This window comes from Paramisgurnus dabryanus, chromosome 12 (assembly GCF_030506205.2).
Source record: "Paramisgurnus dabryanus chromosome 12, PD_genome_1.1, whole genome shotgun sequence".
Lineage (NCBI taxonomy): Eukaryota > Metazoa > Chordata > Actinopteri > Cypriniformes > Cobitidae > Paramisgurnus > Paramisgurnus dabryanus.
Genome location: NC_133348.1, coordinates 2,811,081 through 2,867,803, shown reverse-complemented (window position 1 = coordinate 2,867,803; position 56,723 = coordinate 2,811,081). Strand labels below are relative to the sequence as shown.

Genomic DNA, 56,723 nt, shown 5'->3' with positions numbered 1-56,723 from the left:
TTGTTCGGGAAACGCACCCCTGGATAGCTAGCCAATCAGGAGCATAAATGAGCAACAATAATGTACGGTCTATGGAAAATATTGTTTTTTAACCATAATAAAACGTAAACACACCAAATACACAAAATAATCACATGACCCCTTTAAATAGATAAAGAATTGTGTAATTCGTTTTTACCTTAAAACTAAGATTTTGTTTGTACTGAGCTTTTATTTAACATTTTCATAGTTATGAAATGTTTTAGCACCTGAGCTAAACTGTAATGTAACGTTATAGATTTATGTTAATAATTGTAAATTAACCATTGCACTGTTCGACTTTATAAATCATCTTTATCATGGTTAAAATCAAAGACAACTTTTCTAGTCTCATCATTCATTCTTGCATTGAAAGCTCAACAGACATCATTCTTATCTGGACCCAATTTGTTCAAAGCAAAAACAGAAAACTAGAACACAGTGGCCCTTTAAATGAGTTACGAGTTTTATTTAGTTGAATAACATCCATTTCTCTCTGAACAGCATGTACGGACTGGTTTAAACACACAATGAGCAAAACGGCACCTGTGCTTAGTGTAACTACTTCACAATACACTTGCAAACCATATTGCACCCCATATTACACATGTACATGTAAAAACAAATGCAGACACATTATGGTAAAATGAAACATCCCATGTGCAATTTATGAGCAAAGTTGGAATAAATTCGACACTCAAATCCAACTGCAACTTGATCCATGAAAGTCTTTGAAGGATGTCAAGTAGGCATGGGCCGGTATAAGATTCTGGCGGTATGATAACCTTTAGCAAAAATACCACGGTTTCACGGTGTTGCGGTATTGCCATTGCAACACTAAAATGTGTTATTTTCAAATGCCAGGTACAATAAAGCCTTTAAATTATAATATGCTTTCAAAACATATATAATATTTTCGTAATATATATTAAATGTAAACATCAAATCAATCACATGACTTCATGATTTAATGAATTTTGTATAAACACAGCTCATACCTTGGAGACGGTATCACAGAACATTTTAGTGGTTTTGAAACCTTGACTGTTTTAAACCTCGGTATACCTTGAAACCGGTAATCGGCCCATGCCTAATGTCAAGCATTGTAGTATAAGACAATATGTTTTCTCCCGTACATCTCTACAGTATGTGCAGTGTCACATCCGATATCAGATTGAAGTGGGTGTGTCCAAAGGCAAAGAGGCAGCTTATTGGCTAAAGCCCTGCTAGCTTGTAATGCAGGAATTTCATTATCCTAAACATTTGTCATTTCAATTGGACAATTTTATCTCTTTGATTCCTGAAACTGAGGTACGGTTTGCGTAGCAGAGCTGTTTCACATGGGAAAATGGGCATTAAAATCAAAGCAGATCAGATTAAAGGCCATTCAGTTCAGTTACAAACATCAGTGCATTAAACCCCATGAATTCACCTTTAGATCCTAATAATCTTCAGGAATAAATGAATCAACTCTGGATAACTGCATGTCAAGGGGTGGATAGAGGTAAATAGTTCAGTGAATCACTAAATGCTCATACTATGAGGGAAAGTATAATATCACTAAATACATACAACTGCTGTTGTTTCAATGAAACGATGCATATAAGCACAAAAGTGATCAAAGAGAAAAGCTCAATTGAATGCATATTACTTTAATAAAGTTAAATGGCTGAATTGCATCAGACTGGAATTCTGTAAGTTTTCTAAAACCCAAGTTAGTTTACATATGTTTACATTACATACAGTCGACTATTAACAGATACTAGTTCTACATGTCCATGAAAACACTAAACACCGAATCTTCTGACTTGACGGCTATACAGTTTTAACAGTCTCTTTGTCAGGCTAGAAAGGACTCGCATTTGTTAAGATGCCGCCTTCACGTGAAAACAATAATACCTAGGCCTACTTATAAAAGACATTTTGCTTCTCTTGTTACATTTGAACAGCTGTGCATTTAGATTAATGACTTGTTTTCGATTTCTGTTGTAATATATAGATCTTCTATTTTGACACAGATTAGTTAAAATAAACAGCCTGATCGCACATGAATTCGTACGTATTTTACGAGGTGGCTTATTCTTTTGAATTTGTATGAAGTGAATCGTACAAAAATAAACAATTATTAGAATAAAAAATAAATGAACCCCCCCAACGTCATGGGGCAAAGGCAAATCATACAAAAACATACGAATGTGGTCTTACAAATTAATACGAATTAGCCGCCGTCCGTACAAATACGTACAAGTTGCCATGAGATTGTATTAAAATAAACTAATGAAAATCCAACACATGAATGGATGATGAAGCTTTAGTGTCATGAGAGACGAACAAATGAGGGAAATCCTCTTCTGAGTGTTTTAAATTATAATATACAGTAAATGTGTCTGTAAAATCCGAAAGCACATAAATTCATTAAAGGAATAGTAAAAAAAAGATCACTTTGTTCTCATTCCCATGTTATTTCAAATCCTTAAAATATTTCACTTTTTTATGAATAAATAATCTTTGAGCAGTTTTTTCCATACAACTACAGTTCATTTGCTGTGACCGGGTCATGGTATTTCATGAATGAATCAGTCAAATTTGTGAACCAGATCAACCAATTCATTGAAAATAACAGGGTTATTTGTTCACTGATCCGTTTCTTGGCCCGAGGAGTACGGCATTAATGCACAAGTTAAACCACATTTTTTTGGCAGACAAGGTCACAATGAACTGTTGCTGCATGGAAAAAAGCTGTGCGAATGTCTGTTTTTTCGGATGAAAGGTAAAGTAACACTACCCAGTCTCACAAAATTATGTACCTATACACTGCAAAAAATTATTTTCAGGAAAAAAATTCTTAGTATTTTTGTCTTGTTTTCAGGAAAAATATAAAAAATTCTTACATTAAGATGCTTTTTTTGATGAGCAAAACAACCCAAGAAAATAAGTCTAGTTTTTAGACCCAAAATATTAAATTGAAGTGATTTTGTGCATACGATAAGCAAAAAAAATCTGCCAATGGGGTATGGAAAAAATCTTGAATTTTATTTTTAAACACTAAAACCAAAAAAGTTTGCTGACCCCATTGGCAGATTTTATTTTATTTATTTTTTTTATTCTCTTTTGTGATAGGCCTGCTGTCACAAATTTCCGCATTTTTCCTTGATCGTATCACGAATTTCTGTTTATGTGTCATTTTCACGTATTGGTTACTCAACCGCTTTTTACTATTCTCAAACAATTTTCGCTTCGGTTTACAGTTAGATTTGGTGTTTGCATTAGGATGTCACTTTAAGTATTGGTTTATACTATTTTTTCTGATTTTAAATGGTAAGAAAATAGAACAAAACAGTTGAGTAACCAATACATGACAATGACACATAAACAGAAATTCGTGATACGATCATGAAAAAACAGGGAAATTCGTGACAGTATCACACAAAAAAGAAAAAAATTACCTGGCTATAGGTACGTAATTTCGTGTGACTGGGTTGAGTAATATGGGGTTGGAATGACAGGGATATGTAGAAAACAAAAAACGTTATTTGGGGTCAACTACTCCTTTAAATGAATTTTTAAACGGCAGACAGCATGATGTGTTTGTCAAACAGAAAAATATACAAAGGATAATTTTCAAATCCAGTCCAGTCATACTAAAGCACAATCGCGTATCGCAGTGGATTCCCTGCTTTTTTTAGTTGTCCAGCCATCTTATTCCATAAAATAAACCTGTAAGTCAGTCATGCTACATCTTACTCTGGAATTTTTCTTTTGGAAGGCGGTACAAGATGAGCCGGAAGATCACTCGGCAGTTCATGACCTTCTAGTTTAACCTTGATCAGATGGTTGGCCAAAGCGAACTCCTCGTCGTCTAGCATACCATCCTTATCGATATCAGCCAGCTTCCAGATCTTTCCCAGCACAGTGTTGGGTAGCTTGGACTTCACCATCTCCCTCTTGGCATTGGCACCGGTCACTTTCCCATTGACGGGCGAGAGGGTGTAGAAGATTTCGTCGTACATAGGTTTGTCACGAGCCACCACCCACTCGACTTCATCGATGCCCTCGCCCGCCCCCTCTCCGTATCCGTGTCCGAACGGCCCGTTCATGGTGCCCTCGAAGGCGCCGCCCTTCACCACCTGGTTGGGCTTCTGTGTTTCCTCCTGACGCACCAGAACCATCAGTTGGGCAATGTCATGTGCCAGCATATCATCCACTGTATCCAGCAGCTTCGTTTTCAAAGGCTGAAACTTGTTTAGATCATGGGCTTGTAGCTGATCCTATTCAACAGTAAAGAAGAAAATCACTTGTAAGGTGTAACAAAAGATTCAGCTCCGGTATTCTCTAAAATGCATTTGTGATTAAGTCTTCATGGTTGTCTGTAAATGAACCATACCTGCATTTTCTTGAGGTTGGGAAAGTCTCCCGGGGAGATCTGGTGCTCCCTCTCAATGCGAGTGTAGATCTCACCCAAGCTGTTAATCAGTTCCTTCTTTTTGTTCTCCTTCCCAAAGACAGTAGGCATGTCTTTCTTTAAAGAACTGATGATGTAGGCATGAACCTGTGAGGGAAGAACAGCAATGCAGAACATCAGCTGATTTATTGGGTTGAAAGCAAGTTCATGTTTCACCCTCACATCAAAAGAAATTATTAAGCACATAATTAGGACAATCGAGAATGAATGACAACTACATCCCACTTGTAAAAACATTTATGATCTCAGTACTGTAATATTTTATTACATTTGTATTACATAAATGCAATATAATGTAATATTATGCAATAATACGGTATGAGCTGGGTTTACACACAATTAATTAAATCATTAAGTCATGAAATTTACATTTAAAGGTGCAGTGTGTATATTTTAGCGGCATCTACTGGTAAGGTTGCATATTGCACCCCTCCCTTTCGAAGCACATAGAGAAGCTATGGTAGCCTTCAAAGGACAAACATGTCAGTGTCTGAAACAACGTAGTGACAAACGCACTCTGTAGAGCAGTTTGTCAGTTTAGGGCTACTGTAGAAACATAATGGCACAAAATGGCGGCTTCCATGTAGGGGACCCGCTGTGTATGTAGATAAAAATGCTCATTCTAAGGTAATAAAAACAATACAGTTCATTATGTAAGGTCTTTATACAGCACTAAAAACACAGTTATCTATATTATATTACATTGCTGTCAAAAGATCTTTCTAAAATTTACACACTGCACCTTTAATATATATTACAAAAATATAAAGGCTTTATTTTCACTCAGAATACAAGTTGTATGTTGCTTAAAAATAAAATGTATTGTGTCCAGTTAAAAAGTTGATGTTTGTATACGTTTGTATGAAAAGAACACATTTTAGTGTTGCAATGGCAAAACCGCAATACTGTGAAACTGTGGTATTTTTGCTTAAGGTTATCATACTGCCAAAATCTCATACCGGCCCAGGCCTACTCCATATAACTCAATGTACAAGCCAAAAATTAAGCTCTGTCTTTTGCACAGGCCTACTAAAGGGTTAATGGTGCCACACGGTGATCAACAGTAAAAATTATAAATTTTACCTCTTTGAAAAAGGAAAAAAAACATCAATCAATAATGCATGATTATATGATGTCATGGCTTTGCAATCAAAAAATTTTGTTATAAATGGAAGTTAATGGGGCAAAAACAGCCATGAACAACTAATTAGGGAAAAAGAAAATGATTTTGCACAAACACTAAAAATGCTTCAAAGCCAATGTTTGACATGCCCAAGACTGTGAAAAAGGTAAAAAAAATTCAGTCCACAATCACTTATTATATAAAAAATCTGTCATTTTGTGTGTTTTTCACCAAATTAATGACATTCACTTGGCTATTAAAGAGTTAAAATTATGTTTTTTTTTGTAAACATTTGGTAGTTTTAGATTTGGTAGATTTATGCATATAAATTTAAACAAAAAATGTATTAATCTGATAAATTTGAATATAGTGGCTGTTAACATCCACGAACAACACGAAAGGGTATACATTTGCCCAATGAACAATTTCAAAGCATTTTCTCAAAATATGTGACTATAAGATTTGTCACCAAAAATCATTCCATTTGCTGAAACACAGAGAAAATACGTGACCATGGCTGCGTCCGAAACCGCCTACTTCCATACTATATAGTAGGCGAAAAGCAGTAGGCGAGGCAAGTAGTATGTCCAAATTCATAATATTCGAAAAACCTGAGGTGAAAAGTAACCGGATGCCTACTACTTCCAACAAGATCCTGAAGTGTTCATTCGATGGAAATTTGCTATCCCGTGATCCCCTAAGAGAGATGTTATCCAATGAAGAAAAAGACAGAGGGACGTTGTTTTTTTTTTTTTAATATGCCCGAAAGCGATAACGCAGGTCTATTAAAAAGCAAATACATGTATTAAACAGCTGTCCCATGTATTTAAATTGCGCTGTTTAACATCATTCCAGTTAACAACTAACTTGTTGTTATGACGACGTATGTCACGTGCTGTATTAACACAGTGGATGTAGTATGTCCAAAATCGGGTGTGCTTCAAACTTCTTGAAAAGTGAATATCGCCCCCTGGTGGCTGGCTGCACAAGTCATATATCCCGCCCATTCCATGCAAACGAACAGGATTCGGTACTATATAAAAAAATGATTACACTTCAAATAAAAATGTCCATAAAATGGTTTTGGTCCATTTAGGTAGTTGTTATCATGCTAATATTTGTTAAATTGTTCATTTTTGTGAAAAGTTTCATTTTAGCTAGTATTTTGATACTATAGAAATGGGGCGTGTCCTTATGATTGCTGTGGTTCGTTTGTTACCGCAGCTCTGCCTCTGGTTCCACGGACGATTCCTCCTGCACATGCCCTGGCTCCAAACTGATGTTTTTATGTAAACATGTAAGCGCCCCATTTGTCAATGGTCGGACAATTTTTGGTTTCAATTCATTACAATGGAAGTAAGCGACCTCACGTCGTCCATCTTTTTAACAGTTTATGGTCCGAATTCATTCATACTATGCATATTCATACTAAAGGAGTCGATAAGTAGATTACTTCATCTAATTCAATACCTACGGTCACAGTATGCGATTTCGGAAGCAGCCCATGTCTGTGAAATCCAGGCTAAAGTCTCATATTAAATTTTTTGAGAATAGGAGCATCAAAGTTTGATTTCACTCATTGTCAGTCTTTGGCATTACTCAGTTAATATTACATATATCAGTTATATTTTCACAGTTCTTTACATTGTAAAAGATGATTTTATGTAGAAAACATTAAGAACCGTGTGTTCTGCCTTTGCAAATACGTTATAATGTTCAATATGAAGCAGGAAAATACACAAGCTACTAAATAAACCACTATGTAAGCACAGCGGGGCATGGCCTCCGGGGGTGGAAGGAAAGATGACTGTCCAAATGTTGACAGGACGGGAAACACAACTCTATGATCAAGGGTCAGAGGCCTCTATTTTTTTTGTTTTTTAATAGAAACAGCTGGATCTAGATGTTAAATCTGAGTTTGACAAGTGATTGGTGTTTTCCTCAGCCTGCGGTGGTCTCTCTATCACAGCATCTGTACTGATGGGAACAAATGATTTCAAACGTAACACAAACTGACATCACAATGTTCCAGTTTCCTTTACGTGACAGCTTTACAGATTTTTCATTTCTTTTCTTTATGTATAATTTACCTAAGGAATAATTTACGACGGGCCATTGAATTATTAGAAAATAATGCGCACCCAAGGTGGTAATGCAGCACGACGCAAAGCGGAGTTACCAAAAACATTTTCTCTGGTGTTTATTTTTAAGACATTTGACAAGTTAGGTGTGCAGTTTACAGGACATAAAGCATTCAACAGACCCGTGGTATAAATACAAATCATAAAGAACTTTTAAAGATTATTGTTATGGAATTTTGCTATAGGTTTTACAGCCGTCGACAGAATATTAGATACGCTAATGATTTTATTGGCTCTTTTTTGCAGCAGGAACACAATGTCAGTGACTATGAAGGACATTATTATGCCTTTATGAGCCGTGATATTATGACTCATGAGTCTTTCAGCACAATCCTCACCGGTCAAATGACCCGTGTCAATGTCAAGGGCTTTTCTGTGGATTTCATTAGCTAAAATTTTTACAGGACCCTATAGATGGTTAATCCACTCATTCATAATACTGTATATGACCCAGGACCATAAAACCATAAGAGTCATAAGAGTCAATTCTTTGAAATCTTCTAAAGCTGAATAAAAAAGCTTTTCATTGATGTTCATATATTGTTAGAATAGGACAACAACTATTTGAAAATCAAAAAAATTTAAAATAATGAGAAAATCGTCTTTAAAATTGTAAAAAAAAATTATATATTTATGGTAGGAAATTTACAAAATATCTTCATGGAAAAGATCTTTACTTCATATCCTAATGATTTTTGACATACATAAAATCTATACTTTGTCTCATACAATGTATTGTTGGCTATGCTACAAATATACCCGTGCTACTTATGACTGGTTTTGTGGTCCAGGGTCACAAATGTGTCATGCATCAGCAGACTGTGCATTATGGATAATGGGCTCATTACTGTGAGGACTGCAAAAACATCAGACAAGCAACAGGCACATAAACGCATAACAATCCATCCAGACACTCCTAATAGTGCTGCACTGAGCTACATGCTGAACCACATCAAAAACATGGTGGAACGCAAAAGACATTAGGAAAATGTTGACTGAAACAAAGACAAGATGGGATTGTATTCTGATTCACACACCCTTTAAAACATGAGGTGACTCCGCTTGTTTTTGTCTGAACATAATTTGCAAGCCAAACTTTCTAAGCACTATGTTCATTTTAATTATTTGTTAGAAGTGGTTGGGTTCTGAGAATTGAAAACACACCTCCAGGAATAGTTAATCCAAAAATGAGTATTCAGCACAGTTGTAGACTGAAAATTGTGCCATCTGCTTAAGTTTCCCATTGTAAATATTTGACCTGGGGAATTTCCATAAAATACTAAGTCCAAGCAAAGTGTTTAGATGCGAATGCAAGTGCTTCATTCATTCAGCAGATACAATTTCAGGACAAGAACTGTCTATTAATAGGTATTTTGTAGTATGAATATACAGTAGTTCCCAAATATGATGTTGTCCAACAATGGAATTGCCCCCAAGCATTTTTTGTGATTTTCACAAAAGTTTCACAAAATGCCTTCCAGGAAAATTTTATTCTAAAAAAGTATATAAACATACAAATATATATCAAATTAAAGAACAAACCCTCTGCTTTCAAACAAACAAACAAACAAAATGGGAAAAAATCTTTCATCCTATCTATATTTTTTTCTCTGCTTACAAACTCTTAAAAATGGGTATTTTTCTTTAGAAATATTTTTTTTTAGCAAAAAGCTGAAATAATTGGATTTTTGTGAAGTAATTTTGTTAGAGATCACTTTAAGAATGATAATCAGAACATACGCAATCAATTTATTTAAGCTACATTTAAACAAAAAAAATTAGAAATACAAAATAAAACAAAAAACTTTTGTTTAAATGTAGCTTAAATAAATTGTTAGCGACCACTTACCTTAAAAAAATGAGTAAATTGAATGAATAATTTTTTCAGTGTACCCAATTTATGAAAAAACTGAAGCCAAAGCATTATTTACTAATTTTAAACTCTGTGCACTAAAATTTTTTTTTATTCACTTTACTCAATTTTTTTAAGGTAAGTGGTCGCAATCAATTTATTTAAGCTACATTTAAACAAAGAAAATTAGAAAAACAAAACAAAACAAAAAAACTTTTGTTTAAATGTAGCTTAAATAAATTGATTGCAACCACTTATCTTAAAAATTGAGTAAATTGAATGAATAATTTTTTTCAGTGCACTTACCTTAAAAAAAAAAAGAGTAAATTAAATAATTAATTTTTTTCAGTGTAAGTGCGCCAGTGGATAATCGCGGCATTGCAGATTAACATAAAAATTCGCCAGGAACACCTTTTTTATGCAAATGTTTTCTCTTAATTGACGAGATAACTCGTCAAAAAAAATAAAAAAAAATACTAACATACCCTTGGCTTTGTATATTGTGTTAGACTTGATGAGACTATTTCCAGTGCACTTATGTATTGCTGTTCTTGTGTTGCCATAATTGCTTCTATTGTTTACCTCACTTGTAAGTCGCTTTGGACAAAAGCGTCTGCTAAATGACAAAATATAAATGTAAATGTAACTTTAATTCGGAAGAATTTAAGTAGGTTTGACAAAAGACATTGGGCCGGTTGCACCACCTGTGAGTAAGTTACAACGTAGCCAGTTATGACATAAATGGGCACTAAGTTACAACTTACGCACTACTAAATGTTTTTGCGTTGCACCATTAAACTTAGTTTAAAGGTTCTTTAAGCGAATTGATGCGTTTTAGACCATAAAACATTTTTTGTTACATACAGGAAACATCTCCTCACTATCTACTTGCTACCTGTCCGCTGATCAAACTGTAAAAAAACGCGATCTCTGTAGACAGCCCAGGCTTTACAAACGGCAATATCAACATAGTGGCCAAACCTAGCAGCACAAAACAAAACAAAGTATTCCAGCCAATAAACAACAAAAAGGATTTGGGGGTGGGGGTTGGGCGCGTTCATGAAAGCACGGAAGGGAGGGGGAGGGGGAGGAGTTAGCTACGCTCCGTCTGTTTGAAAACAGTTCAAACGTCAACAATAACTAACGTCTCGCAGATTCGCTTAAAACGCCTTTAAACGTAACAATAAGTTGTAACTAAAAATTTACGGAAGCCAATGTCCATGAATAGCGGACGGAATAAGATGTCAGCCAGATTAGATCACATCGATGAGCTCGTAATTGATTACGAAGATCCGCAAGTTCGTCAACAAGTTTTCAAGAACTGTTTCGGTTTTTTTGTATCCATCAATTAAAATAAGAATTTCTTCATGACTGAATGTGTAGGATAGATACCTTCGATTTAAAGTTTAATGTTTTGAGGTCAATAACATTTGCTTTAACGTCTTTTTTAACTTTCAGTTTAGGCCATTCAAGAAAGAGTTTGAAATTACGCACTATTCAGAATTTTCTGTTTACCTTTTAGAAGGCTTGTGATTGAGTTAAGAAAAATAGACGTCATTCTATGCGACAACGAATTACTTGACGGAGAGCTTACGACCTACTAGCTACGTTCTGCCTTAGGAACAAATGGTGCAACCAAATAAAGTACAGAGTAAACTAGCTAGTAATTACTAAGCCTCTAGTTTGGACTTTACGTCCCAGTTTAAGTAAGAACTTACGAATAACTGGTGCAACCATACCTAGCACACGTGTAAAGCTTAGCGATTCAAGACTAAGAAGAATGACTGAAAACTGTATGCTTTTTTCAGCTGAGCTTGTATATTTTGTATATTCGAATAAACCCATATTCACTGTCTGATATGCTGTAGTTTGCATTTTGTCAAATAATTTGGTCAAATTAATCCCTTAACCAAGTCGTATTTTCTCCATTTTGTATCATACTCTTAGATTGATGGTCTAATCTATCCTTATGGAACACAAATATTGTCCAGACATCACTTTTGGCCACTACTGTACAGCAAATCTGATTGTCAACGTGATAATAGTTTACCTTTGCTAGTCGAGCTCTCTTGATAAGATCGTTCAGCTTGCGTAGTGCCGCATTTCGAGGCAGTGATTGAATATCCTTGAACAGGTCTTGCTCTTCTGCCTCAAACAGCTTGCGATTGTCTGGGATCAGTAACGGATGCGACCAAAATGAGCCAATGTAGACACGGATCACCTCGGGCGTGTTGACGATCTTTCCCAGCGACCACATGAGGGCACCGTAGACGCGCATCAATTGTTGCGTCTCAATCTGGTCGGCCTTATTGAGCACCACGCGTATCTTATCTTCGTGGTTTTTGAGGGCCTTGATGACCTCCGAGAATTCATCCGAGATGTCCAACTTGTGGGCGTCGAATAGCAGAATGATGCGGTCCACTCGCTCGGCAAACCACTCCAAAACAGCAGCAAAGTCGTAGCCTGGGTGAGAGATCAGAGAACAGATCAATACTCAATACGGTATTTATGGACTTGCAGAAGAGTGGAGAAGCAGGCGGTCATCAGAAGAGACAGATGACTGCATAAGACCTGGCATTAAAAGTGCTGAAAGACAACCATTAAAGTTAATAAAGCAAGCCACCACCGACGACTCTCTTTCATGTAAGGTTAAAATGCAGAGGACTGTGTGCTTTTATGATGTAATGTCTGCCAATGTGTAATAAATTATGTAGCTCAGCTCGCACCTCAAATTTGACCCGTTCAGTCGTTTAAGGATTTAACAGACCGACGAAGATTTGCTTGAGGCATTACAATAATATGAAAATATTCTAAGAATTCAAACGTGCCTTTTTCATCATAGCAGCACTTCCATAAAATAGCAATTGTTTCACTTGATTCATACAGTACAGTTGGCATGATTCAGCAAACCAACCCTTTTCAAATGAAGCTGTACACTCTTGAGAATGAGAAAAGTAGCTTTTTGCATTATGTAGCTACAGTGGCAAGCTAATGTGCCACATAGGACAGCTATTTAGCCACCTGAATCCTCTAATAAAAACCTAATGCAATGGATTAAATAGTCTTCGAACATTCACTGAGTGATCTCTCAATCCAGTTGCTTCACTGAGAATAATAAGAGAATATTATTCTGATGCCTCTTTCATTGCATACAATGCAACATTTATTTACTAGACATCAAAACTGGACTTATTTTTTCTAGAAATAGAAAAATCATAACACAGAACAAAATCATCTTATTCAGACTTTCTTTCCCACCATTTTAAATCATTTAAAAATACATTGGCTCATCCTAGCCAAATCATTTAGCCTTCGTGGTTTTATATATTTGGAATCACCAATGTATGTGAGACTGGACCACAAAACCAGTTGAAAGAGTAATTTTTATTTATTTTATATCATATAAATCAAATTAATATAAATCTTTCCATTTATGTATTTTTTGATAAAATAAAACAATATTTGTCTGAAGTACAACTATTTCATAATCTGGAATGTGAAGGTGCATTATATTTTATTATATATATATATATATATATATATTTTATATTATATTTTTAAAAAATCACATTTAACTCATTCCCCGCCAGCCATTTCTTGAAAAGTTGCCCGCCAGCATTTTTTGTGATTTTCACAAAAGTTTCACAAAATGCCTTTCAGAAAAATTTTCTTCCAAAATATATAAACATACAAATATATCAAATGAAAGAACAGACCCTCTGCTTTCAAACAAACAATAAATAAACAAAACGAAAAAAAAAAAAAGTTTCATTTATCTATTTTTTTTCTCTGCTTATAAACTCTTTAATACGGGTATTTTTCTTTAAACATATTTTTTTAGCAAATAGCTGAAATAATAAACAACATTAAGCTACTCCCCAACAAAGTAACGAATTGCGTAACTTAGTTACTTTCATGGAAAGTAATGCTTATGTTACTTTTAAGTTACTTTTGCTTTACTTTTCTTACTTTGCAAGTGTTTTTTATGACTGAGAAGTTCTGCATTCAGAAATTGCATTTTAAAAAAGTAACTCAAATATTAATGTGTACATTTATAAAGTAATGCGTTACTTTACTTGTTACATCAGAAAAGTAATATTATGACGTAATGCACATTTCTTGTAATGCTTTACCCCCAACACTGGATATCAGATTTAGAACAATTATCAAAACATACACAGAGTTTAAAATTAGAAAATAACTTTTTATAAATTAAATAACCGTGGTATTGCAAATTAACATACAAATTCACCAGGACTGTTTTTTTATGCAAATGTTTTTTCTTAATAAAAAATATCTTGTCAATGTTGGGGAAAGAGGTAAAGTTCTACAAATTAAGTCTGTAGCAACAGATTTTTGATATTTATGGTGGACTATTGACAAAATATTTTCATGGAACATGATCTTTGCTTAATGTCCTGACCTAATGATTTTTGGCATAAAAGAAACAATAATTTTGACCCATACAATTTATTGTTGGCTATTGCTGCTACAAATAAAAATAATGCTACTTATGACTGGTTTTGTGGTGCTGGGTAACATAAAAATTTTAGATCTTAACAAAATATTTAAGGAATCCTGTTTTTTCAACCCATGGTTTTTCAAAAAAGGACAAACCCAACCAAAACAACCGTGGATTGACTCAACCATGGGTTAAAACAAATATGGTTTGTCCCCATCACCCAATTATGAGTTAAAATACCCTAACATCTTTTTTAGGGTATAGTACCATTGACTTTTCTTGTGACATGACACACACGCTACACATTTTCCCTTATTAAGAGGATTAACACATTGTACCTCACTTTCCAAAACTACACCTTGAAAGCCAGAGATTCTTCTGCATAGAAATAATGATGGTAATCTTTGACAGACACTGCTGACTCGATGCTATGACGTACCGCCATTATGTTGTTGCAGTAACAACATCCAGCTTTGCATCACTGACACTAATACACACTTTGGCGCTCCCTTTATACCCAAAGGGATTAAGCAACAGTATGACCTTGTCTCAATATGAGCAGTTTCCAGTGAACATTAGTGTGTTAATATTTCAAATCAATGACATGGAATGACAGCAAAGCCAGTACTTCCACAGGAAGATCCCATGCTTGTAGGAATGGGGTGTACCATCCGTTCTGATTAGGTAGTTTCACAAAACAAGCATTATTGTCGCCCGCGATACTTTGATTGATTTATAGCAAAGACTACAAATCTATTGACTAATTCAGACTAGCAAACCCAATAAAGGTCTAAAATAGACAGTAATATACAGTAAGAGACACTTGAGAAGAGTGTCATTGAGTGCAGGACAATAACAGCAGTGAAACTGTGATTATTTTGTAGGGTTGAACAGGGACAGATCTGCAGGTTAATATCAGGTGTACCTGTGATTTTCAAGCACGTTTGCACTTAAGTAAAAATGCTGAGATGTTCTGAACAGTGTTTGGGTCGAATATGGACAAAACCTCACCTTAATGTTTAACACAACAGTTGGGTTTGTCCATATTTGACCCGGCCATAGGTTGAAACAACCCAGCATTTTTAGATTGTGCTGGAATCTCATGGTGTCATAAGCTGCAGGTGTTAACATTGTGCCGGCTTACAGTAGTTTGGCAGTATCTACAATACCTCCGTACGGACATTTATGCAGGGAGCTATAACCAAAGCCATCTTCTGTTGCAGCTGTTCATGGGAGAGAAAGATATAAAGATGTCAAATTACAAAAACATGCAATGAAAAGACAGACATGTGGTTGGCATTAGAAATGTTGCATCAGTCTTCAATGAATGATATGAAGTGGTAAAAGTGACACAGGGAGAACATGCAAACACTAATGAAACAGATTTCCTGCTAGTTGTGATTGACAGCCACAACATTATTTACCACAGCATGTATCTTAATAAAGTAAGCAACCTACACATCTACAGATGAAACCACAGCAGACCACTGGTACATCTGTTACGCAGTCAGCTTGATGTATTATACAACATAACCATATGAGCTATTAGATTTGGCAGGAAGTAAAGAAGGTCTATTTCACAGCACTTAAGCGAGGTGGAAGTAAGCAGTCAGTAGGTGTGCCGTCTGCAACCAAAGCCATGCAGGGTATAAACATACACCTGTGGTGATAAATCTAAACACGCCTCCTCATCATCAAACTATACTGTGTACAGGACTCAAAAAGCAGAAACTGTCAATGTAGAATGAATGAATTTCTCTGTTCTGATGCGATTCAGTGCATTTGAACCTTTGTATGCAGGAAGAAACGGGCATCAGCTGCCTATGAGAAACAATGTGTCTGTCATCTCAAGTGACTGCTGGAGAAATACTGCAGTTTGGCTTGACATGAACAGTGAGGAGAGAATGAGAGAATGAGTAAGAGCCATCTTCTCATTATGTCCTGCTAAATACAACATCACGCTGAAGTGCAAATGAGAGAGAGAGAGAGAGAGAGAGTTGAAAAATTGAATTGAGAGAGAGCGATTCATGGCAAACAACCAACAGTGTTGCAGTGTTGAGAACACAGCTTAATATCAATAGCTGTGTTTCCATTGGCTTTTGATTTGCGCAAATTGAAATAGAAAATAAGTCGTAAAACTGCAATAGATTTTTTTTCATATTAACAGGTCACCTGACATGTGTAAAAGTCGCATGATAACTCTTTAAATATGGCACGGTATGTTTGGTTGGAAGCGGGTGTGCCTCATAAGTCTTGAAAAGTGAAGCCGCTGGCTCTTTGATCGCCCCCTGGTGGCTGGCTGCAGTACAAGTCATAAGCCCCGCCCTCTCCATTCAAACTAATGGGACTCTGCTCCACATAAAAAAATTATTTACACTTCCGATAAAAGTTTCTGAAAGATGGTTTTGGTCCTTTCAGGTAGTTGATTTCACGCTAATATATGTTCCATTGTTCTTTTTTGTGATAAGTTTAAATGGCGCACTTCATGTGGACTTTCAGTTTAGTTAAAAAAGGGAATATAAATCACCAGCTAGTTGTTTTTAATTGAAGGAACGCCTTTACAATTGACCCTTCGCTACGCCAAGCCCGAAAACCGCCAAAGGCCAATCGTGGTTTAGCAACCGTAACTACAGTAGGCGTGCGAGGTCTGTCAAGCTTTCGAGTGAGGGAAACATGCAGAAGGGTTGTGCGTATGGATTGTGTAAATCTGATACCCGGTATCCTAAAAAGTTTGTACGGGGACGGGGTGGTGTATTTTTTTCTTTCCCGAAGCTTAAAACCCATGCAGGATGCTATGTTAATATTAAGGGACATCTGTAAGCCATACATTGTACGTATTTTAATAATGTAAACACAATAAATCCTAAAAATATTTTTATAGTATATACAGTCAGCATATTGTGTACTGTAAAGTATGCAAATGCACATGTAGGTATTGATTTTTGATGCTGTTTGATGCCAATAAGTGCACGGATATTAAATCTGTACTTGTTATGCTACAAGCAACATACTGTAAAAGAACAGGTTGTTTTCTACAGCGGCTCCATTGTCAGGTAGGGGTGGATTTTACTATCAAATTAAAGCAATTGCCTTGAACCTCAATTGCCTTTCAGTGCAGGGCTGAGCTCAAAAACTTTAGTTTAATGATCTGAAATCACATCAATGACCTTGGAAAGCTCAGCTCTTGGCTATGGACACAGAAACATGAGTGTGTATAATCCTAGGACAGTATCGGTGAGGATAAAGAATTGTGGGCTCGATGTCAATGGTGAAAAAGAAACCTGCTGATGACAAAAAAAAAAAATAACACTACAGGCCGCCAACGGCAATGGACATTTCTGAATGAAGTGATCAACCACTAATCCAACATGCAGGGAATTCATCTAGTAATTCAACTCTGTGGTAGTTACTTTGTTGTGAGATATAATCGATTTATTACCAAGAGCATTCACTTTGTACAGACTTAAGCTAGAAGTATATTTTACGAATATGCGACGGTCCACGTACATATGCACACCGCCGCATTTTTGTACCTCTGCGTACTTTGTACATGTAAGTCAAGCATGCCCATAAAGGAGAATGTAATCTGTAGCCCAGGACATGCATTGCATTTTGTCGAAATGCGCATGTGTCGAACGTCTGTGTACACATATCAGTCAAATAAACTATGCTTCAAGGCTGTGCATTCAACCGTGTTATCCTGGTAGCAACAGGTAAAAAAATTCCTCAAACTTCCGCTTACATTATTTTCAAACGGCTGTACTGAGAAAACTGACCATGCAACACGTTTTCACTAATGTCTGCTATAGCAACCCTAGAATGCAACTTTATTAGTGTTCCTGTCACTTGAGTTAGCAATGCAAATGTTGTGGGTTGAATCCCAAGGACCACACACTTAATACTGATATAAATGTATATCGAATGCACTGTAAGTCGCTTTGAATCTGTATATCTGTCACTGTAAAGCTACATGAAAACCTCAAAAGGCAGATACAAAACTGGTCTACAGTAAGGTTTAAAAAAAACAGATCTACTGTATAAACATACTGCTCTGACACAACCTAGTTGAAAGGGTATGCATTTACATACAAGCTGCACCATTTCCATGCTGTCCTTGAGGATATCTGTGACCTCTTGTAGAAACATAAAGTAAGGACTAGTTTGGTTTATTGGTTTAATAGACTTTATGTTTATCATTTAAATGGCTATTATTTCTTAAACAGCAAATAATGAAGCCTGTTGGGTCATACAGTTTAAGCAATGAAACTGTCTTTAACCTTGGCAAGATCTCATCTGCGTCTCTCACCACGTTCTTAGACTGTCATCACATCACAATTAAAAACATCTCAGTTACACAATACACACTGTTATTTTTTAGGAGAAAAAACATGGTCATTTTATAATAAAAAGAAACTTGTCTTTACCCAAGAAATCAAGTGAAGTCAAAGGCAAATCATTTTAACTTGATGCCATCTGAAACATGAACACATTTATAATGTGTGTTTATAAAAAAACATGACCTGCTTTTATTTGTAACCTGTATTTTATTTGTATTCTTTATTAGGTTATTTGCATACTGTACATATTCAAAAACAAGGTAGTTCAAGGTGTTCCTATGTTGTTCCTCTTTGGTGGGAAATAAGACACTTTAAACTTCAATCCAATTTTTTTATTGACTGCACAATCTAGTCTGTGTAAAGTAATATTAAATATGTGTTCTGGGTTAACTGCTTACATTCTTTTAATGTGTAAAAGACTGTGTACTACTATAATCACAGTATTTTAAGATAATTTTGTGTTAAAATGTCCGCTCAAGTGCAAGAAAAGATAAACTCAGTTGGCATTTGCTTGCACTGGCATGCTGTCTGAAGCCTTGCGGATCGAAGCCTTTTAGTCACGTTTTAGGTGCGCGCAGTGCTCAAACAAAACTTTAAACAACGCATAAGTATTGAGATCTGTTTGTTAAATATTTAACTATGTTGCATCGCTGCTAACAACACATTCATTTTTACACGTTTGTAATAATTATCAATAATGTACAGAGAAATCCCTTATGTTGCAGTAAATAGCTATATAACAAAGCGCATTTTAGATCAGTGTCTGGTGCGCATTTTTTATTTTAATCGTGCATGCACACCAATGTGCATCCCTGACTATATTACTTTCTAAAATGTATGTGTTTAGAAACAATTTTCTGAAATGACTTTACACAGGTAAACAGAGTATTTTGAACCACTAACATCACCAAACATCACATAGTGAATTATATTTAAGGTGTTCAAAAAAATGACACCCCCCATATTAAGGGCGGGCAAAATTAATTTGAATTACCTCTGCTGATTCGTTGCTTCTCTCCACTCAGAATTCCTGGTGTGTCAATCACACTGATGCTCTCCAGAACAGGGTTGGGCAGTTGGGCACACACAAACCTAGGGGATGACCCAAACAAATTAGAGTCACACACTGCAAAAAACTGTCAAAGGTTTATTGCAGTACAATGTAAAGCAGTGAACCTGGTAATGTACTGGCAAGAAGTCCTCAATATTAACTCTTTCCCCGCCATTGACAAGTTTTTACGGCACTCCATATTTCCACTATTATCCACTAGGTGGCACTCTTAGTCAACTTATTAAACACTAAAGCATTCACTGATCCAAAAACAGTAAAACTCTGTGTATGTTTTGATCACCGTTCTGAAGTCCTTTACAAAGATACAATTATCTGAGCTTTTTGTTCAAAATGTTGTATTTTTGAAGAACCCTACCCCTATTTGAGACGTGATAAAAAGAGAACAAATGAAGATAGAATGAAAGTTTTTTTTATTGTTGTTTGATATATTATGTTTATATATTTTTAAAAAGAACAATTATATGGAAGGCATTAAATTGACTTGTGAAAATCATGAAAATGCTGGTGCTGACTGGCAACTTAAAAAAACGCTGGTAGGGAAAGAGTTTAACATTCAAAAGTGGCAGCAACAAACAGTAGATGTAAAGTGGAGGACATGCATCATAATGTCGTTATCCTGAACTACTCTAGATATGACCACCAAGATGGACATAAAATGCATTTTCATAGCTTAAAATAAAACGTGCAACAAGATCATAGCAAGCCAGAAACTAGTGTGCATAACTTTACGGTGTGGCTTATGTAGTGATGTGGCTTACTATGTGTGAACTGGGTCTGGAAAAAGTTTTGGAGGCAACCTCCGAAAAGTCTCCGGCTAGCTAATATTATTTACTCTTTTGACAATTCTTACTACAGTGCATGCTAAACACATTAAAAAGACTAAAAATTAAAAACAGTGAGAGCGGATGACACATCACAGTTTGTCTAAGGACGGTTTCACATTTGGTGCGATTGCCTGGTCCGAACTCGAGTTCGATTGCTTCCCCCTCCCCATGCCCCCCTGGACTGTGTTCACATATTATTTTTGCATCCGACCCGCGGTACGGTTGCATCATCAAGCTGCAGCCGGCGCGTTCTCATGTTGCTTGGCAACCGCTGTAAACGAGAAGACGACAAGCGTGATTGACGAACTCCAAGCAGAGAGATGATTTCTGAATGCCTCCGCAAAAATTGACGTTGGCGGACAGACCGTTGTCATCGAAACGACTTTAGTATGTTTGGGCCAGATAGACGCAAGTGCGTTTCTGTATTATTTCTTTGAAAACAAAACCAAACGTTTAAAAAAATAAGAACAAAAGTCAAGCAAGCATTCTATGCATTTTGTTGTCAAGGTAAGTGCACGCACACAAACACACACGTCTGTTTTGGTGGGACATTCCATATAATACGTAATTAACAGTGGTTCACTTCCGCGATTTGGTGCGATTGCGCTCACATTAGCAGCGAACCGATCTGGAGTTCACATGAACCGGACCCCAGACCACCCTTTTCAAGCGGACTCGAGTACGTTTCTCGGGTGCACACCCGAGTTCGGAAGACAGCATTCACATCATCCAAATGTACCGAACTCTGATGTCAATCGAACCCGGATGCGCACCAAAAGTGCTAATGTGAAAACGCCCTAAAACACATACAGGGACACCACACCACATTCAGTAAACGCAATACCCAGGAGTTCAGACTAAATTTATAAGCAGGAGTTATACGTAAGGAATAAATGACGACGGGCCATTGAAATATAAGAAATAATACACACCCAAGGTGGTAATGCGACATGATGCGAAGCGGAGTGCCGTTACACAGCGGGTGTGCATTATTTTCAAATAATTCAAAGGACCGGAGTCAATTATTCCTCTTATACCACGGTTACCACAAACATTGCTCTGGTGCCTTTTTTTAAAGACATTTGACAAGTTAGGTGTGGGGTTATCAAAAAATAATGCATACCCACGGAACGTTTCTCAACCAATCAGAATACAGCATTCAACAGGCCAGTGGTATAATAATTTATAAGCAGGAGAATTCTATTTAATATGAGAAACTACATCATATTTTGCCTTTGGTTTGGAGCTTGGGCAAAACCAAATTCTTGGCTTCCTTTCAATTTATAGGTTTAAATTTGAGCTGAATTTGCCACAACCCACAGAAATGGATTTAAAATTTGAAGAACTAAAAGTTGATATGATTCAAATGTTTTGAGCATTCTGGAAAACCGTTTACCCACCATGGTCCATAAAATAAAAATTTATTTATTTGTTGCTTTTTTTAAAATCTTCATATAATCTGGTTTGTAAATCTGTGCAGTAGTTTACACTGCACACACTTGCTAAGCATGAGCTGCAGCTATTTGTGGATTCATAAATGATGTGCATATCTAAAAATAAAATAAAAAGCCAGGACAGTTGTGCCAAGCATTTAAAAATAAACCCGCAGCAAAACTACCTGCTAATACCAAGTTTTTTCTTGACATACGAATTTGAGAAACTATGAGAAATATGCACTTAAACAAATATGCTTAGCTATTGCAAAACACAGAGAGGCAACATTCACAAGAATATCTGAAGGACTTCTTGATTTGCATAACAAGCTGTGCATTCTGCCAAAAAACTCTGTCAATAAACTGCAGTGCAGACCACCTGCAAAAATAATCACATGACTGCAACTGGGACAACTTTGTGGTTCAACATTCTGGAAAGCTTAATAAAATGTGACCTTGTCTGAGAAATTATAATCTAATTATGAGATTAGGAGCATTAAAGTTTGATTTCATATTCAATCTCTGACATGACCTTACTCCGTCAATATTATTAAAGATATCAAAGTTATATTTTCACAGAATGTCCTTTACATTATGTAGGATGAAAAATGAAGGTCATAAATGTACTCATATCTTTCTGTTGACTAATCATGTGAGAAGTCTGCTAATGAGAGGTTAAATGTAAATCAACCAGCCTGAGGTAACTCAATCGAGTGAAGGAATGTGGTGCAGACAGAAGAATCATGGAAAGATCTAGAAGCAACCCCCCTCCTGTGATGTCACAGTGAGCCAGGAAATCCATGCTTCATCTTCATTTGCAGCCCTAACCTCACCTCAGACTAAAATTTATAATATTTGGCTCCAACATTTGGTTGAACCATAAAGGCCTACGGCTCGATGTAGTAAACTCAGAAGACAGTATTGCATTTCAATAAACATTGAGGCTAAACCTTAACAAACGGTTATTATTTTTGCTCCCACCTGTTTAGGAAGGCATTGCCAAAGGCATTAAGCTTGCGAAAGGGTTTCTTTGGATCCACAACCAGTGCGTTTCCCGGGATTAATCCTTCCATAGAGCCATGCATCACTGCTATGAAGGAGTCAGTCGTAGGTTCCGGTCCAATCCGCATACCGGGGAAGTCTTGCTCCAGGAGATATCTATAAAAAAATATATTAAGATTAACTAGTTTGTCGTTTTAATGACTTGATTCGATGTGAGAAATTCTTTTGGTTACATTAGTTTCCTATTAATTCCTTTCACATAGGTTAATGTGTATAAACCACATTGAAAATATGATATTTAATATGTTTGTTAAAAAATAAATGCATGAAAGAATTTTGAAGAAAATCATCATACAAATGGCTTATTTATGGTAGATGTCTTTTTCATATAGCATTTTAGAAAAAAGTATTAGAGTATTGAAAATATGACTTTACTTTAAAGGGGACATATCATGAAAATCAAACTTTTTCCATGGTTAAGTGCTATAATTGGGTCCCCAGTGCTTATATCAACCTAAAAAAAATGAAAAAGATCAACCAAGTAATTTAGTTTCTCTGCAAGCATGTGAAAAAATAGGTAATTGAAATTGGGCTCCCCTTGTGATGTCAGAAGGGGATAATACTGCCCCTTAATCTGCAATCTATCCGACCACGGCACTGCCATTTATAATAAATTATCTATATGGTATTTTGAGCTAGAACTTCACATACGTATTCTGGGGACACCAAAGTTTAATTTGACATCTTAAAAATCCCCTTTAAAGACGCGCTGCCAGCAATACCACACTTTGATGAAAAATATGAGTCTAAGCTAATATTTTCTCTTCTCAGCACAGAGCCAATGAAACATGTGACTGTAATGTCTTACTGAGGCCGATACAATTCAGGTCAAACTGACAGTTTGAATAACTACAGGACACTTGACCTCAACCGAGACCTCATTAGATGTAGTTTATGGCAGTAACACCAAAGTGTAAACAAAGAATGGCTGTGGTATCATGTGGCCAAGTTGGAAAGATCCGTGAAATTTCCCCTGACATTGCAATGAAGTGTTTTCATGGGCTTTCTTACATTCAGTTGTGCATGTTTTATAGTTACGTGTTCACTCAGCAGAACAGACACTATGACTGCTAAGGCCCTCATGACCCTCATGAATAATGCATAGGATGAAAAAGAGCTACTGAGAAAACAAGGAGGTGCATTTATTACAGCTATGTTGCTGTGCAGGACAAAACCTTGATCTCACACTGTGTAAAGTGATATTAAATACTGTATTTAATACAGAAAAATGTGTTATTAACCAACCAGCTCAATTTAAATAATAAAAAATAAATTCTGAAAAATAAGCAGCATTCTCTTCTCTCAAATGCTGGGGGCGTGTCCACTGTCTGTGCTGAAATCACGCCCGCTCACGGTTTATCATATTAGAATGAGAAAAAAATATTTGAGTATTGAAAATATGACATACTTTAAAGAAGCTAGCTCTCTCAGCATTTAAATACCACTACAACCTGAATGGATCCTCGCGATTGTGTTAGGGGCGGGGCCATGCTCTGTGGAAAGCGCCCCTATTACGTTGCTGAAAATATCGTTATTTTGCATATTTGGTAGAATGCAACGTGTTGATTTATGTTTCAAAAAACATTATTTTCCACATACCGTATATTATGTTTGCTCCTCTATGCCCCCATAGTTTTTTACAAAGCTCATCATTCTTTGAAAATGTAGTGTGTTCTGATTGGCCAGCTATCCAGAACATTGTGATTGGTCGAATACCTCAAGCATGTTGTGGAAATGTTACTCTCCTTACCATATCTGGAAGATCAGCTCACAACAGGAGATAATATCAACTTTACTACCTTATCAATAAGAGCCGAATCTGATCCTGAAAATGCGACCAAGCTGATCAATCAACTTTGCCAGCGCAGCTTGAGCAGAATGTAAAAGATTGGTAATGATACGAAAACGTAAAACCGTGTCTGCATTTGTGACCGTAGACATGAAAAACAACAAGCACTACACTACACTGCTCAAAACTTGGGCAAAGCGGGCGGGGTTATGATAATGTGCACATGTGCACAACAGGCTGAGGAAGAAAACTGTTGCCTACAATCCTTGCGTTCATTGTTTAAAAAAAAAAGAGATTTCAGTTGGAGATGATAACTCGCATCATCGTATACTGATACCTGTAAAAACTTTTAATATGTTTTCTCTAACTGACTTTGTCCACATTTATGTCTCCTTTGTGCATTCTGGATCTCATTAGTGACAAGTTACCATAGCAACACTGACTGGAGTCATGGGAAGTTTCTTTGTTGCCTTAGTATGCACCCTTTCATGAATCAAAACAGACCTACAAGTCTCACATCACTCAGAACACCAACTTCACACCACAACAGATACAGACAAGATTTTTTAAGCAGATTTCAAAATCTTTTCATATATAAATATAAAAAAAATTATATATATATATACACACACACTTAATCCAGAATCATTGCTCTGCTAATGCAATGATGTCAACATAGTTCAGAGTTTTTCCTCAAGCCCTGTGAATTCACAACATTCCTTTTTATAAATTTACTTGCTTCAGGAATGGACAGATGCATTAACCCTTTTTTTTTAAAGAAAGTCATGTGACCTCTCAATACCAATTAGTAGTTCAACACTCCCACCATTATCAAATCCTGTAGGATGATGAGGAATTTGACATTCAACCTGCAAAACTGACATTGGATGTGACATACAAATGTGATTTCTACAGTTATTCAAATAACACATGCAAAACATTGCCAACTATGGAATAGGGTGTAGTTAAGTTGACTACTTAAAAAAACCATAGGCTACTATGTTTAAGAAATATTGTCAGGGTGTTTTTAAATGCTTCTCATAATACAGAAGAAATGTTTCAACCTAATCACCGTATTAACTACATTTCTGTTGCACTAAACGGTTTGATAGACTGTAAAAAGTTAAGAAATAAATAAAAGAATGATTATTGTATGGCATTGCTGTGTTTTTTTTATATATATATTTTAATATACCTTCGTATTTGTATGACAAGTGTTGCTGTAATACTACTCAACACACCAGCATCTCTTTAGCAGGCCTAAACAGCCATCATCATCCTCACCTTATAAAGCTGGTTTTGCCGGTTGAATACTGTCCCACCAGAAGAACCATGGGTTTATTGTCAAAGTCTGCATCCTCTAGAGCAGGAGAGTGAAACTCATGAAACTTGTAATGCTCCTCCAATGGAAGCAGTTTGGTCTTGTAGAGCTTCTTGAGTCCTTCACCGACAGTCTGAAAGACTTCTGGATCTTTCTTTCTCCTGTCATCGGTACCCAACCAGCTGAACATGATGTGACTACAGAGAGGAGCTTGCACGCAGGAATGAAGGACCGTAGTGTTTTCAAATGAATGATGCGCGCGTGAATCTGATATCGCTGACGTCGATGTATTTAGAGTCCATACACGAACGTTATCTTTATTGAAACGATTCGCGTGCCTCTACTTCATTCACGACACAAAACGCACAAACGAGCATAACTACAAAATATCATGCAGTCCTACCAAATATGCGGCTTATATTTTCAGTAATGCAGTCGGGCGGTCTTTCATTCAAGCTTTGATGCAACAAACGCGCGCGCCGCTGCGCGATACAATGAATCCTCTTCTTGGACACTGGAACGAGAATCAGAGATACAGTGTTGCTGTTATGAAAAGACGAGAAAACAAGTGGCAAATCCTGCAGCAGAGCTGATTGTCCCACGGTGACACGCTCACACACAGGCTTCCCACTGCAGCAGATTTAAATGCCAGTGAGCTGGAGAAACCCGACACTGGAGGAAATGACCCAAACCCCACCCAGCGCACGCGAGCGCAGGACAGTGATGTAGCGCCAGTCAACAGGCTGGAGACTGATGGTACTGCTGCTCTCCTCATCCAATTCGTCTTTATTTACATCGTGTAGTGTACTTACAGCCATATGTTGTACATAAACACATACAAGCGCTTTATATTTTTAATACAATACCATATTAATAAAATAATAATTAATATCAAATATGTTTTTTATTATTATTTTATTATGTTTTAATTAAAATATAATATAATATAGGGTAATATAATATTCACGCTTACTTAGGATGAGAGAGAGAGAAAGAGAGAGAGAGAGAGAGAGAGAGAGAGAAATTGCACAATTAAGGAACAAATTCAATGAGCCATCATCATGGCAATTCGGGTGTTTGCATTTTGAAGGACACACGCGGGAACTCGCACCTACAAAGTGCCAATTTTAACATGCTATAATAATTATCTGTGGGGTATTTTGAGCTTAAACTTCACATACACACTCTGGAGACAGCAAATATTTATTTTACATATCATATTATGACCTCTTCAAGCAAAACATATTTTTCATATAGGCCTATTTGTGAATAAGAACCCAAAGTCTCCACCTGGTGGTCAACCCGTGGAGCAGCAATATTGTATTATTTATTGATAAAAATATTTATTATTTATAATAATACTTTATACGACAACAAAAATATGTTTAATTATTGGAAGTATTATTATTCAATATTGTTGTACAATGCAATTGGTATATTTAAAGTTTTTCTATACTGTGCGTACAGACAGATTGCTTCTATCTATAGGCATATTCCTTTCTACAACCCCTTACGAAAATTAACCATGGTTTTACTACAGTTAAAAAAAACATATTTATTGTTTGACAATCATTGTTTTCAAAATCAATAGATTTACCATGATTAGTGAAGTAAAACCATGGTTTTAGCCAGTGCACACAAAAAAAACATTGTATATATATTTTTAACACAAAGAGAAACATGAAAACTCACCTAAAGGATTATTAGGAACACCTGTTCTATTTCTCATTAATGTAATTATCTAATCAACCAATCACATGGCAGTTGCTTCAATGCATTTAGGGTCCTGGTCAAGACAATTTCCTGAACTCCAAACTGAATGTCAGAATGGGAAAGAAAGGTGATTTAAGCAATTTTGGGCATGGCATGGTTGTTTGTGCCAAACGGGCCAGTCTGAATATTTCACAATCTGCCCAGTTACTGGGATTTTCACGCACAACCATTTCTAGGGTTTACAAAGAATTGTGTGAAAAGGGAAAAAACATCCAGTATGCTGCAGTCCTGTGGGCGAAAACGCCTTGTTGATGCTAGAGGTCAGAGGAGAATGGGCCGACTGTTTCAAGCTGATAGAAGAGGAACTTTGACTGAAATAACCACTTGTTACAACCAGGGTATGCAGCAAAGCATTTGTGAAGCCACTCATGCACAACCTTGAGGCAGATGGGCTACAACAGCAAAAAAAAAAAAAAACCCACAGGGTACCACTCATCTCCACTACAAATAGGAAAAAGAGGCTACAATTAGCTCACCAAAATTGGACAGTTGAAGACTGGAAAAATGTTGCCTGGTCTGATGAGTTGAGATATTCAGATGGTAAAGTCAGAATTTGGTGTAAACGGGATGAGAACATGGATCCATCATGCCTTGTTACCACTGTGCAGGATGCTGCTGGTGGTGTAATGATGTGGGGGATGTTTTTTTGGCACACTTTAGGCACCTTAGTGCCAATTGGGCATCGTTTAAATGCCACGGCCTACCTGAGCATTGTTTCTGACCATGTCCATCCCTTTATGACCACCATGTACCCATCCTCTAATGGTTACTTTCCAGCAGGATAATACACCATGTCACAAAGCTTAAATCATTTCAAACTGGTTTCTGGAACATGACAATGAGTTTACTGTACTAAAATGCCCCCCACAGTCACCAGATCTCAACCCAATAGAGCATATTTGGGATGTGGCTTCGTGCCCTGGATGTGCATCCCACAAATCTCCATCAACTGCAAGATGCTATCCTATCAACATTTCTAAAGAATGCTTTCAGCCCCTTGTTGAATCAATGCCAAGTAGAATTAAGGCAGTTCTGAAGGCGAAAGGGGGTCAAATACAGTATTAGTATGGTATTCCTAATAATCATTTAGGTAAGTGTATGTGTGTGTGTTGAACTTGAATTATAATAATTATCATCAAACAATGAAATATAGAATTGGTCAATGAATTAACAGATTACACCAGTAGATGGCACAAGAACACAACAAAACTAATTTATAAAGCTTATCCTTCTGTTACTGTAACGATTTAATACTGTAACCAAAACCTTTCTTTGTAACCGATCGTTCATACACTATTCATACGTTTGATGTTTAATGCCCATTATACTATATCGAGAAAGTTTATCTACCATATCAAGAAGGTAGTTAGTGAAAAAAAGAAAAGTGTCTATTCTAAAATGTTTAGTAAAATGCCCCCGATCGACGTTTGTACGGATTTAATAACTTCTGCATTTCATAAGCTGTGAATAAATACACGAATAATGTTTAATACATAAATAAAACAAGAATATTACTGTTTTCAGTACACAAGGAATGTAAACTGTAATTACATACTTTAACCACTAGATGTCTCTCTTATCCCCCAATAGTCTTTAATCCATATCAAAGTTTAATTCAAGTCAAGAAGACAGCAACATAGGATTACTGGAGAAAGAAATGAAAACAAACTGCCGTTGTAATTGGATTGTATTAGTATCCCATTCTTGTGAATAAAAAGAGAGTCGGATAATGAGTGTAATACTCTGTGATGCAGACGGAGAGCAGAAATGAGCTCCTTGTCTTTGTATTATTTTTCGATGAAGGAAACACGGATGCAAACAACCGTGACACGTTTTCCAAGACGAGAGGCACATTTTTATAATTGAAAGGAAGATAATTGAAGCAGTGTTTAATAATCAGGGCCTGTGTTGGCTCACAGTTGTCCTTGTTAGTGGCTGATGAAGCACAGAAGATATAAAGACGCAATTTTAGTGAGCTCTGTTTCGTTTCCATGTGCATGAAGGCCGGAGGCTGTTCATATTGCTCTCTGAATCTCCATTACAAGAATCAGCTGTTGTACAGCAAGATTGTGTCACAACAGTTGTTTGCACAATGAACAATCAGAGCAAATCACAGCAAACAAAAAATAGCAATCTGTTACATACTGTAAGAAGTTTGTGCGCTTTTAGGACGGTGGATATAGACTTTAACAGGTATAGCTCAAGTCATAGATAGTAGTAGTAGTAGTTAGCACCAAATAGTAGTTAGCACCAACACTATGTTTAACTTTAATTTTTTAGTGAACTATTGCTTTAATGCTAGAAACTTTATAGAGTGGAAAGCTGATGGGGATGTAATCTCATCTAAAACTCAGGAGGTGTTTTAAATAAATTTAGCACTAACAGAGAGAGATACCTGGGGAACGCAGCGCTCCATCTGTCTTATCATATTTAAGGACTAAATCTCTTGGGCATCTCGCAGAGAGTTGATTTGTAACGTGTCATACATTCTGACGAGTTCTCCAGGCGTAGCATCTCTGAGCAGCAGTGTGTGGCGTGTGCGTGTGTGTGTGTGTGTGTGTGTGTGTGTGTGTGTGTGTGTCTGTGTGTGTGCGTTTATTCCGAGTGTTCTGTAACTTTGGTGGAGCCCAAGAGGCTGAGATGTTGTAAGCAGACATGTGCATGCCAATTCACTCTTAGATAATTGTGCAAAAGTCTTTGGCCAAAAGCATCAATCAGCTTTTTGCATATTTTTATCTTATTTGATTTGTCTGATATGCATTTACTCCAAGAAAAAAGGTACAGAAGCTGTCACAGGAATGGTACCCTTTATAAAGGTCCTACTATGTACCATTTAGGGGTATAGATTTGCCCCTCTGAGGTACCAAAATGTTCCTTCGATGTACCGATATACCAGTGTCCCATGGTCGGACGTAGAGGGTTAAGGTAACAAAATGTACCTTCGAGGTGTAGCCCTGAGGTACAAATATGTTCCTTTGAGGTACCAGTATGTTTCTTTGAAGTATCAATATGTTCTTTTAAAGTACCAATATGTTGAGGTACCAATATGTTCCTTTGAGATACCAATATGTTCCTTTGAAGTACCAATATGTCATTTTAAGGTACCAATATGCGCCTTTGAGGTACCAATATATACTGCTGAGGTAACAATATGTTTCTTTGAGCTAACAATATTTACCACTAATATGTTACTAACATGTTTCTTTAAGGTACCAATGTCTTCCTTTAAAGGTAGGGTAACAGATTTGATCCTGAAACATTTTTAGTTATGCTGGTTAAAAGTCTCCTCACATTCTGATAGCAATCACTGTGTTAAGTTGTTTAAATGTATTTGTAAAAATTTATGTCATCTGTGAAAGGCGTATGACCAAAAAATGTTCAACAAATCATAGATTTCGGTCCGAACGGACGTTTCCTTTTATGTCCCTCATACGTAAGCGTAATTTGAATTCCCACCGCGCAGCGAGTCCACGCAGATACCATACGTCATCGGCGCGTTCACGTGCGCTCTGTCTGTAAACAGCGAGAACACCAAACTTTTCTGCTGAATTGACAACCTACACAGGAGCAACAAAACTAAATGCATCTTTTATAACAACAACAGCAAAAACTGCCTGGATGAGCAAGAGCAAAAACCCAAATTAACATCTGTAACTTTACTGCTTTACCGCGAGATGCAAACAGCTGCAGGAGGCAAAGGGTCTGAAAGGGTCGTTACTGTTTATTTTGGTAAGGTAGGTACGCGATATGTTTGTATTGAGATGGATTCAGATATTCTACTTTGATGAAACGTTGTGTTGCTTATGAAATTTGTGTTCGTTTTCCGGATTAGCATAACGATATAGTTACTACGTCTACACAATCGAACGTGTGCTTAAACTAATTCTGATGTAAACCAGTTGTTTATGTTGGTTATTTTGGAAGTGTTATTCACTTTGTACTGCAAAGTTTTCTCACTGGTGAATGAGACATGAGATGTGACCGTCTGATCTGTGCGTGTTCATGTGTTTGGAAAGAGGCGTGACTTTGGATGGCGATTTGACTTGAGGGTGGGATCGGGATTTCATTGCTAGGCGGCTACCGTTAGCATTTTTCAAAATGTGTTACCCTACCTTTAAGGTGCCAATATATACCACTGAGGTACTAATATGTTCCTTTGCGGTACCAATATGTTCTTTTAAGGTATCAATATGTAACTATGAGGTACCAATATGTTATTTTAAGGTACCAATATGTTCCTTTGAGGTACCAATATGTTCTTTTCAGGCAACAATATGATCCTTTAAGTTACCAATATGTTTCTTTGAGGCACCAATATGTTCCATTGAGGTACCAATATGTTCCTTCGAGGTACCAAATGTAATTTTAAGGTACCAATATGTACTGCTGAGGTACCAATATGTTCCTTTGATGTACCAATATGTTCCTTTGATGTACCGATATGTTCTTTTCAGATACCAATATGTTCCTTTGAGGCACCAATATGTTCCATTGAGGTACCAATATGTACATTTGAGGTACCAATATGTTCCTTCGAGGTACCAAATGTTATTTTAAGGTACCAATATGTACTGCTGAGGTTCCAATATGTTCCTTTGATGTACCGATATGTTCCTTTGAGGTACCAATATGTACATTTTGAGATACAGATATGTTCCTTCGAGGTACCAAAATGTTCTTTTAAGGTACCAATATGTACTGCTGAGGTACTAATATGTTCCTTTGAGGTACCAATATATACCACTGAGGTACTAATATGTTCCTTTGAGGTACCAATATGTTCCTTTGAAGTACCAATATGTCATTTTAAGGTACCAATATGTTCCTTTGAGATACCAATATGTTCCTTTGAAGTACCAATATGTTATTTTAAGGTACCAATATGTTCCTTTGAGGTACCAATATATACTGCTGAGGTAACAATATGTTTCTTTGAGCTAACAATATGTACCACTAATATGTTACTAACATGTTTCTTTAAGGTACCAATGTCTTCATTTAAGGTACCAATATATACCACTGAGGTACTAATATGTTCCTTTGAGGTACCAATATGTTCTTTTTATGTATCAATATGTACCTATGAGGTACCAATATGTTATTTTAATGTACCAATATGTTCTTTTGAGGTACCAATATGTTCCTTTGCGGTACCAATATGTTCCTTTGCGGTACCAATATGTTCTTTTCAGGCACCAATATGTTCCTTTAAGTTACCAATATGTTCCTTTGAGGCACCAATATGTTCCACTGATGTACCAATATGTACATTTGAGGTACCAATATGTTCCTTCGAGGTACCAAATGTAATTTTAAGGTACCAATATGTACTGCTGAGGTACCAATATGTTCCTTTGATGTACCGATATGTTCTTTTGAGGTACCAATATGTACATTTCGAGATACAAACATGTTCCTTCGAGATACCAAAATGTTCTTTAAAGGTACCAATATGTACTGCTGAGGTACTAATATGTTCCTTTGAGGTACCAATATATACCACTGAGGTACTAATATGTTCCTTTGAGGTACCAGTATGTTCTTTTAAGGTATCAATATGTACCTATGAGGTACCAATATGTTATTTTATGGTACCAATATGTTCCTTTGAGGTACCAATATGTTCTTTTCAGGCACGAATATGTTCCTTTAAGTTACCAATATGTTCCTTTGAGGCACCAAAATGTACATTTGAGGTACCAATATGGTCCTTCGAGGTACCAAAATGTTATTTTAAAGTACCCAATGTTATTTTAAGGTACCAATATGTACTGCTGAGGTACCAATATGTTCCTTTGAGCTAACAATATTTACCACTAATAGGTTACTAACATGTTTCTTTAAGGTACCAATGTCTTCCTTTAAGGTGTCAATATATACCACTGAGGTACTAATATGTTCCTTTGCGGTACCAATATGTTCTTTTAAGGTATCAATATGTACCTATGAGGTACCAATATGTTATTTTAAGGTACCAATATGTTCCTTTGTGGTACCAATATGTTCTTTTCAGGCACCAATATGTTCCTTTAAGTTACCAATATGTTCCTTTGAGGCACCAATATGTTCCATTGAGGTACCAATATGTACATTTGAGGTACCAATATGTTCCTTTGAGGTACCAAATGTTATTTTAAGGTACCAATATGTACTGCTGAGGTTCCAATATGTTCCTTTGATGTACCAATATGTACATTTTGAGATACAGATATGTTCCTTCGAGGTACCAAAATGTTCTTTTAAGGTACCAATATGTACTGCTGAGGTACTATGTTCCTTTGAGGTACCAATATGTTCCTTTGAGGTACCAATATGTTCCTTTGAGATACCAATATGTTCCTTTGAAGTACCAATATGTTATTTTAAGGTACCAATATGTTCCTTTGAGGTACCAATATATACTGCTGAGGTAACAATATGTTTCTTTGAGCTAACAATATGTACCACTAATATGTTACTAACATGTTTCTTTAAGGTACCAATGTCTTCATTTAAGGTACCAATATATACCACTGAGGTACTAATATGTTTCTTTGAGGTACCAATATGTTCTTTTTATGTATCAATATGTACCTATGAGGTACCAATATGTTATTTTAACGTACCAATATGTTCTTTTGAGGTACCAATATGTTCCTTTGCGGTACCAATATGTTCCTTTGCGGTACCAATATGTTCTTTTATGTTCCTTTAAGTTACCAATATGTTCCTTTGAGGCACCAATATGTTCCACTGATGTACCAATATGTACATTTGAGGTACCAATATGTTCCTTCGAGGTACCAAATGTAATTTTAAGGTACCAATATGTACTGCTGAGGTACCAATATGTTCCTTTGATGTACCGATATGTTCTTTTGAGGTACCAATATGTACATTTCGAGATACAAACATGTTCCTTCGAGATACCAAAATGTTCTTTAAAGGTACCAATATGTACTGCTGAGGTACTAATATGTTCCTTTGAGGTACCAATATATACCACTGAGGTACTAATATGTTCCTTTGAGGTACCAGTATGTTCTTTTAAGGTATCAATATGTACCTATGAGGTACCAATATGTTATTTTATGGTACCAATATGTTCCTTTGAGGTACCAATATGTTCTTTTCAGGCACCAATATGTTCCTTTAAGTTACCAATATGTTCCTTTGAGGCACCAAAATGTACATTTGAGGTACCAATATGGTCCTTCGAGGTACCAAAATGTTATTTTAAAGTAGCCAATGTTATTTTCAGGTACCAATATGTACTGCTGAGGTACCAATATGTTCCTTTGATTTACCGATATGTTCCATTGAGGTACCAATTTGTAAATTTTGAGGTACCAATATGTTCCTTCGAGATACCAAAATATTTTTTTAGGTACCAATATGTACTGCTGAGGTACCAATATGTTCCTTTGAGGTACCAATATATACCACTGAAGTACTAATATGTTCCTTTGAGGTACCGATATTACATCTGAGGTACAAATATGTTATTTTGGGGCACCAATATGTTCCTTTGAGCTAACAATATGTACCACGGAGGTACTAATATGTTCCTTTGAGGTACCAATATGTTCCTTTGAGGTACCAATATGTTCTTTTCAGGTACTAATATGTACCTCTGAGGTACCAATATGTTCTTTTCAGGTACCAATATGTACCTCTGAGGTACAAATATTTACCTCTGAGGTACAAATATGTTATTTTGGGGCACCAATATGTTCCTTTGAGCTAACAATATGTACCACTGAGGTAATATGTTCCTTTGAGGTACCAATATGTTCCTTTAAGGTACCAATATGTTCCTTTAAGTTACCAATATGTTCCATTGAGGTACCAATATGTACATTTCAGGTACCAATATGTTTCTTCGAGGTTTATGGGAAAGGAAAGGAGAATGGAGTGTGATGTAAAACCCACCCTGATTACTAATAGTGAGGAAACCAATAGACTGGGTCAGAACCACAGGCAGATTACTGGGTCAATCACACAGCATTGCCTGCCATTGCACAGCAGGTTTAAACTGCACTAAACGTGTTTCTGAATCAAATGTTACAGCTCTGTTCTAATAGCTGAACATTATTATCCCCATTAAGGCAATTCAGTGTTCCCACAATGTCCAGAATCGCTTCTTACGAAAGCCTGCTGCTTCCACGGCACATGGCTTTGATTTTCTCTGTGCATCGGCTAAAGGCCGACATTTCAACACAAATAACCAATCAAATAACACTGATTTCATTAGACTACATTGTTTTTACTCTGTTTTTTTGATTGCTACATTATGATCTAATTATTTCCCTTTGTTGGTAGATGAGACATCAGTCTATAGGTTTTACTTAGATTGAGGGTATTTTATCGCATCTTTTATTGCATTTTTACTCTTAATTTCTGCAGAAACAACTTGGAGTGTTTTTGCAAATTTACATCCAATACCTGGAGACGTGGAGGTGATCATGTGTTTGATCATTTGTTTAATGTCTGCAATAGTGCTGCCCTCAAGAACACGTGAAATGTTAACGTATGGGATTGAACGATGCTGGGATGACACATTTATTTGTCACACACAAAACTAGACACAGCTTCAGCCGAGTAAGATGAAACGCTCATGAATAATGAAATAGTACAGAAATACAACCAATCTCGCTAAATAAAACACATACAGTTTCTGCAAGAAACCCGTTTCTTGGTACACATTAGGACTGTAAAGGGTTATACCCCAGTGACAGCTATAGGGACAATTTTTTGGCCATTTTTCTGGCAGTGCAGTGGAATATAATCCAAGTATTCTTTGTTTAAGAATTCGGTTATTCCAGTAAATAGATTGAGGGTGACGTCCTGCCCGTCAGGTTCAGTCGTGTGAAGTAATTCTCTTAGTCAGATGTTCCCACAGTTCAAGGCTGTGTCATTGCTGTGACTGGAGTGGGAATTTGGTGCTACAGCCATGATGGATGACATTGCAATTGAGGATAGAGAAGGTGATGGACCACAGGATATCAGCAAGAGTAAGATCGTAAAGTATGATCAACCCATGTATTACGCCTGCTGTGTGTTCACATGTAGATTTTGCCATCCTTTATAATTTTATGATATGTCTATTGTTTGAGGATGTGTTTTGCATTAACATACAGTCATAAAATATTATAATTAGACATTACATGTATCATATACCGCTGTTACAATTACACAGCGTGGGTTTTAATAAATGCCACATCAGACTTTGTGTACTTCTGGTTTATTTGTGTTTGCCATAATTAAGAATGCATTTAATTGACACACAAAATGATAAATAACCCAGAGGAAAATAATATTGCTCAGATGTTTTACTTTTATATCTCAAGCAATTTGATGGAGTTCTTAGTTGTGTTTTATTTAAGCCCAGACTAGAGCCAATGATGATTATGTCTGAGATAATATATATTTGCCTAATTGTAATATTTAAATGCGTATGCTGAGTAACTTAAGGCTAAAACAGTTTTCATTCATTTACAGTGGCAAGAAAAAGTATATGAACCTTTTGGAATTTCATGGTTTTCGGAATAAATTTGTCATAAAATGTAATCTTCATCTAAGTCAAGGGTTTTGACAAAGATAATGTGTCTAAAAATATTTATTAATTGAACACACTCATTCAACATTCAAAATGGCAGTGGACACCCCCCTGGCAGAACTGCTTTAGCTCTGTCATATTCTTTGGACGTCTCATACTTTAAAGGTGACATAGAATGATTGAATGGGGTATTTATCCTTGTTCTGTGATGTGACATGTTGACAACATTTTTTTGTTTGGGTCTGTAATGCCTTAGAAGCTTCCTAAAAACCTCTCTCAGATAGCTCTATTAGGGCGGGGGATTTAAAACAAGTGGTTTTGCACCTATTTGGCTCCCCCTACTGGCTTAACTTGCAATCTCATTACTGATTGGCTGACTTTGCTGCCACTCAAAAAATGTAGCCAATTATTTTAAAGTGGAGGGGCAGGGAGATGCCTGTGATGTCATAAGCATCAGTTTTTCAGATTGGGCCGTTTTCTGGCTGACATTTCTAAAAGAGGAATTTCTATGAGACTGAGATGTTTAGCATGTCTAGCACTTTTTGTATGTTTGTGAATGCGGGTAGACTACCATTATTCAACAAAGACAAGGTAAAAATGTTTTTTCATTCTCTGTCCCCTTTAAGTCAATCCAAAGTAATCTCTTTTGGGCTGAGGTCTGGGCACTGACTTGGCCACTCCAAAAGGCAGATTTTTTTTCTGAAGCCATTCTGTTGTGGACTTGCTTCTGTGTTTTGGGTCGTTGTCCTGTTGCATCACCCAGCTTCTACACCGTTTCAGCTTTATTCTTTATTCATCATTATCCTGAAGAATTGTCTGATATACTTGGGAATTCATATTGACTTCTAATTGAGGGGCCAATTTCATTAATGTCTAATAGAAATAATTTTCTAAAGGCTTAAACATTTTTAGAATGAAATAAACTAAGCTGTCTGAAAAAATTCTCCCAAGCTAAAGCATAACTAAAGCAGACTAAAGCTTAAAAATGGTCCTAAAATGTACAATTTAGTTACAGATACTGTATGTATACACTTGGTACCAATACTGTTTGTACCTCTGAGGTACTATGAACTCTTTAGGTGCAAAGGTATACGTTGATTTATTTTGATAAGGTACCGCCCCAGTGACATCTTTTAGGGACAATTTTTGGCCAGTGTAGAAAAACAGTGTAACAATAATGCCTGGTCTTCCCTAAACCAAAAATGTACATCACTTTATGTGCCTACACATACGGCGCACACTGTTTCAGTGAGTTATACAGTATAAAGCACTTATTGTTGCTATATCAAGACACCATAATCTATCATTTTGTCCAACATATGTTACACATAGAAGTTTAAAATAATAAATCAACAGAGCACAGATGGGCTCAGATTTCTCTTTTTATATTTCCCTTCCTGTATGTGTCTGAACAATAAGTCAGAGAGAGTGCATTTCTTTCTGGTCGATTCAGTATTGAAATCGTAAATGTGTCAACAGTCGTCATTATTATCGCCTGCGGTAACTGCTTTTTGCCATGATAGGCTTGCAAATATGAATTTAAAACTGCAGTAGTGTTGCCATTATAATGCAATAAACACCGGTCATAATATGTTATTTTGGCAGAGTTAATGCAAATCGTATATAGCTTTCTTTAAAAGTTTCTCGGAGTGGGCCGTGTAGGATAATGGTTTGGAATAAATGCATCGATTTATCAAGTCAGGCTGAAGTGAGTGTATTATAAGGAAGAAACCCATTGTGATCTTCAAGAATGCCTGCGTTTGAGGCATTTCAAGAGGCATTAAGAGGCAATCATAGCCAATAATTTGGCTTCTATTAGGAGCATAATGAAGTCCAAAAAGGAGAAATTCATTTGTGAACTTACCGTCTATATCAAACCGTTCCCAAAGCACATCATCACACAAATGTATTAAAGCACTGTAAAAATGGATACAATGCACAAAATGTTTCTGCTGCAGTCATCAATTAAGATGCCTGACGGATCAATGGGTCTGTATTGACACCACATCTTTTTCATGTCATGAGTAAGAGCCGCATGAATAATTTAAACTGATCAATGTAAGCTAGGCAACAGCCATTATTTATACCCACTGAGATTTCTTTATGGGGGCTGACGATGGTAAATCGCTTTCTGAAAGTAAGCAGATGGGAAGGAGGACTTATAGTCATATGCATTTACAGTATGGTGGGTGAACTATTTTGTGTCGACTGGGACGGGGGAGAATGTACAGTAGGGGAGAGTGTGGGCGAAAGTACCATTTTTCAGAAAAACTTAAAGGGATAGTTCGGCCAAAAATGATATTAAACCCATGATTTACTCACCCCCAAGCTGTCCGAGTTGCGTATGTCCATCGTTTTTCAGACAAAAACATTTTCGAATATTTTAGAAAATGTTTTAGATCTTTCAGATGATTAAATGTAATGTTACGTGGTCCACGACCTTCAAGTCCAAAAAAAGTGCGTCCATCCTTCACAAAATAAATCCAAATTGCTCCAGGATGATAAACAAAGGTCTTCTGAGGGTAATCCGTGAGGTGTTGTTGTAGAAATATCCATATTTAAAACTTTATCAACGTATCTTTAACTTTATCAATCAGTTGATGTAATGTTTAAAATTACTTACCGCAAAAAAAAAAAATGTGTTATAGGTGCATATCATCGGTTAATAGAAACGCCGTCATTTCACATTTATTTCTTGTCAACATTTAGAAAATAGCTCTAAAGTTTTAAAGTAATGGAAACGAAGCTGGTGTCACCAAATAAGTGTGTTTTTGAATGGAAAAAATCTGCGTTTGTATCAAATGCAATTGTTTTTTTCAGGGAGCAGGGAGTTTGTTTTTATAGCATTTTATAAACAAGGCCCAGTTCAATGCTCGATTTGCAGATTGTTTAAAACTGAAAGAGCGTCCCAGCAATAAAAGTACCGGGGTCGCAACTGAGCGTACGCCAGTTTCCACGCAAAGGTTGTGATCTATAAAAAACAAACTTGACAGGAGAATGGGCTTGCAGGTTGGGATCTGAAGATGATTTATCTATGCACACTTGCCGGTGATCTGGAATTTATAAAGTTTCATAAGTCTTAATATTTATTTTTGGCTTTTGTGTATATAGACTTTTAGTAAGGACTCTACACAAAGTTTTAAAGTATAAATGAGACCATTGATCTTGAGTAGGAACTGCAGGCAGTAAGTAAAACTACATCAAATTTGTGTTTTGTTGGCAATTGGCAAGTAAGTGCATATAATATAAACAACACAACTCTATAGTGAATCAAAAGTTATCCGTGGATAATACGATGATGTATTAGCTCCGCCCATGGCAAGACCCCAGGAGCTTGTCTGTTTTTAGGAAACAAGCAGTACAGTTGTATCTGTTAAATCTTATAAAAATGAAAAAACTTTTGGCGATTTCAAAGATGTAGTGTCATTCAAGAATAACAGGAAATTGGCCGAAACTGTGTGTGTCATATCACCTTTATTTATTATATTTTTATTGTTGAGATTATTTAATATTTCAAGGCTTAAATTTAATAGTTTATGTTATAAACTCAAAAGTTGTGTGGCTCAACGCAAGCACTTGGATATGTTGCTGTATTTTATTGCAGCTAATTAAGATGAAGCGATACGGGTCATTGCTTCAATCTGTCTCGCATGACCTCACTGTGACTTTGATCTCCAATGGTAACCTTGATTATTATGGGCTGACCGAGTATGTTCGGCTGCATTTCACAACTAAAGAGTACAAAATCAATGAGCGCTGAGATTATCTGTGTGGGTCAAAAAGACAAGTGCGTGTTGTTGTTTATAGATTTCATTCGTCTGGTACATTGTGTCTCAATCTCTTCATCTCTCATGCATACAGTATAATGATACAATTGACAGTGGCTTGACTGACAGTGATCCTCCTCAGTCTGGCACTTTTACAATTTCATAATTTTTTTAACTAGAAAGATGTGTGCATTAAATATTGATGCCCCATACATGTTTATATCTAATACGGCAACAATTACATTCAGATACATTAACATTGCATTATAAACTTAATTTGTTATTTATATATTAACAAAAATGAAAATTCTGTCATCATTTACACAAATTAATTTTTTTTTTTTTTGGGGTGAACTTTCCCTTTATTGTAAATATAAATAAATTTCTTAGTTTATGATCCCTGTATCACACTCTTAAAACAGAGGTTTAAGAAACATTTCTAGCAATATTAATAAAAGTATTTCAATACACCATATTTGTTTTATATGCAAAATATACAGTTGTTAAAGATCTACTCTTGTTACTAAAATATTGTAGGTTCTAAGCACACAAGGGGTTAATCCATGAATGTTTATTATTGTGCCCTTGAGCAATTGACTTAACCTCATGATTCTCTAAAGGGGCATGAGCTAAATCCCAAATTAGTAGCGTTTTGGTTTATGTATGCAGAAGGGCATCTCGATCAGTGTAAGAGGCTGAAGGACATACGTTTGGGCTGAGCGGTCATATAAGCAGCACTTGACAGAGGACGTGTCATTGTTAAAGTGTGCAACCCGTGTTAAAGTTCCACATGCTCTTTTGACTCCAGCTAATTAAAAATCCCATTTCACCCTCAATAACACTTTATTATTTGCTTGGGTGACTTTGCCGTCCTGCACACACGGACTCTGTAGGAGCATTTCTGCTGTATCAGGTAGGCTAGGTTAAAGCGGCCAGACTAGCCATTGTCGGATTGATGCTACCCAATAAAATAGCACAGATAACCATTTTATGTACCCATTACTGCCAGTCAACACAATAGCTAATAGTTTAGTGGTACGTGCCTTTAACCCTTAGTGCTCATCTGGAAAATGTAGGATTGAAATGTTGGTTATACCTTGACCACTTTGAAAGTTCTCTGTTGCAGCAAAAAAAAAAAAAAAAAACATTTTAGGAACCTCTACTTTTAAAAGTGTGATGTAAATACACTTGAAAAAAAAATGAGTTAATACTGTACTTGAAGATGAGCTCATAAGACTGACATGACACCTTCATAATAATTGCATGACCCGATTTTGGCCCTGTTAACACATACATGGTTATTTAAAATCTGAGAGATTTTACTCGTTTACACGCAAACAGAGAACTCGCCTCTGAAACCGATTGTTTCTTAAAACTCCGGCCAGAGTGGAGATCTTGAAAATCTTCAGAGCAGAGACGAGTGCTCGTAGGTCAGCAATTTTACGCGTTTTCGACTTTATGCGGCGCTGCAAGAACCGACAGACGGATGATGTCAACGTACCGCGAGAGCGAGTTGAGAAATCACAGGTAGAGGTCTAATTTCGAATCGCTGTCGCGGTACTTTGACGTCATCGAACACCTACTTCAACAACTCCTCCCTCCAACACGAAGAACCAGTCCGTGTCACCACCAGCACTGTCTGTGATTGGCTTACGTGGGCTTGAGCTTCTCTTGTCAGCATACATGCACGGTATGTGTAAATGAACACTTTTCAGAAAACTGACATGTGTGCACAATATTATTTTTGAAACCGGAGAGGTTGAAATGTCTGTTTATTAAAATAGCTGCCCACGTGTAAACTTTATGCAAATTTAAATAAGTGTCATTCATTCAGTTATGTCATTTTTAATGCAAAGATGACATTGTTTGAATTGTCTTTGTTATGACAACTTGACATAAACCAATACATGATAACTTGTCATAAATCTGTCATAAACATGACAAAGCAGAATAATTATCAAACTTAAGAAACTACCTAGCTTTATGGGTTAACATTACATTAAATGTCATTAAGTGTTAAAGGTGCAGTGTGTAGATTTTAGCGGCATCTAGTGGTGACGTTAGGTATTGCACCCCTCCCTTTCGAAGCACATAGAGAAGCTACGGTAGCCGTCACAGGACATGTCACTGTTTGAGACAATACAGTGATGCACTTTGTAGACCATTTTGTCCATTTATGGCTAATGTAGAAACATGTTGGAACAAAATAGCGGCTTTCATGTAAGGAGACCCGCAGCTTATGTAGATAAAAACGGCTCATTCGTAGGTAATAAAAACAATACAGCAGGGCCGGCGTCAAGGGGGGGCATTCGCGGGCAGTGCCCCCCCGAACAGGTTGTTGTGCCCCCCCACAAAGTTTTTTATTACTTTAATATATATCAAAAATAATTAAAATAAATTAAACATTGAATGTTTCAATGACTTGTAATGTAATCAAATGAGGAAAATATAGCTGATATATGTTTTCTTTAATTAAAATAGACCAGTTTCTCTGATTGGATGTATTGCCGCGTCTCACCCGTCTTACGTCTTTAGCATATTTGTGACTTGATACTAGCAACGTGTTTTTTCGCGGCATTTTATGGATCGTGTAAAATATGGATATTAGAACATTTAGAATGAACCAGCACCGCCTGCTTCATCTTCATGCAAACACAGACTGGCTCAAACTCAGAGATTAGGTTGAGGTGGAACTTTAAGTTTAATGTTCTTACACGCCGTCTTCTGCTATTTCAAAGGTAAGTTAGCGTTGTTTTAAATAACGTAAGCTTAAATGTGAAGTGTGGCTATAGACCGTTAACAGCATTACGACGTGATTATGGTAAAGCGGCTTTTTTAAAGCTAGGACGCGGTGTGCGCTGCGCTATGAAACCCATTTATTTCAATGGCTTGCGCCGCGCGAGGGCGGTTTGTTCTTGCGTCGAATAAAGCGCGAGCGCAGCGGAGCTCAGCTTGCGCTCACGCCGCGGTCGAAGTTCAATAGTTTTGCGCATAGTTTGTGGTCTTTTGCACTTTATACGGGAAATGAGCTGACAGTCTGTACCAGTTGTATGAGTGTGTGCTTGCTGTATTTGTTGTTTTAATGTCTTGTTTTTGCAAGTTATTGTTGCTACTGCGTGGCTACTGCGAGTGCCCCCCTGTTAGTTATGGTCTGGTGCCGGCTCTGCAATACAGTTCATTTTGTCAGGTCTTTAAAGACCACTAAACACATGGTTATCTATATTATATTGCATTGCTGTTAAAAGATCCTTCTAAAACTTACACACTGCACCTTTAATACTCTGTCAAATAATTTTAAATACCTTAAATATGAACACCCCTTCAAGTAAAGTGTTACCAAAAAAAATATCAAATCAAATCTTTTTTCTTTCTTTTTCTTTCAAATTTTTCTTTCTTACAGCTCCCCATGTGGTTGAAAAGCGCAACAGTGCCTGGTATCAGACACTCTTCTGCAGGCAGGGGGAGGGGCGGGGCGGGGCGGGCTGTGTTTCCTACCCTCCACCGCCACTTTCAGAGTGTCCTTGTAGCAGCTAGGAGGCTGCTCAGGTTGCAGCAACAGTACAATTTGTCCAGTTAAAAGTTGTTCTATCACTGAAATAATTAGAGACATTATTTAAAGGTAAAAAAACTACATAGTGGTGCTTTAACTTAACAAATAAGTTAAACAATTTCAACATATTTTTAGCTTTTTGTCTTAAGCTGCATTCAGACAGTGACTAGCAGTAGCAGAGCGATGCAATCTTATTGATTTCAATGAAAGCTTGGCGACTTCCGGCTACACAAGCGACAGTAACTGTTGGTGACTGGATGGGGTGTGTCCCCATCGCGCGACAAAGTTGAGAAATGTTTAACTTTATGTAAATTATGAGCGACATTCGGGAGCATCAACTGTCTCTCGTCAGTTACTGGAGTGAACATTACTCATTTGTTTATGACAACCAGATATAGAAACGCCTCTTTTGAAAGAGATGAGTGACACACAGCGACAAACTCGCTTATAATGTGAATGTACCTTTACAGTGTGGCTGTGCATGTACTACATTAAAAATGTTTGTTGCAGTGATGTAATCATAGCAGAACCATTTATGGTTCTCCAAAGACCCATTTTTGATAGATAGATAGATAGATAGATAGATAGATAGATAGATAGATAGATAGATAGATAGATCCAGTGTTAATTTGATACATGTACTGGGGGGTCCCTGCTTCTCCTCTTTATCCATTTGGGGGTCCATTAAGGTTCTTTTGGATGTTAAAAGTTGTTTATGGAACCATAAAGGCAAAATTGGTTTGTCTATGTCATCATCTAGCAGCTTTATTTTTAAGAGTGTATGTTTATGGACGCGCTGCCTTAACAGCCTGTCAAATGAGAATTAATTTATATCAGTCTGACATAATTAGTCATAGGAACTGAATCAGTTTTTCTCAGACTGCTCTCGTCTCATTGCTGAAACCGTGCACTGCTTGAACTCTCCGAGCACATTGCGATGCTTTTTTCATTCTTAGCGATGCAGAAGGTTGCGTGAAGTTCATCTGATTAATTCTATTGGTGAACTCTCTGCAGGAAACTTCAAAGACTTTTAATGGACACCTCTACATACAGCAATCTACATACTCATTAGGAACTAATTCTGCTGGATTGCTCAGGAGACTATCACCAGAGACAGCTGGCTCCACATTTAATGAGATCTTCTGAATCTTTTACTAGAAGAAATCTAGTTTTTATTCTGGTCTTCCGAGAAATACTGGATAAATACACGACTATGTCCAAACCTGGACGGACACCGCTTTTGTGATTAATGGGGTTGGCTATTTTACCAAACAGGTGCATGAAATAAAGCACAGTTGTACGACCTTTTGGGATGAAATCTTAGAATTAAAGTGCTACAATGCCAGAGGAACTATTTTCATCACTACAGCACCCTGGGGGGACAGGGTTTTTTTCTAGATGGGATACAGCTATGGCCTAAATGGGTTTAGGGTCAGGTTTGGGGATATGATTAGAATAAAAACAGCTCATTTGGTGAGATTTCGGACATTGCTTTATCCCTTCTAGCCATAACCAGGGACAGGTACCTTGCTCAAGGGCTCCTCAGTCGCAACCTGACGGCCATTAGACTCAATCCGGCAACTCTTGGGTTACAAGCCTGACTCTCTAACCATAAGGTCATGACTGCTTTAGGATCAGGTTAACTCCCAACCGAGTCCTCCAGTTGGAAATGTTGAAGGCATAGCATTATTTCATTTAAGCCACAGTACAAGGGTATGAACATTCTTTCCCAAGAATGTGAGATTATTATTAGATAATTTTTTATGTCCTAGAAGCCATTAATCTTTTCAAGCTGTGACCACAGACCATGCAGATTGCATTTTCTTCCCCCACTGTTGTATATTTAATTAAATTAATGGAAAACCCGCAGTGGTCGCTGAGTGCAGCAGAATAGTCGAGTTTGAAACTGACAATGAGTCACTGTCTTTAATGTTAGAGATCAGGTAAGGCAAAACATAGCAATGCATCATGGCAGGACGGATTATTTCTGTTATGAAGTTACTTTTGAACTCTAACTTGAAAATGAATATGCTTGCGTTGTAATGTAGACACATTTTAATAAAAGCGCATACACAGAGTATCAATGTGAGCCTGTTTGTTTTAAATGTACTGTTTCATAAAATCACATTCTGTGAAAATATAACCTTGATATCTTTAATATTAACTGAATAAGTGTGTAACTTTTAGAAGGATCTCTTAACAGAAAAGCAATGTAATATACATAACGATATTATCAGTGGTGTACTGTATTGTTCTTATTACCTTAGAATGAGCCATTTTTATCCCCATACACTGCGGGTCCGCTTAAATGGAAGTCGCCATTTTGTGCCGCCAAGTTTCTACAGTAGCCCTAAAGGGACAAACTGCTCTATGAAGCACGTTTCGTCACTACGTTGGCCCAAAATGGCACACTCCGGACTTATGGACTTCCTCAGAGCCCACATTTTGATGACATCATGTAGTGCAGACCTTAGGGACCCTTGATGCCCATGAGGGGGCACCGGAGTGGAAGCGTCACACGGATATAGGAAGAGAAGTTGCCCATCAGTGTGAATTCCTCCCTTCTGTCGTCTGATTGGTCTGATTGCTCTTTCGCAAAGACTTCTGGGTTGGTAAAGTGCGTGAAGCCTGCTGCATTGCGGGCTTCGCCGAAGACCGTATCAAGGGCGCAAAGGGGGAGCTGAGAAGCACACTTCATATACTAAGCAAGCACGCGCAATTTAAAAGTTTACATGAAGTGCGCCATTTGGGACAGGGCTGTTGTCTCAGACGATGACGTGTTTGTCCTGTGGTGGCTACCGTAGCTTCACTATGCGTTTTGAAAGGGATGGGTGAGCTGTGGCCTGAGTGATTGGTTGCAATTTACAGTTTCACCACTAGATGCTGCTAAAAATCTACACATTGGTTCTTTAACCAACCCAGTCTCACCCCATTTCGTCAATATTTGACGACACTTGACCATTCGTCATATGTTGACGTGAAGGGTATACCTTTCGCGTCATTTTTTGACGAACTGGGGACTTCAATACTATTACGTCCGTTGCATTCTCTTTCCTATTTTATTACCATTTGCGCGTCGGTTTAGGGTTAGATTTACATAATGACATCCCTACCCAAACCTAACTCTAACCCCAACGCCAGGTGACAACTGTTTCTAACCCCAACGCCAGGTGACAACTGTTTAATTTCGCATACACTGTTTAATTTCGCGTACACTGTTTAATTTCGCGTAATCTAACCCTAAACCGACGCGCAAATGGTAATAAAATAGGAAAGAGAATGCAACGGACGTAATAGTATTGAAGTCCCCAGTTCGTCAAAAAATGACGCGAAAGGTATACCCTTCACGTCAACATATGACGAATGGTCAAGTGTCGTCAAATATTGACGAAATGGGGTGAGACTGTGTTACTTTAACATGACAAATATTCATTATACAGCCACATACCACCTCAAGATTATTTGCAGTTTTTCTAAGTTTACTTTGTAAAACAATTCATTAAGTAAAATAACCATTCTGTTAACTACCAACAACATTTCTGACAATAATTATTTCTATTTGCATTTATTTCCAAAATCTGAAATCAGACACAAACTAACTAAAAAATACAATATTTTTAGATCTTTAATACTGCAAAGAAACACGTTTATATTATTTTTTTAACACAATGTTAATGATTTTACATAAATTTTTGGAACAAATTTAAAAAAATGAACATTTGACGGAATAACCCTGATTTTTAATTGCATATTTCATGTATCTCGGCATGCTCTCAGTCTTATACATTTCTGCTGGGTAATGTTATGTCACTAAGGACTAGAATGGTAACAGTACATTTAGAAATGATGATTAACTCATTCCCCACCATTGTTTTTTTTTTTTTTTTTTTTGAAAAGTTGCCCGCCAGCATTTTTTCTGATTTTCACAAAAGTTTCACAAAATGCCTTCCAGGAAAAATTTCTTCTAAAAATATATAAACATACAAATATATCAAATAAAAGAACAGACCCTCTGCTTTCAAACAAACAATAAATAAACAAATAAAACGGGAAACAATTTTCATCCTTTATTTTTTCTCTACTTATAAAATCTTAAATATGTGGATTTTTTTTTAAATAAAAACATTTAGCACAAAGCTGAAATAAATGCAGTTTTGTGAAGGAATTTTGTAAGAGATCAGATTCCGAATGCTTACCAAAACATACATAGAGTTTAAAATTAGTAAATAACGTTTTGGCTTCAGTTTTTCATAAATTGGGAAAGTGCGCCATTTAGTGGATAATCACGGTATTGCGGATTAACATAAAAATTAACCATGAACACGTTTTTTTTTATGCAAATGTTTTCCCTTTAATTGACGAGATAACTCGTCAATGGCAGGGAAAGAGTTAAAGGCAAAACTGTAGTTGTCTCTTTATTTTTTCCATGGCTGTAGTAATGCATATGATGGGGACATTAAAATTAAGGGTATCACTTTGTTTGGCATTGTGTTGACTGCAAGGAACATTGCACTTATGTTAACTAACTCTTATTATAAAGTATCATCATAAAGTGTAACCAAATTAAGTACAGCTATTACGAATATAGAAAATGTGTTTGTTTGTATCTACTGTATTGCTTCTCATTCTCTTATACACTTCTTGTAAGACTCTGAAATGAGACGGCCTAATAGTCAGACAGCTTGTAAGTGTTGCACAGTGTGGGTGGATATATAATGTCTCTTAAACTCTTTGTGCAACTTACTGCCTTAACTTGAAACTAGCAGAATTGTTGAAGCGCTCATTTGAATAATCATCTGTACCAACTGGATGTTACTTTAGCACACCGTCTATCCACACACGAAAGAACAGCTGTGAAACATGATTCTTGAGCTAAAGACGATAAAGCAAAATTAACAGTTATTCTAGTCTTTATGATTTCTTCATGCAGCCTTCAAGTGTCTCATGATGCTTATGACAATATTTTTGGTCTGAGTGGTTCCAAAACTTTCTGTAAAAAAAAACATCCTGTCAATTTCTTAACTAATTCCACCTTCCCATCTTTCTGTCCACAATTTGTAACCAGCAGACAGAAAACATGTACTGTACCATCCCGACACTTCCAGAATGTTCTCTTGCACCTCTTACTGTATGTGTAGTTACTGTCAAGATCTGCACCCATCCCCTCTCTGTCCAATTTAAGGTGCAGGGTTTTGAAAGTGTACATAGTTACCGCAGGAGTGAGCTTAGGTGGAGATGCTGTCATGCTGTGAAGGTTTTTTCCTTCTGGAGACCCTCACGAAACCTGGTGTTGAAATGGTGGCTCAGACAACTTGACAACCTTATTTATGCACTAGTCTTTCACAAGCTATCAAAATGTTTTAGTTGTTGTGCATGTTCTTGTTCTCAAAAAAAAAAAAAACAAGCGCTCCACTGACTGAGCAGCGAGGTGGTTTTTAATTAAAAATCTTGTTACATGCAGACAGCCATGAATCACCTGTCAAAAGGGAAATATCACTCAGAGTGTGAAGAAAGAGTTATTTGTCTGTTTGACAAGAACATGTATTAATGATAAAGCAATGTAACACTGATATATAAACGCAAGGGAAGTACTGTAAAAAAATTGAGAAAAGTTAGCATGAGGTTAAAAGCTAGCTACACACTACGTTTTAACCGTTTCTTCATTTTGAGAAAATAAATTTACAGATTTTTGTGTTATTGAGTGGCATTGTTCCAATTCACTACCCTTTCGTGTTGTTAGTGGACAAAAAGGCCACTAAAATAAATGGCTGTAAAAATGTATCAGATTAATATTGTTTTTCAATTTTTGCATAAATCTGTTATTCAACCTCAGTATTTATCAAAACTACCAAATTATTACAAAAAATGTATGATTTTAACTCTTTAATTGCCAAGTTCATAAGTGATGTCACTGATTTGAGGAAAAATGTCTGATTTTCAATCTAAAAAGTGATTGTGGACTGGATTTTTTTTTCATCTTTTTCACAGTCTTGGACATGTCAAAGTTTAGTGAAAACATTGGCTTTGATGCATTTTTAGTTTTTGTGCAGCATCAGATATTATTTTTTCTCCCTCATTTATGGTTTGTGGCCATTTTTGCCCCATTGACTTCCATTATAACAATGTTTTTCTGATTGCAGAGCCATGACACCTTATTATCATGCATTCTTAATTGTTGGTGATTTTCCTTTTGCAAAGAGGTAAAATTTGTAATTTTTACTGTTGATCACCATGTGGCACCATTACCCCTTTAAGAGGCATGTGCAAAATACAGAACTTAATTTATGGTTTCTAGTTATATGGAGTATTAGAGCCTTTTTTGGCCACTAACAACACAAAAGGGTAGTAAATTTGCCCACGGTATATTGTTACGTTTTTGAAAAATTTCAAAACAATTTCGAAACACAGAGAAAGTTATGGCTAAATTAAGACAAAAAATTGCCCCAACACCACATAAGGGTTAAGTCATAACGTGTAAATAATTTTTTTTATTAAAAATTAAATAAATACATTAATTTAAAAAAATCTAAATAAAACACTAACAAAATAATATTTTTTATTTGTTTAATCTGCATGTCATGTGATCATTACACAACACTACAACAGGCTGGTAGAGGACTTTAATCTCATGTCAAATGAAGACAGCAAATGTTAAAGTTAAGTCTAAACTATGTGTTTTTAAGGAAGATGAAAGTTATGAGGACATGTAAGTGTTTCACTTAGGTTCAGGGTGAGCACATCAATACCATTCTGGCATGTATGCAGCTTTAGTCATTGAATAATCATGCAAATACTTATGCAGTAAACTTACTTGTGCTTCCTGTCATCACCATTCATTATGGTAAAAAATAAAGAAATGTTTATTCTTTTTACAAAAGCAAGTAAAGTTAGTTGGCTCAACAGAAATTAAATTTTCAACATCAATTTCAACAAATTAAGTTAAGTAAACTTAATATTTACTTAAAGGCAGGGTGCATGATTTTTGAAAAACACTTTGGAAGGAAGGGAGTCGGGCTGACTACCAAAACACACCCCTCAAGTACAACCCCTGGCTTATGTTTAGTTCAATTGTTTGAAAATAGGTGTCATAATTTTATTTAGTAAAACCAACAAGCTATTTGTGTGCTTTGTAAGGTAACTTTTAATTATAAACAATGTATTAACACTAAACAGTAAGGTTGTATTTGTTAACATAATAACAAAAAACTATTTTTCAATATTTTAAAAGGCGGAAATGATTATCATTCCATTCAATAAAACTAATTTTATTTATTACAAATAGCATTTATATTTTTTATATCATTTATTCCTTATCATTCATTACTTGTCAGTATGTGTAAAGAATCTGTAGCTGTGCACATATTGTACACATTTTAGTCTAATTATTTCAACTTCAAAAAACTGTTTTATGTGTGTGAATGTTTTACAGTGTTTTTAGTCATAAAATAGGACACAATTAGTGTCATAGTGCACTTTTCTCATTACATCAATATATGTTGCATAAATTACCACAGCCTCATGAATAATAATGAGAATGATTTATTTTTAGTCATTTTCTGAATCCATTATTTTGCATCTCCTTCCTTTTCTTTTTTAAGTTTTAAAATCCATCAGATCAGGATTTAAAATAGTACTTTTACTGTTAACCTTACTTGATTTTAGTGATTGATTTAATATAGAAAAACCAACAAAACAAGACAGAAACAGCTGTCTGGTAGATGAAACCAACCGACTGACTGATAGCAAACAGCAAGTGCGCTGACATGATGTCTGAACAGAATATATGAGAAGACCCTGGAGACAGTAATACAGACAGCAGTGGAGTGAAGTAAATGACAGTGCACTGAAAATCGCTGGTGGGCTCTTTTGAGAAGTATGCGTCCTAGTTTCAGACGGGCTGGAGTGCAGAAATGCATCCCCTTTGCTATTGATCTGATATACACACACACACACAAGAGTAGAGTTCAAGATTTCCCATAAACCCATGAGTGTGACATAAGATGAGCTCTACACCTTTGCTCTAGGAATTCTTATGTGGCTCCCATTTCATGAGCTACTTTAATCAGGAGCTATTAAAACATCAGAAATCCAGGTCACAAAATCTCAACGGAGATGCTTAAGGAGTGCGTTTTAGGATAGAATCGCAGAATTTCATTGTCATTTGTAGATGTGTTTTATTGAGGTACTGAGATGTCAAAAAAGTAGGTAACAATGAAAAATAGCACTGATAATTTCACAATCCCATCAGTGAGGGCAAAATAGTGCTGCTATATTTATATGCACAGTGAAGATCGAAAAAAGGAAAATAGGAAACTAACTGTGTGGACCTAAGCAATGAACCAATAATACATTTTTGTAATGTTTCTGTATCTCAATTGGTAGAATATTGTGTTAGCAGCAGTGCAAAGGTCATGGATTTGATTTCGAGGGAAAACACACCTTTTAAAATGTAGATTGCTTTATCTGCCAAATGTTAATAATATAGATTTAAAAGTGATCATATAGAATAGCCATTCTAAACAGGAGATTTTGGGTGTACATGTGTCCACTGTGTAGATTTTTAGCGACATCTAGCAGTGAGATTGTGAATTGCAACCAACCGCTCAGTCCTCCCCTTCCTTTTGAAATGCATAGAGAAGCTACGGTAGCCACCACAGGACAAACATGTCATCATCTGAGACAACGTAGTCACAAAACGCTCTCTACAGTTTGTCCATTTAGGGTTACCGTAGAAACATGGCGGGACAAAATGGCCACTTCCATGTAAGGGGATCTGCGACGTATGTAGATAAAAAGTCTCATTCTAAGGTAATAAAAACAATACAGTTCATTTTTTAAGGTCTTTATACACCATTTATAATAAAGTTATGTATAATATTGCATTGCATTTCTGTCAAGAGATTCTGTCAAAGTTACACAATGCACCTTTAATATACAAACTTTAACTACTGTACAGTCATGACATTCTCTTTGAACAAAAGAAGGATTATTCTGGCACAAAGCACAGCATTAAAAGTCATTGAATGTATCTACAGCAGTCTACAGCTGAAGTTTCACTGGAATAATGATTGTGTCCTTGAAAAAAAAAAAACATTTCTCACCTTTCAATAGGTCCTCAACAAAATTAACTTTACTATGTTGAATCTTTGCTGGGTTTGTTGGGGGAGATGTGTTATTGTTTTGTGCCAGATGCTCTGTTTACTCCAGAGATGTTATCCAAAAACAGCACAGCATAATATTAACTTAGTTAAGAAATAACAGCTATCCAAAGAGGTCTGAGTGCTGGCTTTACTGCAGTGATGAAACACATCGACCAGAGACAGTGTTGGCAAATCTTATAACAAACAGCTGCGGTGCCATAAAAGGCCATTGGCCAAGCAGTTGAGCTGATACTGTATATTTATGTATCATTTAGTAGGTTTATTAGTGGGGTCATTTTTTTCTTTTTTAAAGTCTTTAATGTGTTATCTGGCTTTCCTATAACTCTGGTAGATCCTACCCAGTCTCATGAAGATCATGCGTTTAAATAGCACAAAGTGTGAAAACTTGCGCAATACATACACACAAATTTCAATTTGGCGTCCATATGATACGCCAGTCCTTCCCGATCACTTAAACTGCGCATTTTATCTATTGGTTTCTCAATTTTTTCTGTTTTTTTAACCATTTTCGCTTGGGTTTGGGGTTAGATTTGAGATTTGCTTTAGGATGTAATTTAAAGTATTTAACACTTTGAGTCTCATTTCTGGTTTGTTTTGGATGAACTACAGTGATGGACACAGAAATTTTGACAATGGGTCGATTCTTGACTATTTGACTCTTTTAGAAGCGTCTCTTGACTGCTTCAGAATGGAAGTCAATGACCATGCACAAACATGTCATTAAAACAACACTTAACGTTCATTTTCAAAACTGTGCTACTCACCGAGTGATTCGTGGTGTTAGTTGATGATTAAAAACAAATAAATCGGCGCAATGTATGATTTCAATCCGTGTTATTTGCTATAGTGAAACAATTTTTCAGATACCTCACAACCGCGTACTTCCGCTCTATATTTGAGTCTGAAGCGTTGGCACACTTCCGACCACTTGATACCACTTTGCCATACAAGGACGCTGAACGTATCTCGGTGTCTAGCATATAGACAGTCACAATCGAGCTCAACTTCAAACCTAAGGCTGGTCACTGAGCCATCTAATATGGGAAAAATATCCTTCTGAGCCTTCTGAGAGAAACCGAGCGAAAAAACTACAACCACATGTAAACAGACCCCTTTTCCATTTCCTGGCGGCGGAGTGATACAAAATGCCAAATAAAACACGACAGAAACTGTATTTCGCTACACAACTTGTTTTTAATCATCAACGAACAACATGAACCACTCGGTGAGTAGCAAAGTTTTGAAAATGAACGTTAAGTGTTGTTTTAATGACATGTTTGTGCATGGCCCCTCATTTTTATAACAATTATTGTATTACAAATTAACATAAAATCTCATCAGGAATATATTTTTTCATGCAAATGTTTTATAGTTTAATAAGTCTCTAAGACAAGTTTTAAATAGGAAAAATATCGAAACTCTTTGGTTATTTTTTTAGCGCGATGCTAATGGTCTAATCAGATTCTATGGATTATAAGCTATGCTAAAAATGGTACGGCCAGACACTAAGATCAGCTGAATGGTTTCTTAATTTTTTCTGTTTTTTAAACCATTTTTGCTTGGGTTTGGGGTTAGATTTGACATTTGCTTTAGGATGTTATTTAACTCATTCTTTTATTATTTAACTCAAGTTAAATACATTTTAAATATTAACAAGTCTTTATCTTTACAGAATAAAACTATACAATAACAGCCTCATGCAAAGCATTCTGGGAACCAGAATTCATCATCAAACCTTTTCTGTTTTTTGCTTCAGATTTAGTTTCCCAAAATGTTTTGCTTGATGCTGTTTTTTTTTTTTTACTCTGTAAAGACAAAGAGTTGTAAATGTTAAATGTTCATTTAACTGTGAACAAAATGTTGCCAGTAAAAAACATACATTTAAATCTACGGTAAGTTACGGCAACTCAGCTGCAATTTCTACGGATTTTTTTACAGTGTAGGGGAGCTGAAAAATAATTATATTTTCAAAAAAAAGTGGAATGTCCCTTCCCTTTAACCGGTATAGCAGCACATTTTCACCCACAATGCATCAAAAAAGCAATTCAGCCTTCCTTAAAATAGGAAAAACCTTACTGTTAATAACACGACGATCTTAGAGAAGCATCATCACATTGCAAGCGCTACTGTTGAATTTTTATGTTATAGTCTAGACACAAGATGTGCAGCCACACAGAAGAAAAGGTGCTTGTGTAGTCTGACACATGGTCTCCAACAGTAGCTGATATACGTTGTGTAGGTGTCCGTACATGTCTGCTCTGAAGACAGACGCATTGATGCACAATGAAAGCTTTTATGTCTGACAGGTCAGAATTTTTTGTAGCAGTGTTCTTCAGTTAAGTAAGTGGTTCATCCATGCTCACATTACTGTGTGCCGGTGCGGTATCAAAAAGCACAGTATAGCTCTTACAGAACATTCTTGTGCGGATTACTCAGGAGTCTTTATTTTGTCCTCGTTGAATCTTAAAGAAAGAGGTCTAAAGCAGGATTTTCGCGAGCGTGTTGTGCTGGATTTATAGTTTAATAAGTCTCTCAGAAAAATGTACTTTCACGTCTAATAATATTACAAGCAGGGAAGCACCTGGAACACTGTTTGTTTTGATTTTCTTTATATTATTTGTCTGACTTACAACATTAAAGGGTCTGAAAAATGTTGCATTGTCAAATATCATGCTGGCTTGTTTCAACACATAGTATTTTTTACAGTTTGGGTTTGAATCCCAGTAAAAACACATGCCTGCCAAATCCATAAACAATGTAAAAAGGGAGAAATCATGCAGAGGCCGCCTCCTACAATGGTATCAATAAGTTGAATCAAGTAACCAATCAGAAATCTCCCTTTAATTATCCTACACTGACATTATCATTTTCCACCTCACCAGAAGATATCTTAAAATAGTCATCATTCCTGCCAAAAAGCTATTAACTCTTCGTATCCTGTGTTTCACTGCAAAGCCTTTCCCTGAGTGTGCATAATTCCAGCATGTAGGTGGTTGATAAATTAGCTCATATAATGCAGTCATGAAGTGATTTTTTTG

The 56,723-nt window shown here is 36.4% G+C and overlaps 1 protein-coding gene across 1 annotated transcript; it reads right to left on the bottom strand.

The window, feature by feature from the left end:
* Positions 1-463: 463 nt before the first annotated feature.
* Positions 464-26,605, bottom strand: ehd3 (EH-domain containing 3). The gene is made up of 6 exons (XM_065256166.2): positions 25,860-26,605; positions 22,706-22,882; positions 19,390-19,487; positions 11,647-12,059; positions 4,403-4,567; positions 464-4,286 (listed from the first exon to the last, which is right to left on the bottom strand). Exons 1-6 carry the CDS (start codon positions 26,084-26,086, stop codon positions 3,759-3,761), a joined length of 1,608 nt encoding a protein of 535 aa, XP_065112238.1. The 5' UTR covers positions 26,087-26,605; the 3' UTR covers positions 464-3,758.
* Between the last annotated feature and the right edge of the window lie 30,118 nt (positions 26,606-56,723).

Excerpts from the sequence above, each read along its gene's own strand:
- ehd3 (XM_065256166.2), bottom strand. The coding sequence starts at position 26,086 with ATGTTCAGCTGGTTGGGTACCGATGACAGGAGAAAGAAAGATCCAGAA. Across the intron at positions 19,488-22,705 it reads GGCAATGCCTTCCTAAACAG|GTTTGTGTGTGCCCAACTGC; the intron begins GTGGGAGCAAAA and ends GTCATCCCCTAG. Across the intron at positions 4,568-11,646 it reads AGAGAGCTCGACTAGCAAAG|GTTCATGCCTACATCATCAG; the intron begins GTAAACTATTAT and ends CTTCCCTCACAG.